The sequence below is a fragment of the Dryas octopetala genome, chromosome 1, assembly GCF_963921425.1.
Source record: "Dryas octopetala chromosome 1, drDryOcto1.1, whole genome shotgun sequence".
Taxonomy (NCBI): Eukaryota; Viridiplantae; Streptophyta; class Magnoliopsida; order Rosales; family Rosaceae; genus Dryas; species Dryas octopetala.
The window spans coordinates 9,295,630-9,356,577 of record NC_141366.1 but is presented as its reverse complement, the minus strand read 5'-3'; the positions used below and the strand labels follow the sequence as shown (position 1 = coordinate 9,356,577).

At 36.1% G+C, this 60,948-nt stretch overlaps 9 protein-coding genes across 10 annotated transcripts; 5 read left to right on the top strand and 4 right to left on the bottom strand.

Moving 5' to 3' along the window:
* The first annotated feature begins 5,552 nt into the window (after positions 1-5,552).
* On the top strand, positions 5,553-6,794 carry PUP4 (purine permease 4). Its single transcript, XM_086235244.1, has one exon. It carries the CDS (start codon positions 5,553-5,555, stop codon positions 6,792-6,794), a length of 1,242 nt encoding a protein of 413 aa, XP_086091370.1.
* Positions 6,795-15,036: 8,242 nt separating this feature from the next.
* On the top strand, positions 15,037-18,170 carry CEST (death domain associated protein). Its single transcript, XM_086229557.1, has 6 exons — positions 15,037-15,535; positions 15,616-15,660; positions 15,762-15,875; positions 16,221-16,301; positions 17,225-17,395; positions 17,955-18,170. Exons 1-6 carry the CDS (start codon positions 15,191-15,193, stop codon positions 18,042-18,044), a joined length of 846 nt encoding a protein of 281 aa, XP_086085683.1. The 5' UTR covers positions 15,037-15,190; the 3' UTR covers positions 18,045-18,170.
* A 148-nt stretch (positions 18,171-18,318) lies between these two features.
* On the top strand, positions 18,319-20,034 carry LOC147297501 (uncharacterized). Its single transcript, XM_086229556.1, has one exon. It carries the CDS (start codon positions 18,722-18,724, stop codon positions 19,751-19,753), a length of 1,032 nt encoding a protein of 343 aa, XP_086085682.1. The 5' UTR covers positions 18,319-18,721; the 3' UTR covers positions 19,754-20,034.
* A 3,279-nt stretch (positions 20,035-23,313) lies between these two features.
* On the bottom strand, positions 23,314-26,973 carry LOC147297500 (galactan beta-1,4-galactosyltransferase GALS3-like). Of its 2 annotated transcripts, XR_015119915.1 has the most exons (3): positions 25,652-26,973; positions 23,730-24,232; positions 23,314-23,588 (listed from the first exon to the last, which is right to left on the bottom strand). XR_015119915.1 is itself a non-coding variant. In XM_086229552.1 (2 exons), exons 1-2 carry the CDS (start codon positions 26,836-26,838, stop codon positions 23,887-23,889), a joined length of 1,533 nt encoding a protein of 510 aa, XP_086085678.1. In that variant the 5' UTR covers positions 26,839-26,973; the 3' UTR covers positions 23,314-23,886. The 2 variants fall into 2 exon arrangements, 1 of the variants encoding a protein (XP_086085678.1); XM_086229552.1 differs by having other exon boundaries at positions 23,314-24,232.
* A 5,331-nt stretch (positions 26,974-32,304) lies between these two features.
* Positions 32,305-35,004, top strand: LOC147297499 (small ribosomal subunit protein eS4z-like). The gene is made up of 5 exons (XM_086238111.1): positions 32,305-32,449; positions 32,965-33,042; positions 33,174-33,354; positions 33,770-33,867; positions 34,344-35,004. The coding sequence occupies exons 1-5, from the start codon at positions 32,447-32,449 to the stop codon at positions 34,779-34,781; spliced, it is 798 nt and encodes a 265-aa protein (XP_086094237.1). The 5' UTR covers positions 32,305-32,446; the 3' UTR covers positions 34,782-35,004.
* A 728-nt stretch (positions 35,005-35,732) lies between these two features.
* On the bottom strand, positions 35,733-38,272 carry LOC147297498 (DNA glycosylase superfamily protein). The gene is made up of 5 exons (XM_086229607.1): positions 37,439-38,272; positions 37,269-37,326; positions 37,095-37,178; positions 36,842-36,977; positions 35,733-36,719 (listed from the first exon to the last, which is right to left on the bottom strand). Exons 1-5 carry the CDS (start codon positions 38,058-38,060, stop codon positions 36,432-36,434), a joined length of 1,188 nt encoding a protein of 395 aa, XP_086085733.1. The 5' UTR covers positions 38,061-38,272; the 3' UTR covers positions 35,733-36,431.
* Positions 38,273-42,439: 4,167 nt separating this feature from the next.
* Positions 42,440-47,737, bottom strand: LOC147297497 (uncharacterized). Its single transcript, XM_086228755.1, has 7 exons — positions 46,321-47,737; positions 46,111-46,229; positions 44,204-45,067; positions 43,428-44,001; positions 43,197-43,335; positions 42,989-43,082; positions 42,440-42,882 (listed from the first exon to the last, which is right to left on the bottom strand). The coding sequence occupies exons 1-7, from the start codon at positions 47,422-47,424 to the stop codon at positions 42,765-42,767; spliced, it is 3,012 nt and encodes a 1,003-aa protein (XP_086084881.1). The 5' UTR covers positions 47,425-47,737; the 3' UTR covers positions 42,440-42,764.
* A 2,818-nt stretch (positions 47,738-50,555) lies between these two features.
* LOC147297496 (excitatory amino acid transporter) lies at positions 50,556-53,311 on the top strand. Its single transcript, XM_086228784.1, has 3 exons — positions 50,556-50,737; positions 50,852-50,989; positions 53,005-53,311. The coding sequence occupies exons 1-3, from the start codon at positions 50,647-50,649 to the stop codon at positions 53,022-53,024; spliced, it is 249 nt and encodes an 82-aa protein (XP_086084910.1). The 5' UTR covers positions 50,556-50,646; the 3' UTR covers positions 53,025-53,311.
* Positions 53,312-53,910: 599 nt separating this feature from the next.
* Positions 53,911-57,879, bottom strand: GSO2 (Leucine-rich repeat transmembrane protein kinase). The gene is made up of 2 exons (XM_086228445.1): positions 54,477-57,879; positions 53,911-54,353 (listed from the first exon to the last, which is right to left on the bottom strand). The coding sequence occupies exons 1-2, from the start codon at positions 57,838-57,840 to the stop codon at positions 53,983-53,985; spliced, it is 3,735 nt and encodes a 1,244-aa protein (XP_086084571.1). The 5' UTR covers positions 57,841-57,879; the 3' UTR covers positions 53,911-53,982.
* Between the last annotated feature and the right edge of the window lie 3,069 nt (positions 57,880-60,948).

Below are 60,948 nucleotides of genomic sequence, written 5' to 3'. Positions count from 1 at the left end.
CGATCACTATTTCTTTTTAATTTACTGTATGGCTTATGCTTTTTGCCTTCTCTTTTGCATTGTAACTTTGTTAATAAGTGATTTATTCTTTTATCAAACATAACTTTATATGATCTTATTGTAATTTATTCTCTTTTGTTAATTATACCTACATTGTAAACAAACAAAAAAATTAACTTTAGCTAATTTTGGGTGTTAATTATAAGTTTCTGATTTCTAATCCAATAGCCACTTTGAATCGTTGATTTATAAGTCACAAGGTAAAATCTAAATGGACATCGTGTGAAACAAATAGTCGTTAATTCTTTAGAACAATTTTTTATGAGAATTCATAATCGAACAGCAGATCGGTTTACGGCGGGTGGTCTTTTTTTGGGGGGTCTAAAATGGACTTGATAAAGCCACCAGGGTCCAGAACCACTGGGCCCAAAAACAGGAGAATACAGGTTTTAGAGGCAAACTGCCTCGAGGCAGCACTAGTTTTCCTCATTTTATACTTTGCACGTAAAATTTGAATACTCATCCAAAATTTGTGTCCACATTATGGTTGTTGTAGAGTTTTAAAAATTTGACTCTTCAATATGTACTGCAATTGAGCTGATAAGGGAGGTAAACATAAATACAAAGGTAAAAGTATAATAATATTACAATTTCTTATAAAGTTATAATTTTCATTTTTTAAAATGCAAAACCATAGGTTTTGAAGATCGATAAGAATGTCATGTTATTCTCAAGTATACTTATGGAATTGGGTAGCAAATGAACACATTCCCATGTGCTAAAACCGTCTAAACAAATATTGTCTAAGACAAGAATATGTTAGAATACAATATGAGATGTCACGTAAATTAAGAATAAAAAATTAGAAAAAGGAAAAAAGAGAGTTAACCTCTAAGTAGCATTGTTGAATCCTAACTAATGCATCATACCTTTCATTCTAGCTAGCTAGCACCTTTTTCAAAAAAATTTGCATGTCAATTTATAAGAAATAAATTGGAGTTCATAAACTTATAAGAACCCAAAAAACTAAACCTAAACCTTCACAAACCCAAAATGCTTTGTGGACAAAGCATATATTTTTCCCTCAAGATTAACCACGATGGGATCAATTTTGGGACCCGACAAACTCAGAGTTTCAGATGGGAATTTATTATAAGCACATATTCTTCAACCACTGCAGGGTAGTCTTCTTTAATTATCATGCAATTGATTGTGGCTTTCTTCTTGATTCATTCAAGTTTGCTGCACGTGCTGACCTGCACCATTTATCTCTCTTTGTGCATCATGTAATTGCATCATCCCCTAAATTCTTTGATATTTTGATCAGCCTCTCTTATGTCTCAGAGAGCTTGAGTTTATAATCTTAGAGATCCCACTCCTCTTAAGACAGAAAATTTGAATAGCATAGTTATTAACTTATTAGTTAAAATTTAAGCATTTGTTTGTAAAAACTGAGAACAAAGCTGCAAGGCCAACCAAAGAGTGGAATAACCGAACCCAACAACAGAGCCACACAAGAAGAAAAGGGCCCAAAAATAGGAGAGCATCAGGTTCAACTTATGAGCCTAGGTTTTAGAGGCAAACTGCCACGCGGCAGCGCTAGTTTTCTTCATTTTATACTTTGTTATTACAAAAAATTTAAGGAAATTTTTGCTGATGATCATGGAGATCGCTGCCGCGTCATTAGGCACGTACAGTCAAGATGGCCATAATAAAGGAATGAAATGTCCCATCCACGTGCTAGAGTAAGAAGTAGGCAAAAAGCTAGGCTAAAGATCAGTTTCCCAAATGAAAGTAGAAATTAAATTTGAAGTTGGCCTCTCTTCAAACTATGTGATGCTAAACTATACCCTAGGAGGGTACGTCGTAGCCTGCCATGTTTAGAGTTTTATTTATGAACCTTATGAATGTGAATATGACTTGCTTGTGGAGTTGGCAGAGCTTATCAACCACTGCTAGATTCACATTAATTGCTTTTAATCTAAATAGTCCATTACAAATCCCTAATAATAAAACTGAAGATTACGTAATAATTTTTAGATTTTAATATTAATGAATCATTGGGTAAAAGTTAAGAATAGTCAAAATAAGAAGATGATTTATACTTTGTGTGAATACTCATGTCAAAATCTCTAACATGTTTAAAAATAAATGAGGTATTGAGTGAGTATAAATTTGAATAAATGAAAAATTGATGCATTCATTAGAGAGGATATGATTGGAGTTGGTAGGTTACGCAGTATGGTGTAGTGTCTTCTGTTTCGAGTGTAGGTGTCTTCTGTTTTGAGCCTTAGCTCCGATTGTAACAAAAAAAAATTGCCGCATCATTGTTTTGTACCAAGCATGCTAAAAAAATGGATTATTTTGATCCGAATATAGTAAGATTTGACTTATTTAAATTAAGTCAACAGTATCGGCACGTATAGCTCGACATACGAATTCTATTAGTTCAAATATAATATAAGTTGATTGATAAAAATTATACGACAGTGTTTTGCCAAAAATACTCGACAAACGAACTCTATTGGTTCAAACATAATATGAGTTGACTATCTTGCTAAAAATACTCGACAAACAGATTCTATTAGTTCAAACATATTATGAATTGACTCGTTGAAAGTATGCGACAGTGTTGTGCCAAAACTACTTGACAATGTCATGTCAAAATTGCTCGACCTACAAATTCTATCAATTAGAATATAGTATATATGGGTTGACTCATTAAAGATATACCGACAGTGTCGTGTCAAATTAAAATAATCGACAAACGGATTTTATTGGTTTGAATATAATATGGGCCGACTCATTAAAGATATACCGACAATATCGTGTCAAATTAAAATAATCAACAAACGGATTCTATTGCTTTGAATATAATATGGGCCGACTCATTGAATACATGCATACAATGTCGTGCTAAACATGCAATAAGTTAATTGTTGTAATGTATGCTTAAGACAATATTTATATAACGGAGTATAATTTTAGGAATCTCATACACACTCTTTAAAAGGAGACTTTATTAGGACGTTCTATAATGTACCATTTTCATTATAGTGTTTAAAAATATTGAAAATGAAAATGGTGTTATAAAACAACTAAAGGAGTTTTTTTTCTTGTAAACTAAATGCAATGATAAAAGTATAGTAATATTACAATTTTTTATAAAGTTAAAATCAGAGAAAAGCAATGGAAAACCAACCTTTAAAAATATAAGACCATTGATTTTGGAGATCCATAGAAAAAATGTCCAGTCATTCCAAGTATACTTATCAAATTAATTATATTGGAAATCAGTAATGCTACACTTACCACATTTTTATACCACAATTTCATACCATCTTACATGGCATTCATACATTGGACACTACAAATTAAAAAATAAAACCTAAAAAAGAAAAAAGAAATACATATCCAGTAAAATAATGACACATCAGGTGGGATACAAATGTGAAAAAAAAAATGTGGGACAACTAGCATTATTGATTGAAAATGAATGTGATACACATTCCTATGTGCAAAAACCGTCAAACAAATATTAACTAAGACAACAATATGTTAGAAGACACAATATGAGAATGTCACACAAAATTAAGAATAAAAATTTGAGAAAGAAAAAATAGCTTTGTTGAATCCTAACCAAATGCATCATATCTTTCATTCTAGCTAAGCTCCTTTTTCAAAAAATTTGCAAGCCAATTCATTGCTATTTACTTTTTCGAGATATGCTAAACTTAATATTGGTATCTGACGTTTGTGGACTAATCTAGCAGTTGGTAGAATGCGTTTTCCATCCCTTTGTCAATGAGGCTTTTTGTTGTTTTGGTTATTTTGGCTATATAAGCATCGTGATTCATGTGAAGTCAGAACTAACTGCTAACCACACAGCCAATAGAATTCAGAAAAATTAATTAGAATCCCAAATCCCAATTAATCGATCTTGCCATTCTTATCCGAAGTAGGGGCCGGTGAGGGGTCTAAAGCATGCATGAAAGAAACGCATGCTTGAGAGTAGGGGCACGTGTCAAAGACCCACCCAACCTGTAACTGAAACTCTCTGCACTTGGCAGTGCCACCTTCTTTTCTGACTCATATTTGGCACTGTACAGTAGAGTAGGGCTTAGGATGTGCTAAGTGGAAGACATGAGAGGAAGCAGTCAATGTAGCCGTTTCAACCTCATAACTCCCTCTCTCTCTCTCTCTCTCTCTCTCTACATAATGATAATGTTATTTGTCATATCCTAATTATGAATCTATGATGACGTATTATCATGTCAATGTCACCTTCCATATTGATTAGAAATTTAAACAATAATTTTGGCGATTCTATATATTCATCAATAATGCGGCAAGCACTACACTAGTTCATAATTTTTTTTTTTGGCCAAGCACTGGTTCATAATTTATTTAACAGATAATGAATATAAATCCGTCATTTACTTGTTTAAAAATAAATTCAAAGTGAACTAATATTGCATAGATGAGAAAATATGACATCAATATAATTTATGATACAAATCAAATTTGATAAACAAATTTAATAAGTTTGACAAGTCTTTCACATTTATTTATAAGATCATCAGGCCCAATATTTTACTTAAGTGAAAAATAGCGAAAATAAAGAAGATGCATGTACTTTCTTTATTTTTAGTGAAGAAAAATGAAAAGATTTAGTCTGTAAGACTGTAACGACTCCTTTTGTTTTTGTCCACACTGTTTTTTCTTAAATTAGAGGAATATTTAAAGGAAATGACAATGTTATAAACTTATAATTAGGATTCTTTAATACCTAATAAAGATTCATTTGTAGCATTTGAACAAAAATAGTTTAGTGACACATGAAGTATAGTACTTGACTCTATTTTGACACTCAGACCCAAAAAAAAAAAAGACTCTTTTGACACATGAAGTATAGTCTTTAATCAGAACACCACTGGTTAATTAATTAATTAATTAATTAATTAAGATTTAGTAGTACGAACTACGAAGCGAATGAAGAAACTAAAAGTCTTTCTGTTTTGAACTTTCAAATGTTAAACGAAATATGATGAGAGATGAGGAGAATTGAGCTTTTTTTTTTTTTTTTTTGGGTACAACCAAGCCGTCAACTTCTTTCTCATCATCTGTTGAATAGTATCATAGACCCCACATTTTTTATACAACCTTATATAGTAGTAATTTTCAATTTTATTACCAATATTACTAATTGGTAATTACAATTTACAACCCAAAGCCAAAAAATCAGACACCCACCTCAATATGCTTCTATTTTTGCATTAATTGTTGTTGCCTTGTTGGATATATTTCTATATATTTTCTATTAAAAAAAAATTGACTAAAAAAACTAAAAAGATAACAGTGAAAATTAAATTATATTCTAATTCTTACAAGTGTAAAGGTGTATTTTTTATTATTCAAATTAAAAGTACGAGTATAAAGAAAATTACGATACCACTACAGTTATATAAGTGGAAACGTTCCGACTATATATCCCTTACTTTCACTAGAGAAAGATTGATCTCCTCAATTTCTACCCCTCCTAATCACAATTAATGGAAAACTTAGCCCAAGCCTCACCCAACAAGTCTCCCAAATCCCACGACCAGCAACACCCTCCTACCCACATCATAGCCATGGAGCACAAGCAAGAAAGCACTAGGAGCACGAATTCAACATCAGAATTGATGAGGAACAACTGGACCCAATTTGATGATGAGGGAGAGGAGAAGAGCATGATGAGCAAGAAGCAATCCATCCCCCTCCTAGTGATGAACTACATGTGCCTATTTGTGGGTTCAATCTCTTCAAGCCTACTCTCAAAGTACTATTTCATCCACAAAGGGTCAAGCATCTGGGTCTCCACCTGGGTCCAATGTGGAGGATTCCCTCTCCTCCTCCCCTTGATCTACCTCCCTTACCTGCTCAACCACACCCCGAGAAAACCCTTTACTCAGTTCACCCCCAAAATCCTGAGCCTCTCAGTCTTCATCGGCCTCATGTTGGGCCTGAACAACTTCCTCTTCTCATGGGGAAATTCCTACCTCCCAGTCTCCACCTCATCACTCCTCCTATCATCTCAGTTGGTCTTCAATCTCATCCTCTCCGTCCTAATCGTCAAACAGAAAATCACATTCTCCAATCTCAACTGCGTGATTCTCCTGACGCTCAGCTCCGTCCTCCTGTCCCTGGGGTCCAGCCACGACAACCCTCAGGGGCTGACACGTGGCAAGTATTTTATAGGCTTCTTCTCTACAATCGGCGCCGGGTTGCTGTTCGCCCTCTACCTCCCGGTGATGGAGAAGATCTACAGGAAGGTGTACTGCTACGCCATGGTCATCGAAATGCAGCTGGTCATGGAGGCCGCCGCCACGCTCTTCGCCACCATCGGTATGTCACTAAACGGTGCGTTTCACGACATGAGGGCCGAGAGCGCCAACCTTTTTGACAAAGGGGAGACGGTGTACTGGGCCACCGTGGCCTGCAACGTCGTCACGTGGCAGCTGTCTTTTATGGGGACGGCGGGGATGGTGTTTTTAACGTCGTCGCTGACGGGGGGGATTTGCATGACGGCGTTATTGGGGATGAACGTCTTGGGTGGGGTTTTGGTGTACAGGGACGAGTTTGGGGGCGTCAAGGCGGTGTCGACCGTGTTGTGCGGGTGGGGGTTCTGTTCGTATGTGTATGGGATTTACATCAACACGAAGAAGAAGAAAGAGGACGACCAAGAAAAGGGCCAGGAGGACGACAAGGACGGCACTATGATGCTTCACATTGTAAATCATAGTGGTGTTTGATAAAAAGAATTTGGGTTTTGTTTGTTTGTTTTTAAAGCTTTTCAAGTACATGGATAAGAAAACAATTTCGAAGTTTGAAATCATTGCCAATGCTTAAAATCATAATGTGGTATCATTGTCAATTTGTCTTATCAGTTCACACTTAACACCACTAACCTTCATCTTTTATCCATATGAGACTACAGGATTTGCTTTGGATCATGTGTGTGAGAAGAGATATACATTGTACATCCAGTCCGTCGGCAACTCCTACATTAATATTTCACAATCATTCAAACGTTGGATTGTTTTGTTAGATTCGTTATAGGATTTACATACATTTAGTAGTCAACAATCCTTCATAAATAAGTTAGAAAAAAAGAAGTTAGATTTAAGAAAAATCTCTCTAATTCTAAAGTATAAATTGTTCTTAATTTTTTTTTTGTGAATTTTTAGTATAAAATCAGATTATTAGAAGTTTGAGGAATTTCATTCATTTAACTTGATTTGAAATTAAATTTTGAGAGATTTTAAAAAATAATAAGAACTGCGTTTTATATTATTTTCTCTCAAATTTAAATTTTTAAAAATGATTGAAAATGCTCTAAGTACATGACTCATTTACGTCAATAGTCAATAATTGACACCCAAATTAATTGATGAAATTCAATTCGAAACACACTTACAACAAACAATAACAATCATTCATAATCTACAATCTTTCATATTTGCTTAATTTGTTTTTCAAATTTATATACATCAATAATGAAAATAATTTATACTCACATTATTAATTTATAAGATGTATTATAAATTCCTTGCGTACATCAATAACCCGACAATTAATCGTGTACACTCGTGCGTTATAATTAGAACTTTCTATTATCCATTTGGTTGTACTTATCGGAGCTAGCTGCCTTTACAATTAACTGTAACAAAAGTCTTAAAGCGCACTACTCTCAGAAAATGGAAAGCGATTAAGACAAAATCAAGAAATAAAAAAAAGTCCCACAGTATCTCAGATAATTAATCAAAGTTAGGATGATGGTTGTACATTCATTGCTTTTTCATGTTTTCCCCCATTAATTGTTTTATATAAAAATAAAATAGTTGTGTCCAAAATCTGAATCAGTCATCCAGCAATATGCAGGGCCAACGTTAATTAAAGCATAATTAAGTATGAATAGAGCGACTAATGGTGCATATATATGAGGACATTATCAATTTATCACATTATGTTCTTCTTCTTCTTCTAATCCCACGTCATCATATATGATGTATACGTTATTTAACTTATTTATATACAGGGATTCACTACTCATTCGCATACCTCAATTAGATAAAGTTATCTAAGTTGATCACACCCACCTTTCCGAAACAGTGCAAGTGTATATGAGTACATTTGTTCCTTTTTTATTTTAAATTGTACAAAATCTGAACATATCTAAGCCACTTATATAAATTTAAAAGATGGTAGCCACAAAAAGAAATGTAATTGGATATATACTAAGCTCAATTAGTTTCATAAAGGATGAATATATCAAAGAAATAAAACAAAAAACAAAAAAGTAAAAGTGGGAGGTGCTTTTTTTTTTTTTTCTCCATATAGGGCAAAAAATGGTGCAACTCTTTACAAGAACATGCGGGATTAAATTATAAATTGAAATGTCTTTCACTTTCTTTTAATTTAAAATCGATCTTTGCATGCTGCTCAGGCTGTTGGGTCTTTGAAATGTCTTTCGAAAGAGATTTCTTGTTGGACGATTTGGCTTTCAGGGACTTCCACTAATCGCCAAAGAAAATGTTTAGTCCATTACTGGTAATTAAATTCATCTCTCTCTCTCTCTCTCTCTCTCTCTCTCTCTCTCTCTCTCTCTCTCTCTCTCTCTCTCTCTATATATATATATATATATACACATAAATACTATACAAATTCATCAAAAGTCTTTCTTTCTTTTTTAGTTTTTAGTTTAAAAAATAAAAATAAAGTTTTGTCTTTTCTTGTAAAGAGGAACCAGTGCGTCAGCAGTCTATACGTACTGTATATCATGTTACAATCTACAACCAAATTAATTAATCCCGATCACCACTTTCTTGTTTTTTTCATTTCAAAGAAATAGGCCTTGTAAATTTAATTAAGGATTCATTTTGGATGGAAGATTTAAATGAATGGATTTTAATTTTCACACGCATTTAACAATAAATTAAGTTTAGATTAATTAGCAGTCCTATATATGCATTATAAACTACTAGCTGCTTGTTAATTCTGACCAAGAGAAAACTACTAGTTAATGATATTGCTGGACAATGAGATGGGGTTTGATTAATTAACTTTAATTTCCTTTTAAGTGAAAACTAGCTAAACAAGTCTCTATCATTTGTCTGTCTTTTGTTCCTTATAGCTTTTAGATCCCTTTTTTAGTGTTAAGTGGTGGACTGGTGGGTCATTATAAAAGTGAAAAAGACTACAAATAGAAGATATTAGAAAAAGAAAATTGACAGAGAGATAGAGATAGAGATAGAGGTGGATATCCCTTTTCCTTATAGTTTAATGATTTAATCAGATCTTTAACCCTGTTATTTTCTTTCTTTTTGGCCCGACTTAAATCCTGTTTTAATCATTGCTTTAAAGTGGATCCTGGCCAAAAAAAAAAAAGTGAACTCATGAATAATGTAGATCTTTAATTGGTATAATGTATTACACTGTAATTTTGGATAGTTAATTATGTTGACTTTTTGATTAAATGTGAATATATATAGTGAGGATCTAGAATATAAATATATTATATGTTAAACTGTTTGACAAAATAACATTATTGCACATATACACATTTGTATAGAACGGTTAAAGAAAATACTCATAATTATGTGAAATAAATATCAGAAAATACATATTTTTGATCAATTAATATGATAGATTTTGTCATGGAATATTGTACAGTTTGATACTTTGATTCCCTTGGTCTAATTTATATATAAAATAATGATTGTTTTTTTTTTTTTGGATAAAAAATTGATTGATTTTACTAAACAAAACAATGCAGACACCTCTCCTCTGCTTTATAGTATTTTTTATTTTTTATTCCTTTAATCCAACCAACAAATTGCTTTTATATAAGTTATATAGTTATATGGAAGAAGAAGAAGCATGAATGGAGAGGCAGGCAGGGTGGTCCGTCCATATGTATACTTTTGATGATTAATTAATAAACACGTTAAAACGTTAAAGTACGAGAAGCCAATGATAATTAAAAGGTCAACGAAAGCAAATTTGTCCCTTTGTCCAAAATGTGAATATCTCTGATTAATTGCATGTTGCTTTGTTGCAACTTGCATGATATCTATGTCTTTGCATTTTCTATTTCTCACAACTCATTGTGTGAGAGAGATCGAGATAGAGATAGAGATAGAGATAGAGATAGAGAGATAGATATATATATATATATATATTCACACATATAATCAAATATAAGGAAGGAAATTAAAGCTCTACATTCTGGTAGAATATGTCTTTACATTATTTGTTATAGGTTAGGAGGAAAACCTCCATGAGCTACTACTTCTATTGTATACAAATTAAGTTTTAAGGTAAATTTTGTGAGAACGTGAAGTGTTGTCTCACGTTGAAAAAATATAATTTTACATAGTAGCTTATAAGGGTTTTGGTCTACTTTTTCTATTGGCAATTAGTTTGAGATGGATGCTTAGATTCTTTCATGATATTAAAACATGTTTATCCACGTGTGTCAGGTTAAGTGGCCATACGTGCTCTACGTTATTCAATATGAATATGAATTGTCCACATGTTTGGCTTGAGTGACACCACACGTGCGACTGTGCGTGAGAATGTGAAGTGTTGTTTCATATTGAAAAAATAAAATCTTAGTTTTGGAATGTATTCTTAGATTATTTCATATATGTGATCGTAAATTTAGACACGACGGGTAAAGGCAATTGTTCTTAGTCAACATTTTGTTCACCCACTAAATGGTCGAATAACTCTTTATTTGGTTTGTTATTTTCCTTAAAGGTGAGGTGAGAGCAAGATATTTGTTGAAAGGCCTCAAAGATACTGAGGCAATAGAACTGAACAAGCAAAGGAAGTTGGTGTGTTGAGATGCACGCATTGACCCCACGAAGTAAAATTACTATATTCACCACTGTTGATACACATAATTACCAAAAAGGACATGTGTAAATTCGAATGTTGAATTTTACGTACACTAGTTAGGTTAAGAGTATATCATGGGAAATTTGGACCTAAGCATTGAATTGGCCAAACTACAATTAATCAAAGAAACATCCATCTGTGCAGCGACAAAGTTTGATACTTTGTACTTGAGCTTTTAAAGATATATGATAGTTGATAACTGGTTTAAATTTTACAGATAAGAGCAGGTGCAAGTGCAAAGTGAAAGAGATTGAAATCGATCATGTAAATAAAGGTAGATTTTAGAAACAAAAGGAAGAAAAGTAGCGAGTCATAGTTGTAGTACGTACAGCGCTGATGAGGCGGATCGGATCCAATTCGTCCGGCGAAGGGAAAGGCCAAGGCCAAGACAAGAGAGATCGAATGAATTGCTTTCTCTAGCTCATGGTCATTATGTACGCTGCTTGTGTCAATAGTCATAGGCTTATAGCCAATGGCTCATAGCCAATGGCTCATATCCAATGGCCAAGAATTAAAATGCTGCAATGCCAATTTTGTGCCAGCTAGGACGATTCCTAGCTACCTTGTCAGACCTTAATTCTGCGTTCCATATATGCATGCAGCTCTTCTCTCTCTCTCTTAGATTTTTAAGATTTGGGGGAAACAAGAATGGGGGAGTTGGCCTGCTGTACTCTTTCTTGTCAAAAGCTTTTACTTTGATTCCAAACTAGTGCATGCATAGTGGCAATTATTAGGAATAATTCTTTTGAATTTGTTCCATAGTTTCAGACTTCAGTGCATGCTGCATATATATGATCATCATGCACAAAATTCGCAAACCCATCATTCAATTGAATCCGTGTTACATCCACTTTATAGTGTTTAGGGTTTCACTACGAACAATAGAGAAAACATATGAGAGCTTTAGAGCAATCATTAAGAGCTTGTCCCTTATTAAAGAGTTGGAGGAACCTAATTATAATGGATGAGAGGACTATTACCTTCACAATTATCCTACATAGATAACAACACACTTTAGGCCGAATTATGGCACAAATATTAACTGAGGCCCAATACAGACTAAGGCTCAATGTAGGTTAGGACCCAACAAGGCATTGGACACTACATTGAGCAATCTTGTACTTTTCCCATATGTAAAATGTGATGTGTGTGGCATCTATATGCAGCATGGGCAATTCATGAGCCCACAAACCCGACAAGCTTTGAATTGGGTTGGGTTGGTTTAAATTGCTTAATCTTTCCACTTGGAAGATTAGCCCACGGACATTCTGACCCACAAGCTGCCCAAGGCCTTCGCTTCAGCCCAACAGACTGGACAAGGTTGCCCGATGGAGAGAGAGAGAGAGAGAGAGAGAGAGAGAGAGCATGCTTGCGAGTTATGGCATGGTCTTCTACTCTTCTTGGAGTAAAACTTCGACTCAATCAGAATGGCTTATGTGTAATTTTATGGAAAACAACAAAGTGTACGTTGCTATCACACTGCATGCATTCAGCTAGCTAGTGTACATAGCATGTGAATCTGTCCCTCCCTCTCTATTTATATACAACCCAAGGCAGCTAAGCTAGTTTTCAACTTAATCAATTAATTTCCATCTTTCATTTGACTTGTAAGTTACTACTCTTCCTTTTTCTATTTTGCTCTCTATCTTTGCTCAGTTAAATTGGTTGCCTAGACTTGAGAGTGTACAATTAATTTTGAGATTCTTTCTTGAGCTGAGACTTGAGAGTGTATAATCAATTTCTCTCATTTTCTCAGTAGCCAAATGGGGAATTTTTCTTTTCTATGTGATTTATTTGTCACCTATATATACTAGTGTCTGTTTGTTTAGAATTAGTTCTTTTGGATACTTTTGTTTTTCTTGATATTTTGTTTTTAAATCCTTTGTTTTTAGGTGTTGCAAAGTGGAACATGGAACCATTGTGAAATAACAAACAATAAAGTTACCTTTCCGGGAAAGAATAAATTGACTTTTGGAGCACTTTAGAGCTGCTGGAAGCCTGGAAACCCAAATATATTGTTTGAAAGGATAAGCAAGCTTCTGTGTCTGGTTTCTCAGAAAACACAATAGTAGAAAAAGGAAAAAAAATAAATGCTAGATTTACGTTTTGCATTTCGATACTTGAATTCATTCTCTTCATTGGACAGTGATTAGTTTCAAATAGCATTCAAAAGACTGAGGAATGATGCATTCTGCTTATCAATCACTAGTTATTGTTAGACCTTAAATATGTCAAATGGAATTTTATACAGTGTTGGTGCCAGATTGATCCCTATCTGCTTGTTTGTTACGTAGCATCCAATCTGGTGTACACCCTGCTCTGCCCCAGCTCATCTTTCATGGTTTACTTCGAAAACTCTCTCACCAATAGGTTTCTAGTCAATGTTTTTTGTCAATCTGCTTTTATTACTCTTAATCTTACTCCAACTTAATCTTTTTTTCATTTGGTATAGATTACCATAAGAGATCACCGGCAAAGATGATCACCGATCTCTTCGGGGCCTCACTGATTTTTTGTGAGCAAAAGCAACTTAGTAAAGTAAATTGTTGAAGGGTGGGCAGAGCGTAGCTCCTGGGTTACATGTGCAAGGAGGCAGGGGTCTCCATATCAGTATTATAGTTACCTCCCAATTTATGCAGAAGCTTGGTCTTGACCTTTCGCTCTATCTGCATCACTACCTATCACATACAACAACTTACAAAAAAGAGACTCAATAAAGCATTTTCGTAAACAAAAACAAAATAGTAACGTAAATTACTAAATCATCAGACCTCTTCTCTTCAGCCTTCCAACACATTTGATTGCATCAGTATCACCGTCACACAATCACTTACAAAAAGAGAGTAAATTGTGTGAACAAAAGCAAAATAGTAAAGTAAATTACTGAATTAGCATCATGCCTCTTCTCCTCAGTCAAACACATTTAACTGCATCAGCATCAGCATCAGCATCACACACAATCACTTACAAAAAAAAAACGATAAAGTAAATCCATGACATATGGACAAACAAAGCCTTTAAGAACATTCTGCAGACCTCAGTCTTGTAGAGTGATGAAAATGGCATCAGCTCCTGGAAGCCATGTGCGAATTGGCATAGGTAAACTATCTCATCTCCTATGCTGGTAATTTTTACAAACACGTCATGCACTTATTGCCATATATACTGTGTCAATGTGCTCAATGGATGACTCTACCTCGATTACGTGGTTCAGTGTAGAGTGTGTAGATGGCTTGTTGGTGTGGACACCGTGAAATCAATCAAAATTAACTAGCTAGCTATTATGGCGGAGGTAAGTGAATAGTGAAAAACGACCAAAACCAAAATTGAGGGGTACATGAATAGCTATTGATTGAAAAAGATCTAAATCAAGTATCACTTTAGTCAGTCTTATAACTTTTGTTACATATTTGTTTGCCTAAAATACCTATGTATTGCGCACGTGACCTATAATTGAGGGGTATTTTTGCCCTCACAGTGCCATATCTCTCCTCCAACGTCTCATCCAACCTTTACCCAATTCAAAATTATTGAAAAAGAACAAGGAAACAATCAAACATGGATGAGGGTGGGATGAATGTGTAAGAAAAGTAAGCATATATAAATTCAACCCTACACACAAAATAGGCAAGTAAGCATATATTAATTAAACCATACACACAGACACAAGCATAGTAATTAGGCCTTGGTAGGCCCAAATTGGTTGTTAGTTACTCTTTCTTTCGGTTTTGTATCCAAAACAACATTTCTGGGTTTAGGTACTTCCATTTTCCATAACCTTCCCATAAAAAGTTGCTCATTACATTTTACTATTTTAGAAGGCCTAAGCCCCAAGTCCTAACAATGGCTTTTTAAAAAAAATGAAAAAAAAAAAAAAAACCTGTATTATGTTTGGGCTAAGCGAAGTTGGGCTTTTGAACTTTGGCTGACTATAGTTGGACCAGGTGTCCAAAAACTAATTTGATTTTCCAAAGGCTAAAAGCCTTTTATTCTTTTCTTTTTCTTTTTCTTTAAATGAAATTACACCACCCCAAAGGCTAAAATCGTATCACTTCACATCACATGGAAGATAAAACCCATAAAAACAATAATTAGTAAAAGTGAATGTAAATGAGTGAGAAATTGAGATTGAGTACAGAATTTGGCAGTGCATGTATGTATGCAAGTTGAAGTTTAATCACAACCTTTCGGCTCAATTGCGAAGCATATGAAAGGATTTGAGCTGCCATTAGAGTGAGAGTGGGTGATGATGGGTTTGCAAATGCAAATGCTCCAAGTGGCGCCACTCTCACCACCCATTTCCTCCTCCTCATCTTCTTCTTCTTCTTCTTCTTGTTGGGTCCAAACCCTCCCTGCTGTGTGCTTCAACCAATGCCACTGCCACCACTCACCGCCTCAACTTGCTCTCCACCACCGCCGCTCCGATACAAGGACCACACTCCTACTCGTTTCTAAACAAGGTAGGAGACTGCACGTTTCATCTTCGTCATCATCATCATCTTCAACTACCCAACAAGACCAGGATGATGACGAAGAAGATGAAACCGACCCTGACCCTCAAGACCTCGAATACGTCGGCCAAATCAAAAGGGTCTGTTGCTTTCATTCATGCTTTGATGGGTTTCTCTTCAGTTTTCACTTCACCCTTTCAATCATTCTTGTTCTTGATAGGTGTTGGAGCTTCTCCGCAAAAACAGAGACATGATTTTCAGTGAGGTATGATGTATTCAATGAACCCCTTAATTCATTTCCTTTACCATTTCATTGTCTCAAAGACTCAATCTAAATCAACTTTTTAATGCTATGTTATATGGTAGGTTAAGCTCACTGTCGCAATTGAGGACCTTCGAGAAGTTGAGCGCAGGAGACTCCTCGGCATCGAAGATCCTGATGCCCCTACCAGGGAAGAATTGGCTAATGTTCTTGAAGAAGTAAGCCCCTCCTTTTAAACCCCTTGCTAGTTGCTAAAACACTACTCCTATAGCTTAGTTGAAGTGGATTGTCTGGATTACAATATTAATATGATTTCATTAAAGCCTTGGCATCTTGAGTATGATGAAGAAGGTAGGTTTCAAAAGTATAAAATGATTTGTGGAGTGACCAAATTTTGAATAAGTTGTGTCTTATGCCCTTACAACTGTTTGCTTTGATATCTATACTTCTCAACCATCATACGAGGGGAGGAAGTTGATTTTATGTCGACATCTGTAAAGTTTTGAAAATTGGAAAAAGTAATTCTACTTATTTGTGACCCTAATTTGTGAGTCTTGATTTAGGTGAATGAAGGAAAAATCCCAAAAAATAAAGTTGCTCTTCGAATGCTATCTGAGGAAATGCTTCAATGGCCTAATCTAGAGGTATATTGTAATTCGAGTATAATAATGATTGATTTTAGAGATTTTATTTTTATTTTTTTATTTGTAATGATAGATGATCTTACATGATTTTCACTTTCTTTAAATTTATCGATTTTTGTTTTTGTTTTTTTTTTTTTGAGGTTGTAGCTTTCCATGTTTATCTTAATTCATGGAAATGTTCCACTTTTTTTCTCTAGGAAAGACTTGTTACTATCCATATAATTCTCTCATAATGGGGAGCAACCTGTTACTGCTCTCCAAATCATGGTAATACAGTTGGCTCTCTTTAAGACTTAATAGTTGAGCTGTTTGCAATTAGCCATTGATATTAAAAATAAAAATGGTTGAGAACTCTGATCCATATAGGGAAATTTTTGAATTTTCCCCTTATGTGGAATTGATAATTGAGCTTAATTTGTATAGAGATCAGAGAAGAAGTGGGGGAATTAATCATGATTGCCCATTTACTAATGTTAGTTTCCTTATGAATAGTTGAATACAAGGTCTGGATTCAAAAAGAACTCCATCACAATCTTTTGCTTGGGCTACCCTTTTTCAACCAAACTCCAAACTCGATATCTTAAAAATTGCCACTGGATGGTGGCTTGTGGAAGAAAAAAAGACAATGAAAATGTTAAAAATATTAATTAAAATACGGTTGTATGAAGAATATACTATATGTTCTTATTTTAGTCACCATGTTAGAACTCACTCAATCAAGACTATCCTGCAGAATTTTTGCAACCCCAAAATCTTGTCCTTAAGCAGTATGTTTGTTAGGGAACCTCTCATTACATGGGGCAAACAACATATCACTGAGAAACTTTTCATGAGATGACCCGCCACTGCTTGTTCATGTTTATCTAGCGGACACTAGGTGTCAATTTGCTCATTTGTTCCTGCATGCTTTGTTTATTGTACAGGTTCAGATTAAACCAGCAAAGAAAAAGCCTGGAAAATCCCTATATGCTAGAGTCACTGACACAGGTATTGATCTTCAAGAGGCTGCTAAGAGACTGCAGATCGACTGGGATACAGCTGCTGAGATTGACGATGCTGATGTTAGTGATGAGTCAGACGTGCCTGCAGCTGTGGTTTGTTTCCTTGGCTTTCTTATGATAAATTGATGTTCTTATGTTCTTGCAATTGTCAGATTAGGAAGAAATGGGAATAGTACATACAGGCTGTCACACTATTAGATATGTACTGCTAATTATGTTTTGATACTACACTAATAGTGATAATTTTTTTAAACTTATCATTGTCCTTGAAGACCCAAGCATTGTCCTTTTTCAATTTAGTGATACTACACTAATATGATCATTTTTTTTTTTTCAATTTAAACTTATCATTCATTATTTCATTTCAACAGAAAAGTAAGAGGAAAAGCATATTACCATTGTACAAGTAATTAATGTTTAGAATTTGTAATATTTTTCATTATGGAACTAAATTATTTTGAAACCTTCACTTGATTTGGTTCATACAAAGACAGCACACAGCTCAAGGGTACTTGTTAAACTGCCTTGTGCAATATGAATGTTGATTTTCACATATATGTGAGCCTTGTAAAAGTACTCATAATTTAAAATTGTGAACATTTTCTGGTTTAGCTAATCCTTGGGTTCTTAAGACGCAGTTTATTTTTTGCAGGGTTATGGAGCACTGTACTTGGTCACGGCTTTCCCAATCATTATTGGTGTATCAGTGGTATTAATTTTATTTTACAATTCACTCCAGTAGAAATCTTGTCTCACTTTCACATTTTCATGTATAAATATCCGTATCTTGCAATATATTGAATAGTGTTATCGATCTCCACATGATTTTGTATGCTAATGATAATGGTTAATGTCAATGTTTCTGTGATCTGTTTTGTATGTTATTGAGGGCCTGGTGGGGTTTGGCTAACCATTGCCCCTTGGATCTATTACATGAAGGTGGACTGCCATCAATTTTATTTGCTTTATTTTCATGCATATTCCTGCATGCTTGCAGGTATTAATCATAAATGGTTATGAATCTTATATGGTGATGTACTGTTGTTGCAAGCACATCAGAGCTTATTTATTATTATTTTTTTCCTATCCTAGTATGGGCATTGGCTCGTGTGATATTCAAGAGCTCAATATTGAGTAGAGTTGACAACCCCAGTATTTAACAGGTCAACTCTCTTCCATAAAAATTAAAGAATTAAATAGAGAGTTATTGTATGGACCTGTGGTTAACTTCTTCTAGAGACAATATTAAATTCTGATGTCCCTTGTTTATATGGGACAAAGAGAGAAGAACATGGATATCACTACTAGATGTGGATTGTGGGGGATGTGCTGCACACGTCTAACCATAACTCTCTCTTCCCTCCTTTTTAAGTATTCCAATACCAGACTTCATCTTCAGGATTCCTGCTCTTCTCTACCATGGCAAATCCAGTTTCAGGTGAAATGCTTCCTACTGCAAACAACTGCATAGAAAAGCAGATTTCTGTAGATCCAATATCATTGAAAGAATCATATAATAGAGAAGCTAGTGCTAATCCAGTGGAGCCTGTTGTTACTGCTCCAAATACGCATGGACTGGACCAGCTACCACCCCTACTGCCTCCTGCAAAACCCAAGTTCTTAAGCTGCAGTCTCCCAAATTCAGCAACCTCATCACCGCGATTTGGCTCATCACTGCTGAAGAAGAAATGGAGAAATGAAAGCCAAGCATCTCCCCAGCAATTTGAGGATCTGACCCACCTGCAGCACTCTGCATCATACAAGGCTCTGTCTCTGCAACAAGAAATTCACTATCGAAGGAGCAAGTCATGTGGTGAAGGAAGGTCATGTGCCCCTTCAGATGACTTTGATCTTTCGCTGGTTAAACCAAATGCCATTGAAAACGGCACCAGCCATTACAGCAGCAGCTTCTCCAAAATTGAGCCCAACAAAGCTGCTCTTAAAAACAACAACATGGACCCAAGTGATGATGGGTTCAAATGTGGAGCCCTGTGTTTGTTCCTGCCAGGCTTCAGCAAGGCAAAGCAAGTGAGACCAAGAAAGGAAGAAGTTGAAATGCGAAATCGAAATGTCATATCCAGGACAGTTTCCTTGGAGAAATTCGAATGCGGGTCTTGGGCTTCTTCAGCTGTGATCAATGACCATGAAGATGGAGACTCCATGAGCAGTCATTACTTTGATCTCCCACTGGAGTTAATACGTTGTGCTAATGATGCACATTCACCAGTTACCACAGCTTTTGTCTTTGACAAAGATCGAAAAGGGGTTCTGAAGAACGGGTCGAGCAGAACATCAGCAGCCAGGAAATCACACGAATCATCATCGCGCCATGTTCGTTTTTCTACATCGTCTCCTACATCGTACCCTGCCTCACCAGCTTCTTGCATTACACCTCGCTTGCGCAAAGCTAGGGAGGAGTTCAATGCTTTCTTAGAAGCACAGAGTGCATGACTACTACGCTTTTTTTGGTGTTAGATGAATGTATTGCCATGTTGTGATAAAATAATGCATAACTGGAGACCCTATTTTGTTAGTTATTCTAGTTATATATTACAATACAACATCGTGCTCAGGCCAGGTTGGCATTAAATTGGGTTGGGTCGGTTCACTCAACTAAATCCGAAGAATCGGTCCAAGCTGCCCAAAGATTGGGTCACTAAACACATTTTCTGGCCCACGAGCTGCCCAAGGCCTAGGCTTGAGCCCTTTGGCAACCGACAAGACAAGGTTGCCCCGACCCATTCCATATCTTAACATGGTTTTTTTGAGTTTGTGTGGAATACAAGTTAATTTTAGCTCTATCTTTTTACTAAACACTAATCCGACTTGTTTATTAATTGAAAGCCTATTAGGGACTTTTGTTCATATATCATTCAAATATGTTAAAGAAATTTCATATTGCATTGCATCCAAACACTTGGAAAGGCAATGGTTGGGTTGTCGCACTCTTCCAATATAATCATTCAAAGTTACATCAATGTGTACCACATCAATAGTGTAAAAATCATGTAGATCATCAATACCAGCCAAATAGAAAGATTTGGAGTGTTGTAGAATGGACCCTCTTTCCTTTATATTGCACCAAGATTCAATTATGTTAATTTGGCCAAGCTTGAATTATGTGTAGCTAGTAACGTATGCAAGTGAGACTGCTAACTTGGGTAGCTAAGTAGCCACATGGTCATGGTTGCATTCTAATAAAATAGATTTGAAATAGTAGAGTTGGTAAATTCCATGTGTCAAATGCTGGTGCTGAAAGCATGGCCATCCATGATCCATGCATGGATTGGGATTGCAGTTGAAACTTGACAGGCTAACAAAAAACGGAAAGCAAATGGCAAAGCATTTGAATTCCTGTTCCACATTGATGTCTTCATGTGATGTGTGCCCCCACCATTCTGGACCACTACAATTCATTATACTTAACTTAGATATATTATATATATATATAGAAAAAAAAAAAAAAAATTGAGGACCGTAGCCAAATTAGCCAACACCCGTGCATTTTCATGAGATTCTCCAACTCCAATCATCCTCTACAAATTACAAACATTAAGTAGAGTCAGTTACAATGGAAAAAAATACCAATTTAGTCTTTATATTTTGGGTTTTTTTTTGGATTAAATTTCTGTATTACAAATTAAAAAATCTGTCAATTAGTTAAACAAAGATAACACATAAAAGTGAGGCGTGCAAAGTTATGCCTACAAAATTATGGACATAATTGATAAATTTTTTATTTTGTCTTTAATTATAGACAAAACTTTACTAGTAGGACTTGATTGAGAAAAGTTAAAATTATATGGATCTAATTTAAAAAACACTCAAACTATGAGGATCAAATTGATATTTTGTAAAAAAAACATATATTACCTGTATTTAGAAACCAAGGTGAAGAAGACAGAGAATAGTATATTGGGCAAAAGGTCATATCATCATGAAAGGGAAAACGAGTAAATTTTCATTATTAATTGAGGTGCCATTTATTCACCTAAATCACAATCACAACATCTGTTAATCTATTCAATGGATTTTTTTATTTATTTGAAAAGTTGTTACATAACAATACTAATAATTAATAATACAACATAAAAGTTGAAGAAAGCGAGGGTGCCACTCTAGTGCCAGCTGGCACACAATACAGACTTCCACCGATCGGCATGGAGGACCTCATATTATTGCCGACACCAAATTATTGAATAAAATTATAAAACGCATGCAATTGGCAAAAAACAACAAAATTTGTCCATATTCTTCTTATTTTCACTCACAAAAAGATAATATATATAAATATAATTTATAAAATAAAAATGCAATGTTAATTAATTAATGAATATACAACTTTTCCTTTAACAGTAGCTCACAGCCTCACACGGCCTCCAGCTCTGACCATTCACCACTAACACCACCTTGTTATTTTTGTTCTTTTTTTTGTTGAATATTATATTATGATATAATTTCTTTATATTATATTTATTTTCTTTATATTATATTTATAGGTCAGTCCCATACAAACTGTCCTATAGGCTATAGCTACAAGCCTACAACCTCCACCGCCAGTTTCTTTTCACAGTTACTGTTCACTGAATCACCTCTATTATTTGTTTGTTGTCATTTGTCAATAATATCTCCCTTAACAAATACCAAATAATCACCGGCAAAATTAACTTTAATAACACTAAAATCTTTAATTTTATTCACTAAATAATGTGTCCATCTACATATCAATTTCTTCATACCGAATATAATTAAAGGAATCCTTGACCATCATTTAAGGAGGGAATCAAGTCAACAATGAATTAATTATGGGAGAGAGTAGCGGTGGTACAAACTACAGAGTATGATTACTAAACTAAAACATAATTAATTAACATAAAAAAATAATGTTAATCCCAGAGAATCTGCAAAGAATTGGGTTAAGGGTGATGACTATGAGTGATGAGTGATGCAGAAGCAGCTGCCTCATATAATTATAGCAGTAACTCTGTTGTCTCACCAAGAAGACATCAATGTTCATTTGTTCTCCACCAGACTATGGTACAGTATTAAATAATTTTCATAAAATAATGAGTTAATATTACTGATCAACATAAATAAAAACTTTGCAAAGGTGTGCAAGCATTGGTCAGTGGGACCACCAACCCACCCACTCCAATTATAATTGTTTAGTTACATTAAATCTGGCACATTCTCATACATTCTTGGACTCATATTTATGTGCATTAATTCTTCATAACATAGATGGAAAGGTCTTCAATTGGCACTCTCTGTTGGTTCCACTTCCACAGGTCATTGCCTTACCTATTTCCATTTGTTCTTCAAAGCCAATGACCACTTTGGACCATCTATCAACTCCTTTTTCAACCATTCCTTTCTGTCATTGTCCTTGTTCATTCATATTTTACCCAATTAATTCAGTTCTAAACTCAATAATGGAGTAGACCAAAAAAAACCCTCAATAATGGAGGTGTAACTGTAACATTATTACCCAAACCCATTCAACAGCAACCATCTTTGTGGTTGATATATGTCCCTTTTAGGCTTTAGGTGATTTACATGTAAACTAATTAACCAAACATAAAGGAAGGTCTAAAAAGACTAGGGTCAGGACTCCTCTAGAATTAGGACAGTTTTTTACCCAACCACTGAATATGGATTCATGTTTTCCTTTTTTTCCTCCACATGTTTAATTAAAGGATGAGACATAAAAGAGCCTCATCCATGTTCACCCACCAGCTCTTTTTGACTTCCTCATGGATAAAGCTAGCTAACTAACCCTTTGTGATTTTTCAACTATTCCAAATTTCCAAAGTTAACATTATCACATTGTCCATGTCGATCGTCAAACAAACACCATATATTATCCAATTTGAAGACATTCTTTGAGGACCGCATAAAGCTTATCATTGTTTTATCAAAAGTGCAGCTATATATTATCTAATATTTTGTATATATGATGCTTTAACCTTGGATACCTCGTAGTGGCCAAAAAAAAAAAAAAGAACCTGGGATACCTCAAAAAATGTAATGCTTGGAAATGTAAAAAGCCCTAAGGTTTATTCTGTAAATATTATAAAAGTTCAAGGGTATATAGTTTTTATGAAGAAAAGAAAGAGAGAGAAAAGCAAGCATGAATAGTAAATACAATAGGACAAAAATAAAAAAGTGAGGTAGCAAATAAAGCAAAAGGAAGCTATAAAGCACATTTGCCACCAAAGCCACCTTCAATCGGTGCAAGTGCTGGTGGTCCCTATATACCGACAATCCAAGGGAGCAGTCCACCGATCTGATCATTCAGTCACCGTTTATTATTATAAAACTAATAAAGAATCAGAATACAAATTAAGAAATACTAAAAAAATGGCAACACCTCTAATATTTCTCTGAAAGAAAAGTTCATAATTTCATATACCACCTGTATCTATACCTTTACTGAAAAACTATCATACAAAGGAAGAACCCCCCAAAGAATTTCTCTTCTACTGACTGTAAATAAAAGTATAAAACATTAATATACCAAAAGCCAAAAGAAGAGAAAGAAAAGAAAAAAGCAATGCAAGAAAGTGGGAAAAATTGGTGTCCTCTCATTGCCTAGTCTTTTGTAACCTGGCACCAATCATTTTGAGCTCAAACCTCTTCACAGAGCCGGCAACATCTCTCAGGGTTGTGTCTATAACATAAGGGACTTTGTCAAGGATGATTTCTGTCACATTCAACATCTTTTTACAGGGCTCACGCCTATCTGCAATGGTTCCATGGTAATGGAAGTATTTGATCCTTCGCTCTGTCTTGTGCGTTGTCTTGCCGGCTACGTTTTGTGACATGTGCACCCCTGTGGCAAACACATTACGCGGTTGCACCGCGTATTTTCGGTCCCTTCTTATTCCTCTCTTCACATCTTTGTACACAAGCTTCTCAAACCCCCATTTCCTGTACCATCATCACAGACATGAAAAACACATCAGCATGTGAACAGATGACTATGTGCATCTAAACACAGAATATGCTTCTATAGCAGCAACTGATAAAATTGATAATTGTAGAGCCTAATCAAATGCAATCAATCAATTCCCAAAAATTCATTTGTTTATTTGGAAGCAACTTCTTGTTAGTCTTTCTATTGGTTTTGGCAATGTCTCAAATATGATTATAACATAAAACCCATGCTTTCACATGTCCCAACAAATCAGTCCTAATCTCACAATATTTTATTTTATTTTTCTTTGGTCAACATCAGCATCCGTCTTAATCTCACTTAAATAATCAGCCACTTACAAAATTTCTGTCTTTCCTCTAATTCATTTCACAACTGACCAATCTTTCATTTCCATAAACAACCTCAATATTTAAAAATCTTGTAGAAGGAAAGGAGCACTGGCAAGTGGCAACTGAAGGATGTTCCAATTCTATACTAATATAAAGATACCTTTGAAAATTCATAAGTACAAAAATTACATCTAGCAGATTTAACCATTCAAGTCTAAATCACTGCACCAAGAATTTCCATTACAACAATTAATATCATTTTGATCATTGAGACTATTCATGTATCTTATAGAAGAAAAGAACATTAATTATTGAAGACTGGTTCTGATGCTTCACAACATCAAGAGACACTGGCACATAGATGAGTAAAATACTATTAAAGAATAATAGGGTCCTAATCATGGATAACAAACAATTACTTTAGAATAAAGTTAAAGTTCAAGCCCCCCGCACTACCACCTGCCCTAATAAAAGAAGCGGAAGAATCTTCAACAAAAGCAGAGGAATGTGCCAAAAAAATTCATCAATTGCTCAAATAACATATTCAACATCAAATAACATATTACATTGATGTCATCAATGTAAAACGTTCCAAAAGACTCAACCACCGCAAGAAATAATGAGTCAAAAGTAATTACAAAAACCCCATAATGTTGCTGCATACAACAGGATTTTGTATCCAATGTACAGCTAAGGTGAATCTCATGCAATCTTATTTATGCTAGGAATCCAATGTTTCACCAATTAAATCAGAATGGAATGAAATTGTGAAATTGACATGGAAAGGTGGATTGGACCAAATGCAGAAATTATCAGAGACTCTCAATCAATTTGGTTTCATTTTAAGACCAGTTTGATCAATCCAAGTGTCAATCCTTAGCAGTAATGAAGAAAGCACACATGTCAAAATCACTGATTTTGAGTGAAGATTTCCCCACTAAAATTCAGGCATTATGGGTAAGAATCTATGCAACACTTACTGTGGCTAAATCCAAACAGATAAAACTCGAAATTTTGGCATAACCATTTCCAAAAAAGCATTAACACAGAATCTTTGGAGTGTACGAATTATGAAGTATGTACCTGTAAGTTTTGCCATAATCTTCGAGGAGGCAGAGCTTATTGCTCATGGGCATCTGTTCAATGGTGAACTGGGTGTACTCGGCAAGCGAATCCAGCACCGACTTAATGGTGCTCTTGGGGGGCATATAAATATACTCATCCACATCAAAGAAGAACATCCACTTGGCCATAAACTTATACCTATGCAAACAGTCATTCACCACCATGAACTGGTTGTGATAGTACCCATCAAACCTCTCCTGCTCTCTGATGTCCTGCAAAGTAACATAGCCCAACTCCATCCATGGCTTCAACACCTCCAAGACCTCCTCATGAATCCCACCAGCATCGTGAATCACAAAGTGAGATCTCGGCCCAAACAGCCTCACATGGTAAGCAATCCACTCCCTCATTCTCTGAGGACTCAAATTGCCATACAAAGATGACCCACAATACAAATAATCATACTTAGGCTTTGAAGAGAACAAATCAGCATTCAAGCTTCCTGGGGCTTCGGTTAAAGCCTCAATCCTGTCGGTGACGTTCAAGTCCCGGTCACCGCCGCCGGAAGTGGAGGCCAGAAGGACCAACTTCCCGCCGGAGTTATCTGCATTGATGGGTTGAGAGAAAGTGCAGTTAACGACCACGACGGTGTAGACGCGGCCGTAGCCCCAGTCAGGGAGCATCTTGTATCCAACGGCGGAGATAGGTTCGGAGGAATTGAGGTTAGGAACCCATTGGCATTGGTATTTGGGGCTGGAGTAGAGGTGAAGAGGCTTCGAAGCCAAACCCACAATGGCGAAGGTGGTGAGTCCTCCTCTGTAAGCGGCCATGGTGATGAAGCTGTAGGCGGCCGCACCGTAAGTGTTGAAGGATCGCTTTAGGATGCCGTTGCTGAGGACCTTATCGGAGGGCGGCGGAGGCGGCGGGGGAGGGAGGAGGGAAGATGGTGGTGGTGAGAGTACTGCAGGCTCTGCAGCGTCTTCCTGGGCCGGGGGTTGGGCCTGGTTTTGGGCTTGGGCCGGGGTGAGGACCCGGGAGATGCAGAAGCGGATATCGGAGGTGGAGATGGTGAAGCGTGAGGGAATGAACTGAAGGAGAGTGGCTAAAGAGCAGAGGATCAACAGAGTTGTCAACAACAGCTTGAGCTCTGCTGCGTAGTTAAATACAACACCCACAAACAGCTTCTTCTCCTTCTCTTTCGCCATTGAATGGGTGTAGAAAGAGAGAAGATGAAAGGTTTACAGAGACCGCTGAAGAAAAGGGGGAGAAGACGAAGATAAGGGAAAGGCGAGGAAAGATTTTCTTTCTTCGCAGCTGTTTGTCAGTGTTGTGTGTCGTTTGCTCTCTCTTTTTTCACTTTTATATATACATTTCTTTCTTACTATAAAGTGGGAATGTATTTATGCCTTTTCTTAATTTATTTTCGGAAATGTTTTCTCACATAGACATTGTATTGCATATAATCACTTTTTGAACCAATCTAATCATCTATTTAATAAAACATAACAACTTTTAAATTATTTTTGAATTTGAATTATTGAAATCATCTCGATTTAAATTTAATGATCCTTTATTTATTGTTTAAATTTATTTTTTTACCCATAAAAATTAATTTATCGCCTCTTTCTTTCTTCTTAATTAATTTTCATCTCTCATTTCATAAACTATTACATGCCATCATATGTTATACAACTACTAAAATACAGAATTTTCACCCTTTGTAAGAAGTTACATCTTACAAACGTGTAAAAAAATGTAAAATGTAAAATGTAATGCTGACTATTTGTTACCAAATTTGAGTATCTTATTCACATGATGTAATATTGTTCATTTACTCAAATTGATTTATTTTTCATTTTCTTTATTGTTAACGAATAAAATAATGGCACATACAAATTTAGTGACTTTCAATATATACCACATTTACCATATATACCTTTATTATTCACCGTTTGTATTTTTAGTATTCAGCATGCGTACACTTATTAAACAAAAGTACGTAGAAGATTTTTGAGTTTTAACCATTGAACCACAAGTCCAAAATTAAGAATATCAACTTATAAGGGCCATAGAAATTGTCCATGAAATATGGAAGGGGTAAATAGCAAAGAAACAAAATACAGTAGGGGCATACGTGCAAAGAATTGTGAGATGGTACAAAGGAAGTGACACGTGGAGGACTTTCCTCTTAAATAAGTATATCGACGCTGTCAAAAGGCCACCTCTACTTCTTATGGGCCGTGGCCTGTCTCGCAGATAAACAACATCAACCGGTGCGAACAAACTTTTCTTAATTATTATATTTATTTATCAATTTAAATGAATATTTTCAGTTACCCATCCACCGCGGCCTAACACGTGGCATAAGCTTCCACGAGGATCGATAAAGGATGCACACGTTTGCATCACTGATCTGTAGAGCTTATTTTTTAGTTTTGTCATTTAATTAAAGTAGCCAAAAACTAATTTTTTTTGTTTTGCTTTTTTGTAAGAATCGTCGGTAACGTTTCCATTTTTATTTAACTATAATATTGTCTCCTTTGTTGATAATTATATTTTCTAAATTTCACATACTATGATTTATCAGTATTTAGATAAATAAAATTAAAATACAAACAAGTCCAAGAATTTTAATTTTTTTTTAATAGCGACAGCATTACTTGAATATTTTTACACAATCCTATTTTGTTCATCACTTGCTTTAATAAACAATTTAATTATAAGTTCATTTTTCCTGTAAATCATTTGAAAGACAAATATTAGAGAATGCTAAATTTAAGGTAAGAATAAAAACTCTCTCCTCTCCTCAACCTCTCCATGGGAGAGGGGCGGCCCTTGTGTTCTCAGAGACTACTCCTCCCCTCGCCCCTCTCTCATTTGTTTTTCCTTTTCTTTTTTTGTGTTTTTATTTTTGTCATTTGGGATACTCTCATCCCAATAAGTAAGAGTGTTTCCACCTCTTTTTGCGAGAGTTTATCCACCTCTCTTCATGAAAGTTTTTTAGATTTGGTTTGTTTTGTGTTTTAATGCTTTCAGGTTTTCTCTAGCACTCATCATAAGGTGTTAAAGAGTCACTATTTTCGCCGGTACTAGTCATATTTCCACCAGTTACTATTGCCACATCTGCCACTTTGTTCGATTGTCAGTCTCAACTTAGAGATGTTGGTAGGATCGTGAACCCAAACGCGACTAGTTCGCTAATTCCTACGGTGCCTCTCTGGCTCTGTTTGATGGCTATAATATCTGCTCGATGCCAATGTTATGAGATCTTGAAATTTCTGTGGGCTTTTCTGCTCCACTTTTGTAGGTTTTTGTTTTCTTGTAAGCATTTTGGCTCATATTTTGTATTTTTTCTGCCTTTTTGACTGTTTTAATGCAATAATATGCTTTATTATATAAAAAAAAACATAAGAATATTAATCGTTGGTTAGTAAAGAAAACATAACTAAGAAAATGAATCTGCAACCAAATAAACACAAGTCACCAATTCCAATATAAAATTGAACAATGTTAGAAAAATAGACTTGTGAACATATATAATGTAGTATATTAGCAGTTAAAACAGGTTACGCATTCTTCTCATATTGCCAAATTTCGATGAAAATTAGTACTTTAAGGACATCAAATTGTTTGTTTTATTTTATTTTTATTCTTTTAGTCCTTTATTTTGTATTTTGCTTAATTAGAAAGTGAATGATTTGGCTTGGATAGTCTTTGAGGTTGGTTTGTCGCCATGTTTGCTTTCCTTTTAAGGGACACCTAGGCCCCGTTTGGGATTGCGGTGGAAGACCCAAAAGTTGCTGTGGATGACAATTCTCAATCACATACAGCAGTTTTGGTGTTTGGTAAAAAAATTAAAAACTACTTTTCCCCACAATTCTCAACTCTCCACAACAAAAACAGAAAGCAGGTTTCTAGGTGCTTTTGAAAGCTGCAGTGAATCACAGCAACAATAAATATTTTATTTTACCCATAATATCCTCATTGAATTTTATATTTTTAATTTGTTTATTTTAAATTAAAAAATATTTTCATGGTTAGTTATATTTTATATTGTGATAATTAATTATGATATTTTATTTGCACGATTGAAATTATAATATACCTAAAAAAATAATAGACATAGTTATTTAATAATGTTGTTCTTAGAAAAATTAATGCTAATAAAAATTTGTAGCCAACAATTCAAAAAACAAGTAAAACACATTTTATTTTTACCAAACAAATAAGTGAAAGACATTTTTAGCATCATGTCTATTTTAGTAATTATACACAGTCACAGCACTTTTACATTAACATTTACCAAACACTTTGATATTGTTTTTTGCACTCACAGCACTTTTGAAAACATACTTTACCAAACACTTAGCTGCTTTACTTTACAGCTGACTTTACTTCACAACTGTTTTACCTCACAGCTGTTTTTTCACACAGCAATACCAAACTGGCCCCTAGTCCTATTAATAATCCAATTTTTAGGGGGAGAAAGGTCAAGGGTTTGGAAATCATAGGACAGTTGGTTAAATTTGGAAGATTGAAGATTTTGAAGATTGAGGTATGACCTTAACTTCAGAACCCAAAAACGAAAAAAAAAAAAAAAAACTTTTAATCATGCATGTCTCATACTTACATAGAGTGTTAATTAAGGCAGCATCATCATATGAGGTAAGAAAATACTGATTTTCAACATCATACATCCATAAGACTTTAATGTAGCACAAAGTTTAGGACCTTATAAATTGACATAATTTGATAAAAAAAAAATTATGTTTTTACTATCCGGATGCTAGTGGGGTTGTCGGTGTCATTTTGGATTGAGCTAATAGAAAGAGAGGAAGAGAGAGAGGACAAAAAAAAAGTAGAAAATGAGAGAGGGAATGAAATGATTATTAGAGAGAGATCGAATTCTACATCGAGAAAATTAAGACTCTAGTGGTTTATAAAGTGTTAGATATCTCTATTTAATATTAATTAATTTTTAATTAGATACTCTAATTTCATTCAGTGATGATCACTAAGTTTCATCACAAGAGGTGGTCGATAAGAGGAGAGGGGAAAAATTGGAAAAATGAGAGGGGAAGCAGGTGGGGTTGGAGATTTTTTTAATTTGTTATTTAAAGATAAAATAGAGATTTTTTACAAAATATAATTTCTGAAGTACATAGAGAGTAAATACAGGGAGCACATTTAGAATTTCTCACTGTATTTTTTTTCTGATAATATGAAAATTATGAAGCCATTTTCAGTGTGAGTACAGAATAATCGATGAATATTCAGAGGAGGAGGAGCCCACGATAGCAAATGACAAATGTGCTTACGTTCACCTTTTCACATGTCCTTAATTTTAATTGATTTATTTATTTATTTTGTACGCGCGTGTTTTGGTAATTTACAGGCCACGTACGCTGGCCATGTCTATTCATAACAATTACAACTGGATGCATTATGCATTCATGCACGTATTGTCTATTTTTTTTTTGTTCGAAAAGTACAATTGTCTACTCCATGATTAAAAATCAATTTAAAGTGTTCGTAACAAAAAAAAACAAAAAACAAAAATCAATTTAAAGTCCTCTCTACCTAATTGATAACAGATGTATGATGTATCATCGTACCACGAACGTTAATGAACATATGGAAACACTTTCATGGCAATTTCGGATGACTAGAATATCAAAACGTACTTCAAAAATATGAACAATGTGAAAAACGATAGCATGACCCGCGAGCTCAATGAGCATGTGCATTTGAGAATTGAGATAATGGAGTATCCCACTTTTTTATCAAACGCGTAACAAGCCATGTTTTCAAATATGGGTTTTATTTGGTGAAGGATTTTTGTCACCTCTCAATGATTATGATTAACAATATATGTTTCTTGCACTCTTCATGAAAAATAAGCAATGTTATTCGCACTCTTCTATAGGACTTTGATTTATTTATCCAAAAAACCTTCAACTACAAATAAAAAACCATACATAATTAAGGTTTAAAAGAGTCCACATCAATCAAGATATGTTGACCCAGAGTCATCATGAAGTCGATATATTGGCTCAGAATCAACATACTGTCGATAAATTGGTGGAGGTCTCATATTCTCATCTTAAGCATTATGACTGTCTTTTTGTAAAAAATAATTTTTTTTGTAGCAGAGATAGTAATGTGACATCATAGCGTGAGAGAAAGAAAATTGTCATATTTCAATGTCCCAAATCTTCTTATTCTCTCATGTTTGTGATGTCATATCACTATTTTTATTGCAACAAAAGTTAAAATTTAGAAGACATTATATCAAGGAGAAAAAATTACCACACTTGTTGTATATAAATATATAATGGATATCTTATATTTATAGTGATGTGTGAGTCACATGATATACTAGATGTGAGACACTTGTCATAGCCTCATAGGTAAGTTTTTCTCCATATACCGCTCGCTCATGGGACAATCCAAATTTCCAAAGGCGAGTATGGATTTTCCGTATTCCCCTACTGGATCAGATATCATGTGATCAGGCCCAACTAATGGGCCTGTTCGAGGTCCAATTTCCCGAAGACGAAAGAAGACCAAGCTAAAAAGGCCCAAAAAAAAAATAGCAGAAAGGTCTAGGGCCCAAAGTAGGATCAGTTTGGAGCCCGAAAGCGGGAGCTCATTAGGGTTTGGTCACAGACTGCTGGTATATAGAGCTGCGACTGTGAGTGTTTGTAGGTTAGACAGATCACAGAGAGCGGAGGAGCGGCTTTGGAGTTGGGACTTGGAGCAGCAAAGGAGTGTCGGCGGTCGGCGTGCTTCGCCTGAGATCAAGCTCAGAAGATGGTTAGTGTTTCATTTTTATGTAGCGCATTCAAATGGGTTCTCTTAGAATGTGTATGCCATTGGTTTCTCTTTGATTTCTGCAGTTTCTGCTAATGTTTGATCCAACCATAACTGATGGAACTTGCACAATCTAACTTCATATGTGTTTAAATTGAAAGAAAGCTTGAAAGCCCAGTTCTGCTACTTGGTGTTAGTTTATTTTTGAAGTAATTTTTGATGCTTAGCTCATAATTGAAGTGATTTTACGAGTGAATTTACCATTGGATATTTTATTGTTGTAGGGAAATCTTAGATTGTTTTTCACAAAGTTTAAATAGTATTTCACCCTGTAAAAGAAATTTTGACCACTGTATTCGATCAAATATCCATATGGCTATATGGGAATTGTCATATCATCTTGTCATTTTTATTTCTGTGATTGGCATGCATTATAATTGTAATGTTGAAGTGGGATAATTTGACTGGATGTCCTATATGGTTTTTGTGTTTTTCATTTTATTTCTTGGCTATAACAGACTCGAGGATTGAAGAAGCATTTGAAGCGGCTCAATGCTCCTAAGCATTGGATGCTCGACAAACTTGGTGGTGCATTTGTAAGTTAATCTTGCATTGCCTGTGTTCCTTTTGAACTGAATGTGTGCACTGAATGTTTTTTTTTTAAAGTAAAAGTATTCAATGTGTTAATTGGAATTCTAAATTATCTGTTTTTATTTTTCTTGTTTAGGCTCCCAAGCCTTCATCGGGTCCTCACAAATCCAGGGAATGCCTACCATTGATCATCATTTTACGAAACCGATTGAAGTATGCTCTAACATACCGTGAGGTCATTTCCATTTTGATGCAACGTCATGTTCTGGTTGACGGGAAAGTTAGGACAGATAAGACATATCCTTCTGGTTTCATGGGTATGCACAGCACCATCTTCTTTGATATATTGCTGCTTCAATTGTTTTTAACCATTATTTGTAGTAAACAAGTGATGAGTAGTTCAGAGGATATTTTTTTTGGGACCACAGTCTTCCGTTTAATAAGATGTGGATTTTCAGTATCAATTAGAGAATGTTTCTATCATCATAGGAAGTATTGTGTTTGATGGTTTTCCAAGTGATTTTTGTTCTCTTTTATTGCTTGAAGTTGCCTTTTTGGTTGGTGGAGTGTGACCAAAAGGTGATTTGGCATACCCAGTCAACTTCGGGCTTGTAATTTGTCTTCTCTTTGTGTGTTTGTGTTATTTTTTTTTTGTTTTGGTTCAAATATTTATATGTGATATTCTTGATTTGAAATTTAATACTTTGTGAACATTCCGCTTTACTCTGACAGATGTTGTTTCAATCCCCAAAACCAACGAGAACTTCCGTCTCCTTTATGACACCAAGGGTCGGTTCCGTCTTCATTCAATTAGGGATGAAGAGGCGAAGGTAATTCCTTCAATTCTCTTGCATTTATCTTATGGTGTTTTTTTTTTCTGTTAAAAGTAGTAACATTACTTTTTTAAGTTAATATAATCTTTGATGCAAATGATTTATTATGATCATAGGGGAGAAGTTAGCATGCCTAAACGTTTGATCATATTTTTTTTGGGTTGTCCTAAATGTCTTGATCTCGAAAGAAAGATTTGAAATAAGCATACATGATAATAATACAATGTGCCCTGCTTCTAATATATTCTAAATGAAAATGTAGTGAACTATTCAAGTTCACTTGCTAAAGATCTGCTTCCATGATGATATTTTTTTCTCATTTGATTTCCATGTCAAGTTTGTATATACACTGTGTCAGAATATTTTTTTTATAATTATGCTTTTCCAGGATAATATGAAATTATTTTTATTTTGTGTCTAGTTATGTATTTTTCTGTATTAATGTGCTGGTATTTGAGTGTGTATCTCTGCAGTTTAAACTCTGCAAAGTCCGTTCGGTGCAGTTTGGACAAAAAGGCATCCCATATATAAACACCTATGATGGGCGAACAATCCGCTACCCAGACCCTCTCATCAAGGCAAATGACACCATTAAGCTGGACTTGGAGAGCAACAAGATCACAGACTTCATCAAGTTTGATGTCGGGAATGTAGTCATGGTAACAGGCGGAAGGAACAGGGGGCGTGTTGGAGTAATTAAGAGCAGGGAGAAGCATAAGGGGAGCTTCGAGACAATCCATGTGCAGGATGCCACTGGTCATGAATTTGCTACTCGTTTGAGCAATGTGTTCACAATTGGAAAGGGGACCAAGCCATGGGTAAGCCTTCCTAAGGGTAAGGGTATAAAGCTTACCATTATTGAAGAGGCCAAGAAGAGGCAGCAGGCAGCCCAATCTACAGCCACAGCTTAAGTGGTTGTGGTGAAAACAATCTTTAAACTTGTTTGATGATTTTCACTTTCATTTATGTAGTTTTTACCTATTAGCTTCGGAAGTTATGCTGCAAATTTTGTCTTGTTTATTTTTGTCTTGTTTCTCATCTTGATACCAATAATTTTAGTTGTTGCAATCCCGACTTTTAAGTTTTATGTTATTTTGAATTAAATTTTTGCTTGGTTCTTCTGAGTCTTTAGAAGCCTTTCTGCGTTGGTGGTGATTGAAAAATGTTAAATTATCTTAAGTTCAGGCTGTACCCAATGTAAAAGTTGTCATATCTTGATAATAACGGTGATGAACAGTGAACTAGGAAAGTGTTTTGAATTGTAACCAACCTGAGAATTGAAAGATGACTAGGTATACCCTTATCGGATAAGTCATTGTTCAACATTTGGGAATTAAGTTAGAAATTTTTTCAACATATAAGGTATTAAATGAGTTATCATTTCAACATAAGTATTTAAATGAGAGATATTTTAGTTTGCACCGCGGAATTTCAAGTTTAACCTCACACTTCAACTGGGCATGGTGGGTTAAGTTGGCCTAAGCCTTAAGTGGTAGATATTGGTGGGTTAAGTTGGTTTAAGGTGGTCAGTTCACTGGGTGCTCAAAAAAAAAAAAAAACACCTGATGCTTATAGACTTATAGTCGTTTTATGGAATTTCATGGACACTATTATTGGAAGCAGTTTTTTCAACAATAATTAATAGGCTAAAGAAGAGGTCGATTGAGTACAAGGAGGGAATCCTATATTTTTGCTGGTGTTACAATGTCAACTAAACTAGGTCCACCAAACCCATGGCTAAGAATCCGTCTCGAATGCCACTTTACATGGATATTACAGCTACAAAGAATTTACAGCCATGACCTAACTGTCATCATATCATATATATGCTCTGCACAAAGTTGAAAGTGGACAAGACATCATTTGAGCACATGGAGGAGATGCTTGATTCAGGATTCAAAAGGCACTAAACGAAAAAGTATACATGTAATGATATGGTAGCAGTTGTTATCCATCTTACAAAGCCATGCAGATACGCTAATTTGTAAAAATAAACAAAAAATCCAAACTCGACATTAATTATTTTATGATACAGATCTCCCAAAAGGCTAGGTTAGGATTTAAAAGCAAGGGCACATGGTGTTCTGTGCCTCTATATCTTGAAGAAGAATTGACAATGCTAATCCACTCCAAGTTGAAAGAGAGGATGCATATGGATCGTGGTCCATGGCAGGGCTGGTCAGCAGTCCTACCTGCACTGATTATTCTTCACAATCTGTCAAAAGCAAGCAAATAATAGAGGGGGTGTGGTGGCCACAAGCAATGAAATTGAAAGCTATTGGATCCATACACTTGCCATTGCTTGCCCACCTGCACATGCTGCTTGTCTTCCTACACCCCTCTTTTTCCACACACTTTTTTTTTTTTTCCTAAGGATCTCATTCTAAGCCCTCTCTCAGGCTCCCACCAAAAAACTCTTACAACATCAAATACACAACCAGATTACAAAGCAACTGCTACAGTTAGAGAATAAGCTTATTATGCTTATTGGGTTATATTCTAAGCCACATACATATATGTTTCATCTATTGTTGTCCTTGTAAATTACTTGTGATGTGAAATTATAAGGCAGGGGCTACAGTAGGAGGGTGAGATGCCAAGGCAATGCACTGGAGGTGTCTTGGGCAAGTGATCAAGTGGTCATTGGTGAGGCCAGCAGCTTGCATGAATGAGTGAATGACAGTTGGACCAACAAACCTAAAACCCCTCCTCACCATGACTTTGCTTATGGTCTCTGATTTGGAGGTCTTCACAGGGATCTTGTGGCATGATTTGTATTGGGTGGAAATAGGCTTGTGATTCACAAATCCCCACAAGTACTTGTCAAATGATCCCACTTCCCTCTTTATCTGCATATTGAGTTTAAAAGAAAAGTAAAATTATAAGACATCATATATACATCAGCAAACACACATTCACAGAACATAAATGTAAAATTTATCAAATAGATGATAGCTTTATCTTATAGTACCTCAATAATTCGTTTGGCATTGTCAACAGCTCCTCTAACAAGGCTTATATCTAAACCAGAATCAGCACTCACTGATGTTATCTTCTTATCACTAAATTTAGCCACAACATCTGCATCAAACCCTGAAAAAGCCTCCCTGCATATAGAAATACCTGGATTTGTTAAGATTAAGAACACAGCCGCTATATATTATTCTTTTCTTCTATGTTTCTAGAACTTATGAAGAGTAATGGAATTTTGAAAGCAAACCCACCTCAATGCTTCCCGTTTCCTCAGGATTGAAGTCCAATCCGATCCCACTTGAGCACCAGTTAACACTAGCAATTCAAGCAACAGACTGCATACATGTCACAAGCAAATTAGCTTCAAATTAATATGTGTGTGTGTGTGTGTCTGTGAGAAACACAGGAATAAGAGAGAGAAGTACTTGTCATCATGGACAGGAAGTCCCCATTCCTCATCATGGTAAGCAACATATATAGGGTCTGCAACCAAGTGCACCAAAAACACATTATTCAGCTTAAGGACCAAAAAAAAATAAGACCACCAATTTTTTTTTTCTTGCTCGATCTGAGTTCTTCTGCTAAGTTCCCATACCTGAATTAGGTGTGATAAAAGTGCATCGCCTTTGCTCTCGACCAAAAACATTTGTAGCAGAAGAATCAAGTGGAACAACCTTCCCTTCATACTTGGCAGACTTTGTTCTTCCATAATGGGCAATTCTCATCTTTCGTTGCTCTTGCATTGTTGCAACTTGCTCTCTCCTTGCTGCTGCTATGCTTCCTGGTGCCTCTACTATCATAGAGGATATATTTTTCAATATACTTTCAGCAGAAGGTGCAACTAAAACACCACTCGATTTCCTTGACTTCTTCACTGAACTTGTCAACTTGGTTGTGCACCGAGGTGTCACAACCTTCTCAGCACTAGAATTCAGCTCATTAGGATCTTTTCCTCTCTTAAGTGCTGGTGGTCTAGGTGAAGGTATCTTGGGAGAGATAGGAGGAGAAAGTGAGGGCTTAGTTTTAGTAGTTGGTAGTGGTGAAGAAGGTGCTGGAGGTGAAGCAGGAGATTCTTTAGAGCTCTTTTTAAGAGACTTCCTTTGTTCCAGGCTTGGAATTTGGTTGCCAGTTGGCTGCAGGACTGGACGGCGATTGATTTTAGCTGTTGTTGGAAGAACACTAGTACTCCTTTGCAACTTTGGTTTAGATGAACACATTTTATGTGGTATTTGTATTGGCTAGGAAGATTGTATGTTGATTTTGGTGCTACAAATTATTGGACTATGAAGGAAAGAGAGGAGGGGATGATGAAGAAGCTGAAGAACTTAAGGAGAGCTTGGGAAGGATGTGGGAGGTTTTATAAAACCAAAGTGGGGTCATGACAAAGGTTTGGCAAATTTGTAACATGGAGGGGTTGGGGTCTGCCCCCTCACACCCTCTTGTGAGGGGCAGCAAAGCTTTTTAGTCTCTGTGTGCATGAGGTTGACAATGACACCCTCCTAACCAAGTCTAGATTTAATTGTAATTTTTGAGAAGCAAAAGGGGGTTGTGGGCAATGGTTGTGGTGCCACTGCCAGCCTTCTCAGGGACCCTCTTTTCCCCAGACTTTGTGCCTTTACTGCTCAGCCTCCATGCGTCCTCAATTCCAAGTTGAAGTGGGGTCAATGAGAGCAACCAATCGTTGCTTCTCTTTTGAGCTGGCTGAAAAAAATCTCAAGATTATGATATGCTAATCAAATTAGAGTGTATGCCAAGCTTGACTTCAATATCAGTTTGAGAGCAAGATTATGATATGCTAAAAGAGATTAATAAAGGTCTTTGAAGACTTTTTATATATGGTTAATTAAGTGCAAGGCTGCAAGCTTCATCGCTAAACTGTAATTCTTTCTATGGATTAGCTAAAATATATCAGAACTCCACTAGTTGTTCCTAACCTTAGTTGTGCAGAAGTGGACCCTTTTCATTGAACTATATATGTCCATGTGTTACCCAAAGTTTGTTAGGGTTAAATCAGATGACCCACCATTAGGGGTGTTTTCAACCCTTAAAGAATAAAGCTGTCATAGGAGATTTATAAATAATAATTGGTACTAAATATGTAAGCACGTTCCCTAGCTGTGGCTCAAATAGATTTTCATATCTAGTCTCAAACTACAAATTCATCGGAACTTAATTCTTCATAATGAGTCAATGACACAAGTTAATTATTAAAACAGAAAACAGGGTTATGCAGATTTTCCATAGAAGAACTCAGAATAATTTGTATGATCAAAGAAGCCTGCAACTTGTACACAGCAGAAGTACTCGAGTGACTGAAGTGGTAAATTAATAGAGTAGTATACGTAGTAACAGAAATGTGGACAAAAGAAATACCTGCATAATTAAGGTGGGTCCAACTCATTTGGGCAGGATCAATAGCCATGAAATAGTATAGTATAACTACCAACTGTATACAATTAAATAAATATTGGATTGCAAACAGCTTTTAAGAAAGAACATGACAATTAATTATAATAATAATATATGGTTAGATTAGCTCACTTTAAAGAGCTTTTATGTCATATACAGTTGAATCTGTAGGCTGAATTGGCGAAGTGGTTCCCAACATGTCATCTGATGTTGAACTTGTTGGAGGAGCCTTGAACACATTTCCCATCAAGTGTCTTCTGATGTCTATCCATCACACTTGTGTTAAAAATTTAGAAGAAGTTGTCAAAATGAAAAACTTGCGTGACATATTAACATGAAATAATGCAGGGAACCAAGAGAATAAGAAGAAGCCTGAATGGGGGAAAAAATGGGTAGGGAAAAAAGTCACTCTTTACATTAATGATTAATCCTATTGATCCCCTCGTGAACTTTTAGATAAGTTTTTTGTTGTTAAGAAAAAGTTACTTTTTTTTTTGGCCAATACAGAACTAGCTAGTTATGCAAGCTGTACTAACTACTAACTAAAAAAGCATATTCAAATAATGCAATAGCCCAAATTTGTTTGTTGGGGTTAAGTTAACCCATAGACTTAACTTTTTGGGTCATGTAGTCTTCTTGCAGGCTCACATGCTATGTATCCTTCCACAATATATGGGTTCCATCCATAGGTGTAGGCTGTGTAGCAACTACTAGTAGACCCACTTTAAACTTTCAATGGCTTCATCTTTATGGTGATAGTTATTGTAACCAAGTAATTTCAAACAATTTTCATACGTATATCCCTATAAACTCTTCAATCATAAATCATAATCACAAGATAACAAGCCATGTGTTTGAGTCACCTCTTTGTCTTATTAATAAGACAAAAAACCATAAGTACTGTGAATACTTCATTATTTTTCTCTTCCTTCCTAATCTACCTCCCTCATATATTATCGATCCAACAGATGGAGTCAAAAATAGTACAATATATGAATACAAAGACCCAGCTATTGCAGCAGTTACACAGATTTGTCATGACAAAAAGAGTTGGTTTAGGCATGATATGGTGCACCAGTGTCATTGGGGCGAATGTGGCAGCAATTAATTGTAAGGAAATCAAGGAAAGGGAAAACAAAGCACAAAACAGTAAAAAAAAACCTTGAGAGTCCTTTTATTATTGTGTTTCTTGGCTGCTACCTACTCTGCTATGCTACTGTACTGCCTCCTTTTACAGGCATCCATTGGTGGATGATGGGATCTTCTATTTCTGAGAATGACATGGAGACACTTTCACACATTTTCCAAATACAATTGGATCATGATAAGGTGGTGATGGGTACTTCCTTATTGTCTTGGAGGGAGTAGATCACCCAAAATTGCATTATTGTTCGTTCCAAAACCAAATGCTGAAGTTGTCTTACGCCAAAGGATAGATGGGGTTTAGAAACATGTTGTCACGAGATCACCTTGCACAGGGTACCCCATCTATGATTGGACGAATAAATCATATCACAATATCACATGCCTTTCTAGTACTGTGTGGCCGTGTGGGGGAGGGATGGTTTCCTCAAGAAATTTGGGTTACCCTTAACTTGCTTAGAGGGAAAGAGAGCTATTCATTAAGTATGTTAAAGTGGCCTTTCATTTTGGCTCAGTATGCATGTGAACAACAGCCAAATCATCTAGCAATTTCAAAACCATGAATCCATGATATTCTTTTTAACACTTTTGGGTTCTGCACCGTTGGAACTTCAGAATTGTTTCCTGCTCAATGTCAAAAGAACTCGTTGAAAATTTAAAAAGTTGGGGGTCTTGAGACGGTTGCCTCATTTGACTCTCCTTAGAACCGACCCAAATAAGGGGGCGTGACAAGGCTGCAAGACAGCCAATGCATAATTTCTTAGGGACTAATTAGAAAATAAATGTGCTGAACAAGAAAAGAAAAGAATAACTTGAAATAATGTATGCTTGGCCTGTCTGATGAGTTGTTAGGAGGCACTCTTAATGACAATGAAAAGAATGGGCTTTGTTGCCCTTGTCCTTGTGTCTATCCATCCATGTAATCCTATTATGTCGACCTTGGTGCTGGGCTGCTGGCATCTCCCAGTGTCAGCATTCTGTTTAGATAAGACCAATATATGAAATAAATAAATGAATGAAAAAATAAATAAATAAAAATATGAATGGTAAGATAACATAAAGGGTTAATTGTAAATTTTGTATTTGAACTATTCAAGTGATTTTAAACTCCAAAAAGTGTAACCCAAAGAAAATTTTGAATAAATGGGACCTTGAATATTATGATCCCAGTACTACTGTGCAGTTGGTATGTCTAGCTCCTATATTTACCCAACACAATGCATCACATAACATATAAAGGGCTTTTTTTAGTTTAGGCCTTTTTCAAACTTGAAAGCCATCAATGTCTGGGCCCATAGGGATTAGATGGTAAGACCCCTTTTTGAGACCCTGGGATGATCAACAATTTACATTGAAAAAGCTGCTTGTTGAATTGGAGGGTTGTGAACCTCTAGCTCCACCATGTGCAACAATTATCATTGTACCATAAGAAGATGAAAGCTAGCTCCTAATAGTATATAAGGACAACGCACATAGGCTCATAGCCATACCATTTCAAGCACCTAGAGCTTGAAAGTGGTTGTTGAACACATAACAAAAGACAAAACACATTGCAAAAATAAAGCATATGCTTTAATTACTTTGTACCTGAAAGTTGCAAACAAGATCCTAAACTTTTGTTATTCTGTATGTTTCTGCAAATTGTGAAAGAACCCGTCACATCTTAATCGTGCACTAGCACACTTGGTTACACCAATTCTTGTCCTTGGCTAAATTAATAAGGGAAAGAATATTATTTATGCTCTTTTACCCTACAAGGAGGAACCTCATCTCTTGCAATGGTGAGTCTCATTAGAAACTATTCTGGTAAATTAATAGATACATTTAAAAAAAAAAAGCATAATAGAGTGAAATTTCTTTTAGCCTTGACATACATTTGACCTACAGAAATTGTGAATTTCACTAGAATGGTTTTTACTAGGCAGTTGCGCTTTATAATGTATACAAAGCTGAACCTGTTTGGTGTTTGGGGAAAGCATTTACTTGAATTTGTATCTGCAGCACCATTAATGTTGATATTGAAATATATGGTTAATCGTAAATTGTAACTTTAAATAATATACATCCGAATGTTCTGGGTTCTTATTCAAAAAAGAGGCACCTTTTTCAAATTGCATATAGAAAGATGAACAGCAGATCATGTTAGTTGTGATTTCTCCTCAAAAAACATACACAAGAGTATATGTGGGAAAAGAGAAACCACCTATGATGTCCAAATGACTTGACATGTACAAAAAAGTAGATAGTAGATAGGTTATAAGATGAATAAATTAGCTTCCTCTTCCAATTTGTGTTTCACTATGTTGAGTTCTACCAAGAAAGACGGTCCTCTGGAGCAAGAACTCGTTCACCAGACACCAGCAGTCTGTCTAATAATCCATGTGTGCCTTCACGACATCCACAATTGGAGCTCGACATACTGGACATTTTCCACTATTCCATTGCAACTCATGAGCACACTTGAGGCAGGTACACATGTGTCCACACCTGTAAAACGAGAAATGGTATCTCACAAGATGAGTACAGCCAACTCAAAGTTGAAATGAAGATTTGAATTCAGATGGGAAACCTAACTTCACAAGCAAGCAAGTACCTATACAAAAGTGAGTCCACTTTCAGTTCATGGCAAATGCAACAATTGCCTTTCTTTGGTAATCCACTAGAGGACCTTTTGCCCCCTACTTGGCCTGTAATGTAGTTCCATAGTTTATTGTCAAGAAACTGGAAGAAAATAAGGAATAATGAAGAATTGATCTGAAGCCATGATTTAGGGAGAAACAGAAAAGCAGTTCAACACAAACCTGAGCGAACTTGTTGCTTGATGGATTGTTGCAATGTCATTTGCATGTCAACGCAGCTCTTTATTGCTTTTCGTAGCTCAGACATCTCATGATAGAGTTGCTCCATATGCCCTCTCAGATCGTAAATGAGTTCCATTTCCTGAAAGTTCAGCAGTGTTATCTAGATTGACCAGTAGCTTAAGAACTCAATACTGAGGTAACTTTAGAAAGAAAAAAAAATGTTTAACTCACAATTGATGGATGATTGGAGGAGGAAGAATGTTGCCTATGATTCTGGTGGTAATATTGAGATGGTGAATATTGCTGACTGTTTTGATAGTAAGATTGAGATGGTGAATGTCGTGGTGGAGATGGTGAATGTCGGGGTGGAGATAGTGAATGTCGAAGTGGAGATAAGGACGCAGCTTGATCAGAATCATCCCCAACTTCATTATCTCGATAACTCCATGTTGTCAGCTGAGATGGTGAAGGCTGTGATGATGTGCATTGGTCAAAATAGTCACTGGCTTCTTGATATTGACCACTAATTAGGCTACCTGCTTCATCATCATCATCTTCTTCTTCTGTCATGTCCTCCTCCTCTTCTTGGTCTTCTTGTTCTTGCACGTGTTCTTCTTCAAGACTAGCTGCTGGACGCTTGCGTTGTTGTAAGAAAGACATCAACTGATTCCTTCTATCTTGGTTGCACTCCTCATCTTCCCCTTCTTGACTGTCATCTGGATGTGTTTGCCTTCCTAAGCGAGATGTCATCAATCTGTCCATTTTTTCTCTGAAGTCACTAGTAAGAAAATTTGATACTGTTCTTCTGCATAGATCAATGGAAAATGCAAATTAGTGAAATATAGAATTACAATTGTACTATGGCTGGAAGTTTACAAGTAAACATAGAGCAATTAGTTTTTGATAATAAGGTCATGCCCCAGTTTTCAAATTTGCATTAGTTTTCCTTACTCTTCATTTACATATTGTAAATCAAAACAGAAAAAGCAAAAGAAATGCAGGTGTACCTTTCAATAAGTTGGCGTATTTCCCCTTTTCCCGAGTTGGAGTCAAGCATCTCTTGGTACCATGCTTTCCTGAGGTCTTCCCAGTAGCTCCTTGGGCGAGAAATCTCATTGATCCAGTCATAACTGGTTTCTCCATAGTACTGGTAATCATCCTCTAGTTCATTATCATCCCAACCAACCAAGTATGTGGTTGTATCTGGGGTTTCTTGTGAATCAAGGTTTCTGTCCACTGAACTTGTTCCTTGCCAGGTGACTTCTGAACTTGGGCTGGCTTCTTCATGAAGTTCTTCACTAGCATGCAGCAAGGTATGTGTAGCCACTTGACTTTCTTCTTGCCAGGTGACTTCTGAAGCTGGGCTAGCTTCTTCATGAAGATCTTCACTAGCATCTGGCGAGGTGTTTCTAGCCACTAAACTTGTTTCTTGCCAGGTGACTTCTGAACTTGGGCTGGCTTCTTCATGAAGATCTTCACTAGCATGTGGCAAGCTGTTTCTAGCCACTGAACTTGTTCCTTGCCAGATTACTTTTGAACTTGTGCTGGCTTCATCATGAAGATCTTCACAAGCATGTGACAAGGCATTTCTAGCCACTGAACTTGTTCCCTGCCAGGTGACTTTTGAACTGGGGCTGGCTTCTTCATGAAGATCTTCACTAGCATGTGGCAATGTTTTCTGTCCTGATGTCGTATTCTGCTGCTCAATAATATTAAGTTCAGGATTAGCAGTGTTTTGACTAGGTTTAGAGGTGGAGGAATTTTCTGCATGTACACTGCTGTTCTTTGCAATTCCCCTATGAAGGCTTCTTGGAATAGCTGCATCACTCTGGGCTATTAAGCCCTGCTCAACACCAGTGCTAAATTTCTCCCTGAATTTAAGCCATAATCAATGTTAATTAAAGCACAGAGAGATATCATTATGGTTCCAAAGTCCAAACATTAGGTAGGCTACAAAATATTAATTGTGTCAAAATCAGTGCAACAAAGACTTGTCACATGATTTTCTTTTTCCAACGAAACACATCACATTAAATATTTACAATTGAACAAGTAAAGCAATGACAGCTAATCTGATATACTCTCATATTTTTCATGGCCTGGAAAAAGTAAAGCGATGACAGCTAAAAAAGTTTGAACTTTCTGAAGCTTAAACAGAAGAATAGGCACCTCATGAATTCTTACCAATTTTGTGTGACCTCAAGCCCTTTTCCTAAACTAAGCATTTCCGAAATCAGAACTATTCATTCATTGAACTAACTGCACTGCTTTTGATTATATTCCTCAATGCTTTTGTGTCAATGAAGAGAAAGATCATTGTAGAGAGTACCAAATGGTCCTCCACTGTTCCTTAATCCTTATGCTCATCAATGAAGTACACAATAAGCACTTCTGGTTTGAGTTATATGACTGCAGTGACTGGTAATACTCTATGAACAATCTGTGTTTCAAATAGGACATGTTTTTATCATAAAAAAAAATGATCCGAGTAATATACAGAGTTTTGCTGTTTTCCCTCATTATTCAGATATCCGTCCTCAACTACTGAAGTGAGGTGTAACTAAACCCAACTTGGCTCATTGAAAGGCATAACATATAAAGATATCACATTCTATTTACTAGTATTTAAAAAGCTACCAAACAATTATGTATTCTTTAAACCCTGGCTTCATTATATCCTTCTATAAAAGTCATTTAAGACTTTGAAACTTCACCTAATTAAAAGATTTAACTTGTAAAACATTGAAAGCAAGAACAGGCCACATTACACCCAATAAACACCGGATACTTGCATTTTGTTGCATAGACTTGAAAGTTCAAAGCATGGAACCTTATGAAACTGTGTCCTCATCCTATATCATTTTCATATATATAAGCTAAAGCAATCCCAAATTCAAATGCACATGGATTATACCTGAGGTGCATGATGTTGGACCCTTGTGACAATTTCTTCACTGGAGATGCTGCTGGTTGTGGGCGTGGAACCGCGACTGACATCATTCCCCGTTGTAGCATTTTAAGCCGAAGCAATGACTGCATACAAACATAACACAAAGTAAATGAAAATCCAGAGAATGTAACTTTGTTTTTGGAATATTTTTGTGGAAATGGATGAGTAAAGCACCTGAATGCGTCCTCGTTGTGAAAATCGTGAAACTGCTCTGTGGTCCACAAGTGTGTCGAGCTCCCTATGGCGGTCGCGCTCCATGTGCATAAGCAAATCAGAAAATGCCTGCCTGCCTCTGATCATCCTCGGCGAGCTTATGACCTGAGAGAACCCTCTGTGCTGCTGCTCTGTTTGATCAAAACCAGAGGACCTCTGTTCTCTAGACAGCGATGCAATGAGACTGGAATGATGAATATCATGATCATTTTCATCGCCAGAAGAGGATGACAATGGACACTGTGCCGTCAATCTCTTAATAATGTCCGCGACTCTAACCTTCTCTCTTTCTGTTTCTCTTTCGCTTGCATCAGACTGTGAGTCCTCAAAGGAATCCTCAATTACCGGGATGACGTCATAACGTTCATAAACAGAGTCCCCTGCCTCAGAACCTCTTGATGGGTGTTGTTCTTCCAAACTGGAAGCATTGGAAGCATCGGAAACAATGGGAGCATTTTGAACATTCTCAATCTCAAAGCTCAGTCCAGAGTTAGACCTGCTTGTCTCTGTGGTATTGCCATTGGGAGAAGTACTCATTCTGAAACTGTTTGATTGGTTTAGCCTCTTCTCCCATATCTGAACAAGAGAAGAAGCTCCAACTCCAAGATTGGAAATCTCTGCCAAGCTATCTGTTCGGGGCAGAGAGTCTTCCCTAGAAGTCGATGTCCTCGATGATGAAGGAGCTGAATTGGGTACTGACAACACCTCTGCTTCTTGGCTCTGCTGCCTCTTGTCCACCTCTGCCTTGCCAATCTCAATGGCCATGTCTTTACCTTTTCGAAGGGCAGCCCATCGATCAAGAACTTTTGAATGCCTCGGGCTCATAGACGAACAAGAGCCATCATCTCTTTCACAACCGCTCTTGATTTGCTTCTGGGAGGAGTCGTTTTCATTGGAGTCAGAGACTGAAATGCAGGGCTGGAGGTGACCACCCCTCACCAAGCTCTTGAGGTTCTTCTGAAAAACGGCTTGGGTGGCTCTGGCATTGCTCTCTCTGCACCTGTCTCGCCGGTTGTGATCCCTCAGAACACAAAAGAACGGTGCATCGACTTGTGATGATGCCATCTTTTTTCGAAGTGTTTCAAAATTCTGATGCAAATTTCTATGTGGAAATCTCTCACACACACGCACACACAGTCTTCAATGTCTAATCATCGTGGAGAGACTGAAATCCAAACCCAAAAAAGGAAGTGAGGAACCCAATTTCTGAAGAAAATGGGGGTGGTGAGGAGATTGAAACCCAGAAATCAACCTCACAAATTCTGTACGTCAAGAGAGGAATCTATCTTCTAGAATTGGAAGATCCCAGAGACTCTGAGAGGGAACAGAACACAAGCCACTGGTTTTACACGAAAACAGAGGAGCTATTTCAGGCCTAAACACAATTTGTCAACCACTAGAAACACCTCATACCCATTTTCCTTTTGCCTATTTTTAGAACACCCTTTTGTAACCACTCAGACACAGGAGAGACAGAGAGAAAGAGAGAAACACAGACTTGGCCTATGCTATTATGCTATGGTGGTCTTTTAGAAAAAATAAAATTTTGAAGTTTTTGTTTGTTGGTTGTTGGTTTGTTTTCAAATGGGGGAATCAAAGAGTCAAATTGTAGGAAGCTATATATATTGATTCAATGAAGAAGATGAAAACAGAGGAGGGTTACTAATAAAACAGTGAGAGAGAGTTTGGTGAGGAAAAGCAGGGATTGAAGGAGAGCGAGACGTTGGTTTTTAGCCGTTGAGAATGTGGGGTCAAGTGTGCAATCTTTGGTTAATCCAAAAGCTAAACAATTCATGAATTTAGTTTAGGGGAGCGGCTCTTAACAAAAAGAGATCGTCCTAAACCGATTCATTCTACCTCTCTTATTTTTACTTGAATTTTAACCTAAAGTTCTTGGCACAAATAAGAATCTAAATTTTTTATTAAATATTAAAATATTCTAAAAAAATTCTTAAATTTGTGATCTGTATAATCCAAATCAGATCCAAAAACGCTGGATTCCTTTCCCTTTTTCTTAATATTTGTTATGTGCCTTTAATAGTTATAGCAATAATTCATTACGTTACCATTTTGAGACACTAGCCTTTGATTTGAGTCAATGGTTTTATTTAATTCCACCTCTGAATTTTGTTTACTCCCAACTTAAATGCCAATTTCGGAGTCCAAGTTCAACGTTCCCTCCAATTCTGAATAATTGTTTCTTATTTATCTTATTTTCTTACCCTTTTAATTTTTGGATTGAGATTTTGCTACATTTCTAAAAGGGCCCCATGCAATGTAGCACATAGAATATTCCATATAGTTGTTTTCAACTTGTTATAAAGAATAATGGTGTTATATATTTTTAACATGTTGATTTTAACCATTTCTGATTACATCAAAATTTTTTTTTTTTGGTTTGTATTACATAAATGTTTGAAAAAATCATAAAACGTAAGGGTTAATAAGATGGTGGGTGTAGCCGTGTAGGTGGCTATTCACTAATATCTCCAAAGTACAAAGTAGGGGTGTTACCTTTAATTTAATGAAATTTAATGACTAATATTCACATAGAATTGTCAATAACTGAGGCGATTCAAGAAAAAAAAAAAAAAAAAAAAGAAGCATCACTATGGTCGACAATGACAATGGTGGGCCAGGTGGCTATGGCCGAAATGACCATGATAGCCATGGCTAACCTTTAATAAAAGAAAAAAAAATCCCATTTTAGATACTTTTTATTTTAAGGGTAGGATCTATTTTACAAGAGTTTAAGTTTAGCTTTCAATTCACCAAATAAATCAGGAGCTGAATAAAGCATGGAACAACCAATCTCATATAAATTTAACAAGTAGATAAGAAGTATGTACCCAAAATAGGTGGCAAACTTAGATTCATTAATGGCAAATAATGACTATATTCGATGAATAGTCAACAGCCCATATAGCCATTAGTCTCTATTTTAGGCCAATATTGATGTTTAATCTGATCGTGGTATTGACTGATGATCTTATGGCTCTCTGGGCAGCTGGCAACTAGTCACATTGAAAAGCCATGAAAGTCAAGAAAGTAAATAAAGGACCCAGCAATTTATTTATTTACAAATTACAACCTAGATCATTATGAACTTAAATATCTAAAAAAACGTTTATGAGAGTATTTCTATTTCTTTTCCTATATTTTTTTCCCAATTTGAGAATAAGTTAGGAAAAAAAGTTAGATTTTGGGAAGGTCTCTCCAATGCTAAAGTTAAAATTTTCTCTAATTTTTTTTTTTTTGTTTGGGTTTATAGCCTAAAATTTAACTATTGGAGGTTTGAGGAAAGTTTGAGAAACCTCATCTATTTAACTTGATTTGGTAAAAATTTTAAAGAAATCTTAAATTTAGAGAGATTTTAGAAAATAGTTCGAGCTGTGTTAGAATGTTAGATGTTCTAAGAATTTGTCTTCCTCAATGTGCTTTTGGAACATTTTTTATAGATAAAATTGTTTTTTTGTTTTTTTGTTTTTCTAAATTGATTATATAGAATTTTTATAGTATCATGTAATTTAAAGTTTTTAGATGGTAAACCATGTGATTAGTCATTGACTCATTGGGAGTAAATTTTGGTAAAAATGAGGTACATAAATTTTTAGGCATGGAATCCGGAAGTCAATTTTTGGTTTGGTGGATTTACTTCAATCTAATATCATTGAGTAGACAAAACTAGTTTGGTGAAACTTCTTGTGTAGTTGTGTTATATATTTGGTGGATCTGGCTATCAGCTTTTTTTTTTTTTACTTTTTTCTTCGTGGAAATGCTGAATTTATCAGCTTTGAGATACAAACTTACACATTCAATGGTGGCTATTAAAACGTCACCTAGATTAGCAAAATAGTACAATTTTAGTTAGCTGCCTTCCAAACACTTTTCTAAGGGTTATATGGTCTCAAATCTCATTAACAAAAGAAATAAAAATAGTATATAGTCTCAACAAACACATATTGAAATTGTTGGGTACTCCAATTGAAAGGCCATAGAATTATTTACAATGTACTAAAATTTGATCTCCCTCTCCCAAATTAAAAAAAAAAAAAAAACATATCTATTTTTGCCTTTCAATCCAAATTTAAATAAAAAAATTGATGCTAGAAACATGATTTTGACATTCCAAAAATCGCTTACCGCACTCCGTTACACTCTAATCATAATATGTGAGGAGTGCTTAAAGTGTTTTTAGAGCGACGAAATCATCTTCCTCCTTTGTTAAGTTCATCACTTTCTATTGAATAGAGAACAGTGAACCAGTGAGAGAGCAAAGCTGCGAAGATGCCGATAAGTACGACGATGGTCGGAGCCCTATTGGGATTGGGCACCCAGATGTACTCCAACGCCCTCCGCAAGCTGCCTTACATGCGCCGTAACATCTCTTTCTTTCTCCTTCCAATTGTTTTCATTGTTATTCATTTCTCTGGTCATTCACTCACTCACTCACAAACCCTAACCCAAATCAATGTCCAATGATCCGATTCAGATCCATGGGAGCACGTGCTGGGCATGGGACTCGGGGCCGTGTTCGTAAACCAGCTCGTCAAATGGGACGAGAAGCTCAAAGAGGACCTCGACAAGATGCTTGACAAGGCCAAAGCCGCCAACGAGCGCCGTTATATTGGTATGGGTATTCTTTTCAGACCCAATTCTTCTCTTTTGGAACCCAATTTAAAGTTTCAAAATTTCATTTCAATTCTCATCAATCATGACTCGTACTTGTAAATTGTAACAACCCAGAAACTCCATTTGTGTTTTGGTCTCAGTTTGTAAGCTGGGATAGCTAAGTTCATTTTGAGAGGATTTGTGAAATTTCAAACAGACTATTAGTAATCTGAAAACTCATGTGTCTTGTGAGTGGGCTATGGAGAGGGATGAATGAAAGTACTGTTTTTTTAGGTGGTTATTGCTATTAAGTGTGATTTGAACATTGTGGGGGGGCCAAATTTTAATAATTTGTATGTACAAAGGATATTAAGGTGAGAATTTGTAAGACATAACATATTGTCCCTCATTTTCCCTCTAGCTCAAGGTTGGATGCACCTTATTAATGGGGAAGCTTTATAGAAATGTGAACCGAGCAGACTATTTCGATATTTCAAACCAGCAAATCCCAGTGTTCCTGATACAGGGCCATCTGAACTCCGAACATCATGCCAAGGTCTAGTATTGGGCCTATTGGCCTATCAGTTTACTAGATAATCTTACTGATTATGGAGTCTAGGAATGGTTATCCTCTCAATTACCTTTACTTCTTTCATTTTATGCCAAGGATTTTAGACAATAGTTTTTTTTACCCCGTCCTTTTAATACAGTCATCGAATTCATAATTCATCATGTGATTTATTATATGCTTCAAAGGCAAAGACATGCTAGGATCTTAGGACTGTGAAAGGCCTAGTATAAGCAGTCCTGATTTGTAGATTATTTTTGGTCACTTAACCTAAATAGTTTGCCAACTTAATTTTATTGGCCGTCTTTTGCTGTATATTTTCTCTGTTCTTGTCGAGTCTTCTTATTCATCTGTAACTTCGGTGCCTTTTTGCTTCATCAACTGATATTAGATCTGAAATCTCATCAGTGGATCATTTTCCATTTGTTGACCTGTGTATCACCCCGCCCCGACAAAATCATGAAGAAGAATAATAAGCAGAGTTTTTAATTGATTATGGGCCAAAATAAACTTTTGCTTATATTTATGTACTCAACCTTGGGGCTATTTTTGTATAGGTTTTGCTTGTTATGCCAATGATTTGGTTTCAAGTTTGGTCCTGTAAGCTTTGTTGTGTTGGGCTAGACTATGGTTAAATGCCATGATCTTACTTGTAAGCCATTTGGGTCTTGGAGAAAGGTCTTACCAGTGCTTCCTAATCCCTTCATCCCTTTCAATTTCCTTAAAAAAAAAAAATTGTGGGAGGTTCCTACAAGAAAATCCTCAAACACTGTACCCATGAGATGATGTGGATTTTGCCCTTCCATACCTTTTACCTGTCAGATCCATATTCATGATCTCTAATTTACCTTAACCCAAAAGTTGTTAGTAATATTCCCATGCTTCCATACTTGCAGACCCTGCCCCTTCCCCCTCCCGGCCCCCTCCAAGAGCAAATATAAAAAATGTTGTACTCATTGTTGTAATGAAGAGCAGTGTACAGTACAACATTTGAAAGTGCCTTGCAATGAAAAACTTGGTAACAAATTTTTTCTCTTACAGAGTCATGATTACTTGTGGTGCGCATTCATTTTTGTTATTTTCTCTTTTTGTTAAGTAAAAATATACGTGTGATATTTGCATCTTATATATTGACCGTAGAACTTGAATTGCTTTGGCAGTTTTGTGGGTTTTTCTTTTGTATGTAGAAATTGTACCCTCTAGCGTTAACAGGTTTCCTAAGTCCTACCGCTACTACATCCATTGGTTGGTCCACTATAGGTTATTCTTTCTTAATTGACTTGATGAATGGATTTATTTGATTGGTAGTCTCTTTCTTCTTCTTCTTCTTCTTCTTTTTTTTTTTTTTTTTTTTTTTTTTTTTTTTTTTGTAAATTCAGGAAGCTACAATTTTTTTGGTTTAATTTGTGCAAACTTATCTCTCATCTGACTATTTGTCCCCCTCAATATTTCGTTTTCATCTGCAGAGGAAGATGATGATTATTAGCTTGTGTCTCGGTGTGCTGTGGGCATGTTCAGACAGGATCCATGTTGTTCTAAGGGACGGTTGGGCCTTCAAGTTGTAGGCACTGTTTGTTTTAATTTAATGTTGATATGTTTGCAAGGCTGTAAAAGCTTTCCCATTTTTCTGACCTTTCTGACCTTTTTGTGATGCTTAAGCTTTGACATGCTTTCATATGGCAAAGGCGAATGTAGTGTCTAGTGCATTATTAATAAATGTAAGAATTCAGTACTCCTACTCCTACTCCTAGCTGCAAAAGCATCTTCAAATCACTTGCAATAGTTTTCCTGTCTTCTTTATGAAGTGATTTGGTCCACCAACAAAACATATATCTCATTTAGGAATAACTAACTCGTTTAGTTAGAGCTTTTAGAAAACTTTGGACCCAAAACAAAAAAAGAAACAGGTTTTTTTTTTGGTCGAGGAAAAAAAAAAGAACAAGTTGGACCAAACTGTTTTGTTTGTTTCTATATTTTGGTTTTAAACCTGTGAATTGTGATGGAAAGATACTAGTTCCTTTAGTCTTCACTTTCGGGAGTAATGGACTAATTACAGTGATCTACATCAACTACAGCTTAAATTATAGTGCTTTGATTCAATTGTAAAGTCTGTAATCGGTGGTTTGAATACAATATCAGTCTTTAATTATTTGTGAGGCTTCCCATATCAGTGCTATAGTGGAAAGTCGATGTATAAAGAAAAAAAAAACATAAACCACGCAATGGAAAGGTATGCAAGCTTAGACAATTTTAATCACCCGACAAAAAATTATAAACATAAACCACTCAAAACATACATTTGGTGCATTTTCTAGCTGGTTCTTGCTGCTAACAAAATGACTGCAACAATGCTGCATGATAGTTTCTAAAGCTAAAAACTAAAACCCCGTGTATTTATTCTGATATCAGACTTTCATCAATCTTTTGAAACATGATTCCATTAGCTATATATAAGAATCTGTCTTGATCTTCTCGAACTCTGCCACCCTACGATTAAAAACATGTAATAGTTGTTCACACACTTGACGTGACGAAGGCCTCTCTGCCGGGCTGGTTTTTGTGCACTGCAGTGCTATTTCAAGCACTAGGAACACCGCACTTTCTTCCCGGGATAAGAGTGGTTTCAGTGCAGGGTCTATCAGCTCCTCACGAGTGTCATCTTGCATTTCAATATGCGTCTCAACCCATCTCACCATGTCCATCTCCACGCCAAAAGCTGCATCCGTCGGCATTTTTCCACTAACAAGCTCTATCAGCACAATTCCCATGCTGTAGACATCGCTCTTTTCTGTTGCCTTGAGTGAATAAGCATACTCTGAAATAATGTGAAATGTAGTTAGGAATCAATCACATGGAACATATATGTTGGAACCAAATTCTAAATTCAGAATCTAAAATAGTCAGAAAGAACTATACTCAAAGCATAATTGTTTTGTACCTGGTGCTATGTAACCATAAGACCCAGCGAACCATGTATTTGATTCTGTGTTGGATTCATAATTCTCATTGATTGTCTTGGCAAGGCCAAAATCCCCAAGATGTGCCTCCATTTTGGAATCAAGCAAGACATTGCTTGATTTAATGTCCCTATGAATGATCTTTGGCACACAGTCATGGTGGAGATACTCCACTCCTTGGGCTAATCCAACAGCAATTTTTAGCCTAGCCTCCCAATCAAGGCTCTTCTTCTTGCTGTTAGCTGCTTGTTGGTGTATCCAATCCCAAACGCTTCCATTCTCCATGTACTCATATATTAACAGGTTGGAGCCTGCTCCTTTGTTGCTACAATACCCCATTAATTTCACTAGATGCCTGTGTCTTATCCTCCCAAGCGTCTTAATCTCACTTGCAAAACTTTTATTTGACATGAGATCATCTTTATGCAAAATCTTCTTGACTGCCACAGTTTCTAAGTTGGACAATTCAGCTCTGTAGATTATTCCTGACCCTCCTGAGCCAATTATGAACTCATTGCTTAGATTGTTTGTGGCATCCATTATGTCTCTCCATCTGAAATCTGGCTTGAAAGAACCATTTTGGAAGAGCAGTCTTCGCTGAACATGGGAAGAACTGGATGAGTACATGAACTTCACTTCACTGGCTTTTCTGAAAGCTTCTCGCTTGTGTTTCAAGAAAGAAGCAGCTCCAAATACCAGTAGGGCAATTGCAGCCAAAGTACATAATACAGAAATGACAACAACTGACAATTCGCTTGGGCTTGACTGCTGCTTGCTGCCAATGCAGCCACCAAGAGGGCTTCCACAAAGATGCAAGTTTCCTGCAAAGGCCTCAGCCGGCCAGTGTGAGAGTTGCTTGCTCAATTTTCCTTGTAGATTGTTGTAAGAGAGATTAAGCTTTCCCAAACTAATCATCTGACCAACTGGGGAAGGGACTTCTCCAACAAGTTGATTGTGAGATAGATCAAGCGCTTCAAGTTTCGACAGTGTAGCAATAGAGGCCGGTATCTGACCAGTCAGATTGTTGTAACTGAGGTCTAGAATGCTTTGAAGATTTTGGAGTTGTCCAAGCTCAATGGGTATGTCACCACCAAAACTGTTTTGTGACAGACGAAGCTCATACAGCTTGCTTAGCTTGCCTATTGCTGGAGTGATTGGACCAGAAAATTGGTTATGGTTGAGGTTTAGGACATTAAGAGATGCCAGGTTACCAATATCAGCAGGGAGGGTTCCATTAAGCAAATTATCATTGAGAGAAAGCACCAGAAGTTTAGAGCAATTGAACAATTCTTGGGGAAGAGGCCCCATGAATCGATTTGAGGAGAGCTTCAACTCTCCCATCTGAGGCAAACTTCCAAGCCACCGCGGAATGGTACCCGAGAGAAGGTTGTTATTCAAATCAATATGAGTCAGTTTCTTGAACAGTGAAAGCTCAGCTGGTATTGATCCAGTGAGTGAATTTCTTGAGACATCTAACAGTGACAGTTCACGGATTTTTCCCAATGTCTTCGGGATTGGACCGGTAAATTGGTTGTTCCCTAATCTCAACCTCTCAAGGAAAGGTGAATTTCCAAGCTGGGAAGGAATCTCATGATCAAATGCATTGTCAGTCACATCAAAAGAAAGAAATGAATGGGAGTTGCACAATGCAGCAATGCTACCATTCAATTTGTTTCTTGACAGATTCACTCGGGTCAAGTTTGCCATATTAGCTAATGTATCAGGAAGATTACCTTCAAGGGAATTGTTGTATAGCATGAACTGCTCCATTGCTTGGAGGGATCCAAATGTAATAGGAATGCCACCAGATAGTCTGTTGTCTGCCAAGTCCAAAATAGTTAGTTGATGACAGTTGCCCAATGTGGCGGGAATTTCACCCACCAGCTCATTCTGCCTAATATGAAGAAAGTTCAATTCCTTGAGCCTTCCAATAGTAATTGGAATCTCCCCAGAGAAATGGTTCCCAAAGAAATCAATCAATTGCAAGCTTGAACAATTGCCAATCTCAATTGGGATTTCTCCAGAGAGCTGGTTATCATAGAGATACAAAATCTGAAGCTCCCCAAGCATTCCAATCTCTCTTGGCAGAGAACCCTGCAAGTTGTTGTGGTATAGAACAAGTGTCTGCAGCTTGCTGAGGTTTCCAATGAATGGAGAAATTGAACCAACCAAGCTGTTGTTGTGGAGCAAGAGGTCAGTTAACTCCACCAGCCCATAAAGTTCAACTGGTATTGACCCATTGAGCAAGTTGTTGGACAAATCAAGTTGCTTCATAGATTGACACTGGCTCAGTTCTACTGGGATTTCGCCGAAAATTCCAGCGTCTGATATCATCAAGTGCTCCAAACTGGTCGTGTTGGAAAACAGAGCTCTTGGTATGACACCAGAGAGATTGTTGTTTGATAAAACCAAGTAAAGCAGCTGACCCATGTTGCCCATTTCCTCTGGAATTCCTCCTGTGAGCTTATTCATGGATAAATCAAGATTCTGAAGATTACCCAGTTGAGCTATGGACTTGGGTATTGGACCTTCAAGTTGGTTCCCCAAGAGATTCAGGTACCCGAGTTGACTCATTCCACTGAGTTGACCCGGAATCTCCCCAGAAAGACTATTGTTGGCCAAGTTCAGAAGTTGGAGATTCTGGAGACGATCCAATACCACAGGAATAGATCCATTGAGACTGTTGAGAGCAGCTGTGAACACCGTGAGGCTGAAGCAGTTCCCCAACTCGGCCGGAATCGGACCCTCTAGTTGATTCAGTTGCAGGATTAAATTCTCCAGTCGGGCGAGTCGACCGAGTTGGGGTGGTATTGGACCGCTGAGACTGCATGAAGCCAAACCAAGGGTGACCAAATTGACAAGATTACCAAATGACGCGGGAATGGACCCAGTGAGTTCATTATCACCAATTCTCATGACTCGGAGACTCGCGAGCGAGCCAAGCTGAGTCGGGATGGGTCCACTGAGTCGGTTTGAAAAGAGAAGCAGAGATTCCAATGAAGTGAGGTTAGAGAGGGTTGGTGAGATGGGACCCGTGAGGCCGTTAGAAGAGAGATCAAGGTGGAGCAGGTTTTGCAAACTACCGACTGAGGGTGATATCGACCCGGTGAGTGACGAGTCGGAAAGGTTGAGTCCCACCACTTGAACCGAACCATCGACCGAGTCCAACCCGCAGGACACCCCTGTCCAATTACAGAAATTTGGGTTGCTTTCAGACCAAGCATGCAACACATTTTGTGATGGGTCTTCCACAAATGACTTCTTCACCTCCAAAAGCACTCTCAAAGTTGTATTGCCATCAAGCTTTGCCTCACACAATACAAAACTAGTTGAAAAGCATTGCATGAACAGAGCAAGAAAAAGTGGTACTAAAACTAAATTTGTAGCAGCCATTTCAGCAGCTCAAGATATATGAAATGTTAAAACTTGGAATGAGTTTTATCATTCATATATAAGCTTGAAAGCATCAATTAATGGGTAAGTGGGTTTTGGTCTTGAAGGAGTTGAAGACAAGTGTAAACTCTGCTACTGACGTTGGGGGCTATAGAGGTTGAATGTGGCGGTGATTGGATTGGGTTGTTGAATGTTGATCTGGGGTTGTGATAAGAGACGCGTGGATTGAGTGAAGAGTTAAGGGTGGCATGTGAGGGTGTGCATGGACGGTCTTGAAGTGTACGCAGATTGCTGGTTGCATGCATTGGAAATTAATCAAGTTGGGTTTTTTGCAGACTGTTTTTATGAGGCCTGAAAATTGGTGACAGCAGGAGATAAGAGCATCAATGAGACCACAAGTTTGGTCAGCTGTCAACTGCAGCAATTCCCATTAATGACCTCCATATTTCAAGTCTGCTGTGGCCTCTGAGAGAGAGAGAGGGGTATAGAGTATAGACAACAGTTGTAGTATTAAATAAAGGGATAAAGTTATTGGATTGAGAATTGAGAAGGTCAAACTGGGTTAGAGAACCAATACACGAATGTACAGAAGAAAACTATTCAATAATTCAATAAATGAGACCGAATAGGTACAAGAAAAGGTCAGAGAATAAGAAAGGCAACAAGTTTGTAGTGAAAATATAGAAAGCAAAGAAAGGTGTTTGATTGAATATGAAGTTAAAGAAGATATGGGGTTACATGGAGAAGATACAGTAGTTGGGTGACCGACACAGGACGATTGTTGTGGGTTTACAAATTGGTGTATTAGCTCAATAATCACTCACTCCCTACTCTGAAAGTGAGCGGTTGAATTCCCATTTTTAATCAATCGTTTTAATTGTCTTTTAAGAATATTTCTTAACTTGAAAAGATTAGCTTTACATAGTCAACAGAGTCCCCCCAAACCCTTGTCATTCCCCACGTAATCAACCTACTTTCAATTATAGAGTAATGCTGAAGGGACATAGTTTTTTTTATCACATTAGCAGGAGAAAAACATATTTATAATAGGGATATGAGCTAACTTAACATCTCAAAAGATATATTATGTCTTAAAATTTAAAAAATTGTATGTGATGAAGTATAAAAGCATAAGTGTCATCATATTATTGGATTGAGAAACTAAATCAGTCATGTTCCTATTGCAAGAAAGTTTCTCAATATTAACAGTTCGCGTTATGTGATAATTGATTAAAATTATTTATCGAATGATATATCAGTAGAGAATAAAATTTTATTTGTTATATTTTTAAATAACTGATCAAAGTTCATAATAGATTCATATTAAGAGTACTGCACAATACTCAATCTTTATATATATTAGTTACAAGTTGATCATAATATATAATTGATGTACGTCGTCAATTCATATCAATGTACACTCCATATAATAGCTAATGTACGTGGTCAAACAATATAATTATTGTAATATTATTCTTAATTAAATATCTTTGCTTAGGCTTCAATGTATCATATATTCATATCCACAATAAAAAGTGAATACAATATAGTTTATGTCATGCTTATTGGGTTTGAGATACCAAATCCTCATGTCCTTTTGTGGCCATCCGTAATTATAGTTTATGTCAAACAATATTGTTTGATAAGCTTCATTGGTTGCAAGTAAACCCTATGCATTACTCCAAATTAATATACAGCATGTTTCTTTCTTAATTCTTTGCCCACTCAATTATGTAAACTTCGTATTAATCAACACGTACATAATAATTCTTGTACTCTTGCCCAAATTCTGCATGCGACCAAATTAAATCCAACCTACTTCAGCAAATTATATTGTACAAGTTAATGATTTAATAGTTCTTGTACTTATCAGCTGTATATGGGTCCTTGTAACTTCACCCCTTTTCTTGCTTTTGCAATTAATTGAATCAAACTTATTCTTTTAGAACATGATTGTCTTATTAATTAATTAGCTATGGTTCCCTCTCATGGTTAATTTGGAATATATCTCAGAACATAGAGGTATGGCGCCATCAATAGTCTTCTTATATGATCTTTCATCAGACAATATATCAAACATTTCATGTCAGGTAATTAATCTGAATAATAATTCTTATTAATCTGAATTAACATTTTATGTTAATTCTTATTTAAATGCTTTTATCTAAATTGACCGTCTGTGTCAAATTATTTTGCAAGACAATATTATACGCCTTCACTTAATACTCTTAATTAAACATTGATCTTTTTTTTTTCTGACCAAAAAAAAACATTGATCTTTTTCTTTAAAATCTTATGCATTTTTCATGATATTATAGAAATTCCTTAACCATTTTTTCTTTGATTTTTATTTATTCTAAATGGTCCTTGACTGATCACAAATAAAAGTCTAGATTGAGTTTCACATGCAAAACAGCAAAAAGGACCAAAAGGGATGTTGTCCTAGCTAGGCTAGCTTCTAGCTTTCATTAAACTAAGAGAATGATGGTCGTTTTGCCTTGTTCGATTGCAACACTACTAGCTACTTAATTGTCAATCAAATGTTGAACTTTAGTACCCGTGATAGTATGCTGAGGTAATAGTTACAAAATAATGCTTACTAAATATCATGCATGGATTGCTAATTATAATTAAATTATTGTGAAGATCGATCAGAAGAATATTAAGTTTTCATCAATCAATTAATTATACCCAAAATAAAACAAGCATGGATATTATATGAAACCAAGACTCCTCATAGATTAATAATCATTTTAATTAATTTAAGAAAAGTAATTGAACCTAGCTATTATGCGTACGTTTGAATGATGACCTGGAGGTGAAGGCTCTATATATAGAAGAGGAATTAATGAGTGGTTAGACAAGTACAAGTTGATGAATAAAATTGAAGATGCATATGCTTTGTCCAAGAGAATACGACAGAGGGTGATTCTACTTAAAACATTACTCAAACCATGATCACCTGATTCACAATACACATCCATCACAAGGTTATTGTTATTTTGTTGACCCATATAATATATATATATATATATATAATTATATATATATGCTAATTCA

Coding starts and splice junctions, on each gene's coding strand:
- PUP4 (XM_086235244.1), top strand. CDS start 5,553: ATGGAAAACTTAGCCCAAGCCTCACCCAACAAGTCTCCCAAATCCCAC.
- CEST (XM_086229557.1), top strand. CDS start 15,191: ATGATGGGTTTGCAAATGCAAATGCTCCAAGTGGCGCCACTCTCACCA. Junction 15,536..15,615: donor ACGTCGGCCAAATCAAAAGG/GTCTGTTGCTTT, acceptor TGTTCTTGATAG/GTGTTGGAGCTTCTCCGCAA. Junction 15,876..16,220: donor TGGCTAATGTTCTTGAAGAA/GTAAGCCCCTCC, acceptor GTCTTGATTTAG/GTGAATGAAGGAAAAATCCC.
- LOC147297501 (XM_086229556.1), top strand. CDS start 18,722: ATGGCAAATCCAGTTTCAGGTGAAATGCTTCCTACTGCAAACAACTGC.
- LOC147297500 (XM_086229552.1), bottom strand. CDS start 26,838: ATGGCGAAAGAGAAGGAGAAGAAGCTGTTTGTGGGTGTTGTATTTAAC. Junction 24,233..25,651: donor GATTATGGCAAAACTTACAG/GTACATACTTCA, acceptor ATGATGGTACAG/GAAATGGGGGTTTGAGAAGC.
- LOC147297499 (XM_086238111.1), top strand. Junction 33,043..33,173: donor ACAAACTTGGTGGTGCATTT/GTAAGTTAATCT, acceptor TTTCTTGTTTAG/GCTCCCAAGCCTTCATCGGG. Junction 33,868..34,343: donor TTAGGGATGAAGAGGCGAAG/GTAATTCCTTCA, acceptor GTATCTCTGCAG/TTTAAACTCTGCAAAGTCCG.
- LOC147297498 (XM_086229607.1), bottom strand. CDS start 38,060: ATGTGTTCATCTAAACCAAAGTTGCAAAGGAGTACTAGTGTTCTTCCA. Junction 37,327..37,438: donor TTTTATCACACCTAATTCAG/GTATGGGAACTT, acceptor ACTTGGTTGCAG/ACCCTATATATGTTGCTTAC. Junction 37,179..37,268: donor CTTCCTGTCCATGATGACAA/GTACTTCTCTCT, acceptor ACATGTATGCAG/TCTGTTGCTTGAATTGCTAG.
- LOC147297497 (XM_086228755.1), bottom strand. CDS start 47,424: ATGGCATCATCACAAGTCGATGCACCGTTCTTTTGTGTTCTGAGGGAT. Junction 46,230..46,320: donor CACAACGAGGACGCATTCAG/GTGCTTTACTCA, acceptor GTTTGTATGCAG/TCATTGCTTCGGCTTAAAAT. Junction 44,002..44,203: donor ATACGCCAACTTATTGAAAG/GTACACCTGCAT, acceptor TGATCTATGCAG/AAGAACAGTATCAAATTTTC.
- LOC147297496 (XM_086228784.1), top strand. CDS start 50,647: ATGCCGATAAGTACGACGATGGTCGGAGCCCTATTGGGATTGGGCACC. Junction 50,738..50,851: donor CAAGCTGCCTTACATGCGCC/GTAACATCTCTT, acceptor GATCCGATTCAG/ATCCATGGGAGCACGTGCTG. Junction 50,990..53,004: donor CAACGAGCGCCGTTATATTG/GTATGGGTATTC, acceptor TTTCATCTGCAG/AGGAAGATGATGATTATTAG.
- GSO2 (XM_086228445.1), bottom strand. CDS start 57,840: ATGCAATGCTTTTCAACTAGTTTTGTATTGTGTGAGGCAAAGCTTGAT. Junction 54,354..54,476: donor TTATGGTTACATAGCACCAG/GTACAAAACAAT, acceptor ACATTATTTCAG/AGTATGCTTATTCACTCAAG.